Genomic DNA, 72,089 nt, shown 5'->3' with positions numbered 1-72,089 from the left:
GGCAGGGAGATGGAGGCATATCATTTCCTCCCTACGTGCTGTGACACCCACTGCTAACTGAATATCTATCCCTTTCCGGCAAAAGGCAAGAGAAAGTTTGATGGACATTCTAATCCAGGGCAATGGTGCCTGAAGTCCTGAGATCCAGAGAGAGGATGCATGAATGATATCTAACAAAAAGTGCTGGATACATGCAGAGTAACCAGAGATGGACGTGAAGTGGAAGTAGGATGGAGGAGCATGGGCCGAGAGGTCCCAGAAGACTGGGGACACCAGAGGAGCCCCAGCCCACTTTGAGTCAGCTTGCCAGGAAACTCTTAGAGTTGGCAGTTGTTCTGGGTTTGGGTTGTTTACTGAGCAGGGCACCGTGTGTACATGGATTTGCAGGTAAGAAAAAGGCAGCTGTTTTGCTTCTTGTACATCACCGTTGCTAGCATAGGCTTCAAGGACATGGACATCCCGTACCCCCCGGCACACGGTAGTGCAGCACAGACAATGCCCCTGCAGGATCAGTACCGGGCATGAGACCACACTGAGACCAAAGTCTGACTCAGAAACAATTTCCCCCAGCCTGTCAATGTCACAAATGACAGCAGGTGAACTCCAAGTACGCTGACTCTGATGTGGCCACAGAGGTGGGAAAATACGGCGCTCTGTCCTGTTGGCAGCCTCCACCTCCTGCACTCACTCAGGTGAGCCAAGGGCTCTGCTGGGCCAGCTTCCTGCTCATCCTGCCCTGCCCATGCGCACTTCCCTCTGTCAACTCAAAGCAGGATGGGTCCGCCTGCCTTTCCACCCTCCTCCAGCAAGGCACTTCCACCTCTTCAAAGGCACAAGTCTGCATTGACTGCAACCTTTCCTAACTTATTAGAAATGAAATGAGTCTTTTTTTAACCACTGTATTTTCTGTAGCATTGATCATTTTCTTCTCCAGCATGATGGCTGTGGGGTTTTTCAGGATCATGTGTATCACCTCACAGCAGACAAGCGCTTCCTTCTGGCAGGAGCCTGTGGAAATCTACAGAGGGGCTCACAGCATGTGTGTGTGTGTGTGTGTGTGTGTGTGTGTGTGTGTGTGTGTGTGTGTGTGTGTTTTCCTGGAATAAGTATGGAAGAAACGGTGAAGCAGATTAAAACTGTGTGCCTGGGCACCAAAGGAGGGGGAAAAACCTTAAGAATTTTTGGAAAGGTCAAAGGAGAGGAGAGCAAGAACAGACAGAAAGGAGTCCAGGGTCCCCACTAAGGGGTCCCCACCTACTTGCCCCCATGTTCATATGTTGGAGTGCCAAAAGAATAGATTTTGCTAAAGTTGTTCCCCCCTCACCCCCACCCCAATTATTACTCTGTGGTCACCTTATGTATTTTACAGAGGAGGAAATGGAGATACGGAGCTAAGGAGTGACTGAGCATCGATGTAACTCCCCAAATTGGAATTCTCCGTTTGTTACATTGTATCATTCATTTCTCTTTCCTTTCTTTTCTGAGACCAAACTAAAGAAGTGACTCTTTATGACTTGCCTGTGTTTGCATACTACGCAAGGCAGCATGACGGGGGCATCACCTCGTTTCCCACTGCCGTTTCCTGAACTGAATGCCTAATCTCCGTGAAGGAAGAACTCTTGGTTCTTTTACATTGTGCTGAGGCTGTGGCGAGACTACTAAAGTGAGGCAGTGACAGCCAAGCCATTGTTTATTCCTCCACCCCCTTTTCTGCTGGTGTCTTCTAAAGCCTAAAAATGTTAAAAGCTCCTCACAATAGGTCCTGTCGAGGCAGTTCCTATAGTTACTTTTCATAATGCAAAAGGCCTGTCTAGTTGATAGGGGCGCTACTGTGGATCCACGGTACTCACATCCCACTGAATATCGTTAAGGCAGACAGCTGCCTGCAAGCTACTCTGTGTCAAAAGAATGACGCTGCTAAGAACGAGCTTTATGGCCAGAGTATCAGGTCCAGTCCTAAAGTGTGGAGGCTGGGGTAGATTTCCAAGGCTTTCTAGTGGAACCTGTTTACAGAAGAGGAAACTGAGGCCCAGAGAGGTTGAGTTAATTGCTCAATGATACACAGCAGGTCTGGGAACACCCACTTGCTTCCTACAAATTTTCTTCTTTTAATCAATAGGTGCCCTCCTTGAAGCGTCAATAACAACAACAACAACAAAATCCTGCGTAGAAATTTACCCCTCAAACATCAACAAATCTAGGCTTCCATTCTCCCAAATCACTTTAAGCAAAGATAAACAGCTGCCCTTGAAAGTTTAGGAAAAGCACACAACAAAAATGCCACCAGTCAATAAAATGATGAATGGTTCAGGGCGACAAGGTAACTAATTATTAACTGTAACATTACCCAAGCAGTTAACAAAGATTAATCTTCTAGTCTGTATGCAAAGTACACAGATAACTCATTAGTTTGCTAATTTCTCTTGTGTGCTGGCATTCTGAATAAATGACCCTCTTTTTTAAAAAGGAGTGATTTTTTCCTGGGTGGGAGGCTCACAGCAAACCTTTCCTGGGGAGTACCCACTGAAGGAGGTCCAAGGTGAGTGGATTTGATTTTGTAGGTTCACTAAGAAGAACCTGGAACACCTGAGCTGTTTTCCCTCATGTTTATGGCAACCATTTCAATGACCTTTGACAGCTTTGTGATTACTTTTATCCCAAGATTAGAAATCCTCCAACTGGCCTTTTATCTAGAATTTTAGCTCCTTGAAATAGAAGATTTATTTTAAAGTCCTTTGTGTAGACTAATCATTTAGAAAAAGGAGTTATGAAAAGATCGTGCAAAATGGAATGAAAATATACTGGGACATTCCCACTGGCTTTTTTTGAAGCCGTCTCCTGTTTGGGTCTTCCTGTTCATGGATTGAAACAAGCAAACAAAACAAAAAAGCAGGTACGCATATGAAGGTAACAAATATAGGGGCGTTCCATGAAGCATTTCTATTATACATCATGAGGGGCCCAGGGAAAGTCAGACCTGGGATCTAACAGACCGCACCAGCCTAGGACTTTCCAAAAAGAAAAGGTAGGTTGTTTTGTGTTAAAACCATGTTCAAAAGCAACAAATGTTTGTGAGAATGTGGGGAGATTGGAACTCAGCTGCACTGACATTGGAAATGCAGAATGGCTCAACCATCACGCAAACAGTGCAGTGCTTTCTCAAAAAGCTCGAAGAATAAACACAGTATGTTCCAGAAATTCTACTCCTAAGTATATATCCTAGAAAAGCAGAGTCACAAAGAAGCCTACGAGGTGGTATCCCCCCCAAACGGAATTGCGCTGGGCTGAGCAGAGCTCTCCTAGTATGCATTTTTCTGCTTGGTGAACATCAAGCAACTCCCTCTGAGTTAGTGCACCCAGTGGCATCACCTGGGAAAGTTCTCTCTGGTCACAGTGAGTCTTTCCGTATTGAAGTTTCACTCAAACCTCGTATTTTGGGGAGGCTGATTTAGAAAAACAGCGTGCAGCTGTGAAATGTTGTTTCCTGCTTGGGAAAAATGCCTCAGAAACTGTTGTGATAGTGAACACAGTTCACAAGGATAGTGCTATAGGAGAAACTCAGGTGTAGGAGTGGTTTTCTCATTTCAAAAAAGGTGAAATGTCGATTGATGACAAGCCTCATTCTGGATGTCCATCAACTTCCCAAACAGATGAAAATGTCAACTTATAGTACATTTGGAGATCATTCCACCAAGCCAGACTGTTAATCAAGCTTTCTATTTAGAGGTTCTGAATAGACAGAGTAACCGTGTAAGACAAATAAGTTCTGATTTGTAGCAGACAGGGGACTGGTTCTGCCACCACGACAATGCACCTCTCATGTAGTCATCTCAGTGTGCCAGTTTTTGGCAAAAAACAGCATGCCTTTCTTTCCCCATGCACCTGACCTTGCTCCATGAAACTTCTTTTTGTTTCTGAGAATGCAGCAGGACATAAAAGGATTGACAGGCTAGACTCTACCCCTTTGCAAGTTGACACCAGATTTTGTTACTTCCCCAGTCACCCAAACATGAATTTGAAAAATGTTTCCAAGAATGGAATTGTAGATTTGACAAATGTATTAAGTGTAATGGAGAGTATTTTGAAGGTGATAAGGTTGTTTGGTAAAAATATTTAAATACATAGCTTCGGGAAAATAATTCCATTTTTGTTTTGTTTGTTTTTTGTTTTTGGTGGGGGGTGGTATCCCCTTGCATACATAACTATGTTGATCACAGCATTATTCACAATAGGAAAAGGATGGGAATAAATTAACTGCCTATCAGCGAATGAATGGATAAACAAGCTGTGGTAGATACGTTCAATGAAATATTCATACAGCAATAAGGAATAATGATGAGTTCACAAAACATAATATGGATGAATCTGGAGGATATTATGCTGAGAGAAATAGATCAACACGTTTTCTATAGCCCTAAAAATGTGAAAAGCATTTCATGATAGGTCTTGTCAATGTATTTCTGTAGTGGACTAATACCGCCTTTTCTCGTTTTATAAAAGAAAAAGAATAGGCATTTGTACAGAAAATAATGTTCTCTGGCGTTTCTCAGGGGTGGGGAGAGACCGAGAGTAGGAATTAATTTCTAGTTAGTAGACGCTTTTTTATGTTTGGTCATGGGAAAGATAATATCGAATGAACTCCTCCGAGGTCTACGGTGCCTCACCCTAAGCATGACACACAAATAAGGGAAGCAGAAAGCTGACCACGTTTATACAAACTCAACATTTCCCTCCACCTCTGTTCCTTCACTTTGCCAGCTAAGTATTATTTATATGTTGCCAAGTTTAATCACATGAAATTCTCTTCTGTATAATTAAGTCTTCCATACTCAGCTTATAGCTTAACTCAAAAATAAAAAGAAGCAGCTAGTGTGATTGGACCCATCGGGAGGAAAAATTCTACGTTGTGATACTAAAGAGAATTTTCCCAGCCACAGAGTCCAATAAAACCCTTTTTCATTTTTGTAACTGTTTTCATTCATTCAGGTCATGCAAAAAAAGCCGTCAGGTTATATTCAAAGTCCCCTTCTTTTATGAGGCCCTTTGTTAGTTTGCTACAGGTTTGATATGTGTTTTCTTTTATATAGGATATGTGTGATATAAACTCTTTGAAAGCAAGTATATCTAAAATGCTTCATTTTGTCTTTAACCTGATTGATGGTTTCTCTGGATATTGAAGCCTAGATGCAAAACCATCTTCTCTCATAACTTTAAAAAACAAGACAGGGATTCATATCTTTAGCCCCCCAAAGCTCCTAATGATACAATCTATATTGATACAATGTCTGTTCCTTTCTTGGTAGCATGTTTTCCTCTTTTAGAGCCCTGAAGACTTTCTGTCTTGCCTAGAATTTATGAAATATGTACGTACTCATTAATCCAGGACACAGCTTTTCCCATTAATTCAGCTCAGCCCTCGGTGAGCCTCCCCATGTGAAGATTCAGCTCTCTGAGCTCAGAGCTTGAGCTTCCCAATTTCTTTGTTTGATTCATGGCCTGTGTTATTTTGTTTTTTATTTCTAGAATTCCACTCAAATGAATGTTGAAACTGGACCCGTCCTTCGTGTTTCTTAAGGGGCGTCTTATTCTTTCACCTCTGTTTACTCCACATGCTAAACTTCATGATTCCTTTTAAATTAATTCATGCTATTTAGGCCACCCAGCGATGTTCATACTTTGGTATTATGCTTTGCATTTCCCATGTATAGTTCTTATTTGCCAGTTTACAATATCAGCATGCTGTCTTATTGTGACACAGTTCCCTCCCAAATTTTAGGATGACGTCTTTTGATACTCAGTTTTGTTTACGCATCTTGAAATTGTTCTGTTGTTCTGCTTGGTTCTTTTCTATCACATTGGGCTTTCCTCAAACACATGGTATTTCTTAGTTTTTCCAAGTACACTTAAGAATAAAGGATCATACAAACCACTATGCTTTATGAGGATTTTCTTCAGCAGCTGCACAAGTCTATTTTACAGATACTCTTCTCACTTGACACCATTGTCATTGTCATTAGGTGCCACCCAGTCAGGTGATGGGTAAAGACAGAGCAAACTGCCTGCACCATCACCCTGCTCTTGGCCATTGTTGCAACCACTGGGCCACTCCCTCTTATTAAAGAACTTTCTGGTTTTGCTGATCCTCTGCTTTACCAAGCGCCATACCCTTCTCTGGCGACAGGTCCCTCCTGATCACATGTCCTAAGGAGATGAGGAGAAAGTTCCCATCATCCTCTAGTCTAAGGGGATGCCTTACCTCAGGCTGCTATAACAGAAATCCCATAAATGAACGACTTGAACAAACAGGAATGGATCCTCTCACGGTTTAGGAGGAGAGAAGTCCAGATTCAGAGTACTGACTTTATCAAGGACAACGGTTCCCAAAATGGGCATCATCTCCCCCTGGGAGGCGCTGGACGAATCCAGCAAGGGAGGAGGGTGGAGGGAAGTGGGTGCAAAAGCAAATCAAACAACCAAATTCACTGACATTGAGTCTTTTTTGACGCAAAGCACTCCTATAGGACTGGATAGAACTGCCCCTGTGGATTTCCAAGCTGTTTAGGGAGTACAAGTCTTATTCCCTCAGAGCAGTTGGTGGTTTTGAACTGCTGACCTTAGGGTTAGCAGCCCAATGCATAACACTCCACCACCAGGACTAAACTTACACAATCCTGGATTGTGGGCTATAGTACAAAAGCTTTTCATTGCCAGGGGGTCACTGAGTAAGTTAGTCTCTTCTGGTTTTTTCTTAAAAGGATGTGGTAAGGCAAATAAATTTGAGAACCTATGTTCTACGATACGATGTTCTGTTCTGAACTTGTATCATTGGCTCGCCCTGTTCTCTATCTCTATTAACTGGTTTGCCATCTGTCATTTCCTAGTTATGTATATCTTCCTTGGGTTTAGGGCTCACACTAACTCCTAGTTCCAAAAACAAGTAGCTCTCACATCATGGCCCTGAGGAGATGGGTGTTGTGGCAAAAAAGGGTGAAGAAATTAGATGGCACCCAGCCATCAAATACAATAGCATCTAGAGTCTTAAGGGCTTGTCTCCAAACAAGTAGCCATCTAAGTGAAATATCAACTAAGTCCACATGGAATAAGCATACCAACATCAGTCCCCAAAGGATTGTAACCATTAAATTGGAAGTCAAAGGAGGGATTCGTATCAGAGCCTAAATTGTGAGAATCTGGTTTGCAGAAGGTTATAGATGACAGAGGGAGCCCAAGATACATGTGTGGGAACTACATAGGAAATAAGCCTCTGCGGATCTCCCGCTACACAAGACAGAGGGATGTGAGAAAGTAGTTGCTAAACAGAGTGCATTGGAAAGATGAATATAGATCAAAGTGATAAAACTGGCTTGTTTGGTTAAATTAAAACCTTGTCAGTTGATGCCTCCTCTGATCTTGCACCTGTAAGGCCCACTGCACCTGATCTGATTGTCAACATTTTCTGTATCTTTGTTCATATTGCAGTTTATCTCAGGTGTGTTATGTCATTGGGGATTACCCTCTTGAATTCGTATTATATGTTTTTTGGTATATGAAACCTAGGATTGATGAACCCCTACAGACAGCAAATAGAATAAGGGTTTGGTGGGGTGGTAGGGGTGGTGGTAAATAACAGGGAGCCAATGTCAAGGAGTCCAGGAAGGAAAATAATGTTTGAAACTGACTGTTGTAGCAATTGTACAATAGCCCTTGATCATGATTGAGCTATGGAATGATATGATATCTGTATTAACTCCTAATTTTATTAATTTAATATAAAAATAATTCTGAAACTATTCTTCATTGTCATCATTGAATTATTCTCTCCTTTCATTCTATATAAAACTCTTTTTCATAATCTAAAGTTTCCAAGAGCACAGCTAATAAAAGCAAAGCTAGAACATGAAGGAAAGACCTTCTGACTTCTAAACCAAAAGCTCCCTGCCATAGAGTCCGTTCCAATTCCTCCCCGTGCTACACCACGGCCCCCATTCACACTGCGGTAAAATTCAGGCTGGGAGTCAGCCAGAAATCAGAGTCTGGAGTCGTTGCCTGCTGGAAAACCCTATTGTGAGGCTTCATGAAAAATGAAAACTCTTTGAACCTTTTTGTAGACAGCATTTCACCGTGAAAATAAATGTGCGTTTTCCTAGAGACAGCGTCCATGAAGTCTGAGAATAGATACACGACGCCTGTGATAGGAAGGTTCTCTGTCAACGTGACTAGGCCAGGATTCTCAGTGGTGTGAGCTGGTAACGTGGCCTGAAGAAATGTGATCATCTCAGTCTCTGCTATAGGAAGCCAGGAAGTTGTGGGTATGTTGGCTGGAGTGTAACCCCTTCCACAGGTCACAACCCGGATGCAATTAAAAGGAAGTGTCCCCAGGAATGTGGCCTGTTTTCTATATGAGTAGATGCTGTGGGGAAGCCTGATATTTTTTTCGTGCTGAGCCTGGATTTTGCATCTAAACCATTCACCTCCACTTCTCTGGACTTGAGTCACCAGCCTATCAGATGTCCCACTGACCCTGAGAGCCATCACAGCCTGCCGTCTACTGACCTTGGATTCACTGGGCTTTGTAGTCAACAGCCTGTGATCTTCCTACTTCGTGGTGGATCTTCTTGCTTCCTGATTGGTCAGGCCCTGCAGCTTCATGAGTCACGAGTAGCCTTCAGAGTACCAGCTAAGCCATGGGCTTTAACTGGACGGGATATGCCTGCTTTCTGAGATAACGCAAGCCATATTCTTGATACACACACACACACACACCTGGTTTGGCTTCTTTACAGAACCCAGCCTAACACAATAGCCAAAAAAATTTAAGATTCACTTATGGAGATTATCTCAATGGCATCTCCCTACCCTAACAGTCTATATATAGCTCATGGAAAAATACTAAAATGATCTCATTTAAAATTAACTTTATCATGGGTCATTGGATTTGGAGGGTATCTTGCAGACATTAGGCTTGGGAATTAACCATAGCCCTGGAACACCTATAGAATGAATGCAAGCTTTGTTTATTTTTCCTGATTGCATAAATTACCTCTACCTCATATCCAGCTTCTGCCTGAACCTCTAGTAATTTCTGTCTTAGAGCTGTGATTGCTTGGAAAGTCTTATGTACACATGCCTCCCTGGTGGGGTAGTGCTTACAATAACCACAAGGTCATCAGTTCAAAACTGCTAGCTCCTTTGAGGGAGAAAGAAGAGGGTTTCTGCTCCCATAAAGAGTTCCAGTCTCAGAAATCCATGGTATATTCTACCCTCCCCGTAGGGTCCCAATGGGTCAGAATTGACTCACTAGCAGTGATTTTAGGGATTGCTTCCAGTGGCTGTGCTAGGCTCTATCTATTGTAGCCCATGAAATCATTGCAAAGTCTCTTTTGCCCAACAACCTATCAGGATTTAGGGGGTTCTCATCTGCCCGAGTCTATTCTTCTACAACCTTCCAAAGACAAGAATGCTTCTTCCAACTGCTCCCCGTGGAGCCTGCTCTGGTCAAGGCTCCCTCCAACAAGCGGTGATGAGAACTGAACACAACACTCTGGGGAAGTCTGAGAAACTCAAGCATCACTGTAATCCCCACTGCTCTTACACACCATTCTCCATGAGATAAGGTACCACACAAATCCTTGGGTGGTACAACAATTAACATGACATGCTCAATTGCTAACTGAATGGCTGGAGGTTGGAGTCTCAGGCGCCTGAGAAGAAAACCCTCGTGAGCTACTTCTTAAAACAAAAACAACTATTCAAAACACCATGACACACAGTTCTACCATGACACACACAGGACGTCTGATCTGACTTATCCGCCAGTCAGAATCAACTTGACAGTGACTGGTTCTGAAGAACTAGCTACCTCTATCCTGTCTCTCTGTGTTGCAAGGTCTGCACCAGAAGAGCTTTCTACTTGCTTCACTAGGCGCAGCCCATTGCTAGTCTTGGAACATATTTATAAAAGCCTATTCATTGCCAGACATGTGCCTAGTCAATGGATATGTATCTTGTGTTAGCCTGGGTTGACTAGAGAAACAAATTCCTAGACACTCATATGAGTATAAGAGTTTTATATACAACAGCAATTGAATATTGAGAAAATGTCCCAGCCCAGTCCAGATCAATTCCATGTCTGATACCAATCGATAAAGTCCTCTTCTGACTCATGAAACACATGCGATGATGCTGAATGCAGGCAGATCACAGGCCAGTGGGTGGGAAGTCTTGTAGATCAGTGGTGTTGTAAGCATCTCAGCCCTGGCAGGGGTCTCCATGTGGCTCTTTCCGCTCCAGGGCTCTAGCGTATCCCCATGTGTCTTGTCAGATGTAATGACTCACAGGAAGTGAGATGTGTCCTGCCTCCAGCGAGGTAGAAAAATTTTATCCCAGAACTTCTCCAAAAGGGGTGAGAAGCAAAGTAAAAGCAGGGGATAGTATTTGTCAGGATATCTGTCAGGTAGCTTGTGATAAGCTGCCAACCTAAGGGTTGGCTGTCCCACTTCATCCAGCAGTATGTGGAAGATAGGCCTGCTGAGGTGCTTCCAGAAAGATGACAGCCAAGAAGATCCCAGGGGACAGTTCTACTCCATCACACACGACGTCACCATGAGTCAGAACTGGATTTTTTCTGTAGCATCTAATAGAACATCCATGGAGGCATGGAGCAAATGGTCAAATGAATGGGAAGCAATGACTCATAGGATGACTAGCCATCTATTCTTTCCATGGCAATTCTTGCTTCTGTGAAAATTCAACACGCACTGAATTTGCAGGAATGCCTCATGATGCCCACAAAGAGCCATGCCAGGATGGTGGACAAGTAGCTTCTTTTCAACAGGAGAGACCCATGTAGACCTCAGCGAGTTTGTTGTTAGAAACAGCTGCGTACCTTGGCCTCCACCCTGTAAAGGAATCCTGGGATCTTCAAAGGCATCTCTACTGTCTGACCTTGTGCCCCGGGTTTCCTTGCAGATGTACGTCTCAGGAAGGAGGAAGGCAGAGCAGATGGATGGTTTGCTGACAGGCTCAAAATACTTCACGGAGCCCAGAAAGCACAGTGATTGCCGTGCATGCTCTGCTCATGCCGTTTCCCCACCTCCACAGAGGACTGTGCTCAATTAGGAGACTTTAGACTCAATTGTCATAGTGGCAGATTATCCGATTGTCTAGATTTTCCTGCTGATTTTGCCTTAGGAATTGTTCTCCTAATTTCAGCTACAGTTTGTTTTCAGACTGTGGCTTTAGTATCTCCGTCCCCTTTCGAATTCTTGCTGATCCTGGTCTCTTCTTAGTCTGCTTCCTCTTCAAGGTGAACCATAGCACCCACTGGGAAGAGAGTGGGGGAAACATCCCTCCCAGTTTGTGGACAACCTTTGCTTCACTTAGTGGTCCCCGGTGGTGCAAACAGTGAATACAGTCAGCAGCTAACCAGAGGCTCTCAGGAAGAATGGTCTGGCAATCCACTTCTGAAGTAGCAGGCTCTGAAGATCTTACAGAACCTCGTGGTGCCCTGATACACATGGAGTCGGCATCAACTCCACAGTACCAAGAGGCTTCTTGTTGTTAATTGGCCAGTTTACCATTTATCTCGAGTCTGTTGGGAACTTATTCAGCAACAGCCCAGATAATTCACATCACAAACCATTAAATAATGCATTTGGTCTTGGTGGCTCAAAAAATTCTCTTCCAAATTCTTAACTTTTAACATGGAAACTGAAGTCCCAAAAAGAGAAATTGAGATGATGGCTTTGTGGCCTCACTGAGGACTGGTTTTTACAGTACACTGGAGCCGCTGGTTATCATTAAGGGACTTCGAGCCCTGCCCCTTGGGGGGGGGTACATGAAACACTGACACTGATAACTACATGCTCTATTGATAACTGAAGAGCCAGAGAGAAAGAAGGGACTGTATCATTTTATCAAGTCTGGACTCTATCCCGCCCGCAGCAGTGGACAATTGTTGGGGCCTATTCCAAGCACAAAGGAGTCTTGGTGACCCTGTGCACTAAGCCTTTGACTGCCAACTGCAAGTGTGACAGTTCAAGCCCACCAACCACTCTTCAGTTGAAAGATGAGGCTGTGTGTTCCAGGAAAGACTTGCAGTCTTAGAACCTCTAAGGGAAAATCCTACTCTGTCCTTCCTATACAGGGGTCATTATGAGTTGGAATTGACTTGATGGCAGTGAGTTTGGTTTTAGTATTCCAAACACTGAGCAAGCATTCACTCGTAAGGCCTAAGTCTAACGGGGAATGTTATTTCCATTTATAGGGACAGGATGGCTAGAGATATGGTCCTTTACCTGGGAATTACAAGTATAGTAACGTATGATAATCCAACTAGTATTGCTATCACAAAGGCCCAGGAACCTCTCTGTGGTGAATTATTTAATGTGCCTTTTCTAGCCCCAGGCAGAGTCTCTGTAGCTCCTATCAAATGACTTCTTCCTGAAGGGTCTCAGTAAAAGAAAGTGGGGAAGGCACTGAAAGGATTCAGTTCCAAGTGGCTGTGAACATGGCCATGACAATTGCCATGCTGTTTGGTATAAAATGAAGCATCCCAGAGGCAGGAAAAGGGAGATTTCACTACCAGTGTCACGGGGAAGAATCAGGAGCAAAGCTCGCCCTTTGGATGCCCAAATCTCTGGGCATTGAACCTCCTTGACGCAGGAGTCGGCTCTGATCAAAGAGGAGCTGCACAGGCAGCAGAAACAAGAGGCAGAAACAGAGCAAAGCATCTCCCAGCCCACAAAGCAATAAAGCTGCATGCCTTTGGGCAGGAGGTTGACTGGTGAAGGTGGGTGCTTCCAGGCATTTAGTTGTAGGGGTGACAGGTTGGCCGACTCATGGACATAGAGTTGTGAAGCCTTTGGGTTGAGACTTGTGGTGGAGTGGCATGCCCTGTGGGCACTTATAGGCAGACCTGGAGAATCTGGGTGACACTGTACAGCTGAGGAGGGGTCAATGGGCCAAACACCAGAGAGAGGCCGGTGTGTGGTCATGGCTAAGAAGAGGCTGTCCTGTCTGAATAACTGTATCCGGAGCCTTCGTAACCTGTTAACTTCCTCAATTAACTCCCTCATTTCAAATTTTGTTTGTGAGTTCTGAGTGGCCATTGCTGGAGGGTGACTTCAGCCATCGAAGGCTCAGCCTCCAGCAGCTTGTACTGATTCTTCCTTCCCATCTGTGGAGTTGGGGAGGATCAGACTCCACCCCCATTCTACATCATGTTTCCTTTTACAGGAACACAAACGTGGGAGTCCTATGGTTTATTTTGATTAATAAACAGTGTGTTTCTACTTCACTCAATCTTGGCAGAAAATTATCAGAATGTTTTCCAGGATCACACCCTCCAAACTCAGAAGCATATGCCCAAGTCATCCAATTAAATGTCCTAAAGCACAACTTCTAGTTGTGTTCATGATCAGGCACTCTGAGTGCCTCACCAACACCTTCAGAATGAAGGATCACTAGTTAACGTTCACAGCAAGTGCTACTGGGCCTGTTTCAAAGAGCCACTGTACTCCCTCCACGCCTGAGCAGAACCAAGTGGCACTAAAATATATATACATTTTAGCATCTTCTTTATATTCCTACACCAGGGCCTTATTGTAGCCCAGAACCTGGAAATCTTCAGTGTCAAATAAAGAGCATGATCTCTCTTGTGCCCATCATACTTCTTACATCCGATACAATCCCATTGTAGTGCAAAGCCAGAGAATTCACAGAAACAAAGAATCTAAGATTTGGAAGAAAATATTCAGTGTAATCAGAAGAGGACATGGGAGGAAGGACACCATTGCTGATAATCAGATGCACCTTGGCTGAGAGCAGAGAATACCAGGAAGAGGTTTATTAACTAATGCAAAGACAGTCTATCATGCGGCTCAGAAGACATTATAGACAACATTGCCAAGAATGGGAATGCCAGGATGGCACAGTGGCTTAGGTATTGAGCTGCAAATGGAAAGGTCAGTGGTTAGAACTCCCCAATCACTCTCAGGGAGAAAGGGGAGGGTGTCTGTCCCTGTAGTGACTTAAAGTCTTAGAAACCCTAAGCGGCAGTTTAAGACTTGATGGCAGAGGGTGTGGTTTTGGCAACTGTGCTCGTGCCAAACCTGTACATAGACTAAGAGGCAGTGTCATAGGCCAGATTTTATTTTTCAGAGAAACAAAATTAGTGACTCATAAGCATGGAAGGTGGGATTCTATATCAAGAAATAACTTTATATCAAAGATGCAGCCTATCTCAGTCCAGTTCAAGTCCATGGGTCAGATGCTAGCTGGCGCCATCTGCAGAGTCACACAGCTGCCAGCCAAGGAAGCAAGGGGTGAGCAGGAAGCTGGGAGATCACAGGCAAGTGGGTACACAATCTTGAGGAGCCAAGATTGGCAGGAACATGGCAGGGTGCCACAGAGCTTCCAGGGAGAAGTCATGAGGCTCTGTCCTGACTGAGAGGTTGGATGCCATCCATACCACCACACAAGGGCATTGCATTGATGCAAACCTCCATTCACAGGCAGTTATTTAAGTAAAGCAATGTAACATGACATGGTTTAAAATAGGGGGGAGGGTGTGCCTCAGGGTTGTAATCTGAAGCCATACTTACTCGGTGTGTATGTTGAACAAATCATCTGAGAAGTTTGACTCATGGAGAAGGATTCGACATCTGGAGGAAGACTCACGGACCCTCTGTGATATGCAGATGATACAACCTTGCTGGCTGAAAGCAAAGATAAATCGAAGCCGCTACGAATGAAGGTCGTAGACCACAGACTTCCATATGGATCACGCCTCAACATTAAAGATACATTTGAAGACCTCACAATCTGACCACTAACTAATGTGAGAAGCAGTAAGATTTAATTTGTCAAGGAATTCATTGATCTTGGATCCACAATCAACATGGAAGCACTGACCAAGAAATAAGTGTCACATTGGGCGAATCTGCTGCAGAAGATCTTTTTAAAGTGTCCAACAGCAAAGATGGCACTTTGAGGACTGAGGAGTGCCTGACCCAATGCAGGGAATTTCCAATTGCCTCGTGTACATGAAAAGAGGAATCGATGCCTTTGGATGATTGTTAGTGAGGAAGATAGAATATACCATGGACTGCCAGAAGAAGAAAGAAATGTATCCAGAAAGGAGGATGGCAAGACTGCATTTTAAAATCTATCCAAGGGACTCTAAAGGTGAAGCCTCCCTTTTGGGATTATCTCAAAAGTTTCCCCCTGCCCGAACAGTCAAAATGCTAGCACGATCTGGTTGAATATCAGCTTTATCACCGGTTATAGAATTAAGAGGGAATCTTGCAGGGCTCAACACTTTTAAATAATATAGATGACCCAGCTTTTTGTGCTTTAGGATAATCTTCCTATCGATGAGCATTTTCAAGGTCAGAAATATCCAGTGTCGGTGAGAGAAAAATGCCAAAAAGTTTACTGATGGACAAATACTTAGGTGGCTCCTTTAAAGGAAGGCTCTGGAGAGCAGCGAGGCCCTGCTCACAGAGAGCAAGGCAGTTAAAGGAGATAGGCACACAGGGGAGGCGCCACTCACCCAGTCTGGAGCGTGGCACCCCCGGCTGCTAGAAACCATTATTAAGCTGAATTGTAGCAATTAACAAGAAGCACCAGGACAGAAAGATCAGGATACACTGTTCTGGGACGCAGAAATAAACACCTGGAGGCAGGAGAGAAGGATGTCACGCCGGGGCTGGCCCTAGCTTGGTTTGAGGCTGGATGACATGGGAGTTGTGCACTAAGCATGCTAATCCAACTGCACTGAAAGGCCTGCAGGGCGGGGCGGAATGAAAGCCAGGGGACAAGGAGGTCATTTGGTGAATTTGAAGCAAAGTGAATGTGGTCAGGGCAGGAAAGGGAAAGGCTCCACGAAGGCAAGCAGAGTGGAGAAGACATCAGTTGATGAGAGCCATTTTTGGAAGGCAGGCATCAGGAGGTTCGTAAGATTGACAGACAGACACCGCTTGACATAAAGCAAGTCCAAACCAGCACGCCTTTCTGAAACGCCCACAAAGCAAACACTCCACAGCAGGCTCTGCGGTGAAGGAGCGATCATCCTACCTTCCAGATCCCAGGGAAGGCCCTGGGAGAATCCTGAATTCCTAAGAGTGGCTCTGGGAGGCATCTGCTTGGAGCTACCTTAATTGTTCCGGAAGCTGGCTGCTCTACCTGCCGTTCCCAGTTCATAGAACCAGTAGGAACCCCAGTCGATTGTTGAGGTCGGTTTCGCAGGTGCCAGCCCTGATACGTCTAGGGCTTCCTCGGAACAAGTCCCACAGCGAAGAAGGAATGACAAGAGCGCATTGGACCGACTCTCCGCCTGGACTGTACTCACATTGGACCGACTCTCCGCCTGGACTGTACTCACATTGGACCGACTCTCCGCCTGGACTGTACTCACATTGGACCGACTCTCCGCCTGGACTGTACTCACATTGGACCAACTCTCCTCCTGGACTGTACTCACATTGGACCGACTCTCTGCCTGGACTGTACTCACATTGGACCGACTCTCCGCCTGGATTGTGCTGTGAGGAGGAGCACCTTTGATTAGCTATGGGGCAGAGGGCACGGTGGGGCGGAGCCGACAGAAAATTCTAAAACACAGGAAAAGGCAGCTATCTTAACAGATATTCACATAGGACATGCTGCTTCATGGTAAAGAATGTGACGGCGTGGGCAGGGAAGACATATACCTAGAGGTGAGGCGTCAAACACTAAGACAGGAAATTTAACCTCTTTGTACCTCAGAGTTCCCAGCAACAAAATGGTACTGTAACTCTCTAGTTACATTACCTGCTCCATTTCAAAAAGGAAGCTGGGGTGCTGCCGAGGAAGCAGTGAACTGCAACCTCAAGGTCCGTAGTTTAATCCTACCGCGTGCTCCGAGAGAGGAAGCTGAGAAGGATTTCTAGCCTTGGAAACCTCGACAGGGGTTGCGGTGAGCCAGTGTCGACTTAAGAGTAGCGGGTTTGAGGTGAGCTTTCACTTTGGCCTTAAAATTGCCAGAAAGGGCAAATATTATTCAAACAAGTGCTAGGGTTGTTTTTCTGTGTTCTTGAGCGCTCTTGACTCTTCCATTCCCACCAACCTTAGGTGACAGAGTACAGCTGCCACATGGGTTTTCCAAGACTGTACCCTTTACGGGAATAGATCTCAAGTCTATTTCTCCTGCAGTCACTGGGCGGATGCAGACCACTAGCCTTTCCAGTCACCTGACTATTATGCCAGACTTTAATGTCACCAGGACTTCTGGTATCGTGGGCCATGCGTCTCCCCCTGGAAAAAGCCTTGGTCCTCTTTGAGGATGAATGTTCTGATAAGGAACTGAAATAGTGCAGAGAACAAAGTGGGCCCTGGGAGATATTTCTCTAGAGCTCTGAGAAGCAGACATCTCTCTGTCCTGAGTGAGAGTGGACACATGGGATTGGGTATAGAAATTGTAAGCTGGCACACCAGTAGTTAAGAGAGAAAGGAATCTTTTGGGAGGCACTGCCCTTAGGCAGCTGGTTTAGGTTGGTGATTCTTTTACTACATTTGTCTCAACAATATACCAGAGCTTATAGGTGCCGAGTGAAGGAAAAAAACAAAACAAAACAGTTTTATGATTAAATAAGTTTTGAAAATTCAATGTTCATATGTCTTTCTTAGACATTTTTGAAATATAGTATTCTTATTTCATGCTTGGAAATTGACAACAAATATTAGACTTTCAAAAGAAGTTCAGAGTGAAGAGACTAGTTTAGCTTTGTTTTACCTAGAAATTTCTAACCAAAAAACACGTGTTAGAATTGCACCTAACCTGGTGTTATGTAAGACTCAGCCAGCTTGAGGATCAGCGGACTAGCTTGTCTCTTGGATTCTGCAAATTCTAACTTTATAGGAATTGATGGCTCTAATTCCAATTTCTCTCGTTTTGTGTGCCAAATCATCTTTAATCCAGTCCCACCTCCCTCCCTAGTCATATCCCGTGACTTCCTTTCCCAGACCCTTTCTTCAACCAGCATAGGGTGCTAACCATGAGGTTAGCAGTTCAAACTCCGCAGCTGTTCCATGAGCGAAGGGAGAGACTGCTCCCGTAAAAATGCCCAGTCTTGGAAGCCCTAGATCAGGTTTCTATGACTCAGCATTGATTCCATGTGCTCGATTTTTATGTCACTCAGCCCTCTGGACTCATTCCCTCTTCCCCACTCACTGAGATTTGTCCAGCTGCCCTTTTTCTCTTTTGCTTTAGCCACCCTAAGTGGTCCTGAGCAGTTTGAGGCATGGTAGTACACGGGAGCGTGTCACGGTAACTCGTGGAGCAAGCAGCAGGTCTGAGATTCAAACCCATGAGGGGCCAACTCTGAAACACATGGTTGGCTTCGTCCACACCCATCTAAGCTTCATTGTTCCACTGACAAGGTCTTCACACAGAGTGGCTTTGCCTTGTCCCTTGAATTTTCATGAAAATTTACCAGCCATCCAGTGAAGTTGATAACTTTCATCCCCGCTGTTTGTGGTTCCAACAAGTCACATTTAGTTTAAATTAATATTTCCTCTGTAGAGAGAGATGTCAGGGAGAAAAATGACAAGGTGAGGGAGACCAAGATTGAGGGCCGGAGACCTGGGTTCTAATTCTGCACCACACCCAGCTGGTGTGAGTCTTTTTCACTCTCAAGGCCTCTGTTTTCTCATTTTTAAAAGGAAGAGCTTAGATTTAAAGACTTCTAACTTTTGTTTTGACATCTGATGGCTAAATCAACAGAAGCCTCAGAGAGCAAATGCTAAGGGGCATCGGAGCTGAACTGCTCACAGACAGGAAGACACTTGGGGAAGCAGCTGAGTTTCATAAAAACAGAAAAGAAACCAAGGGAGCCCAAGAGGCAATAATGGAACAAATTTATCTCTCCAATACTGAGATTTGTATTAGAGGAAGAAAAGGTAGGCGATGGGGGCTGAGAGAGGGAAAAAATCCTTTTGGAGAAAGGAAATGCCATATATACTCCTGTATAAGCCAAAATTTTCAGCACATTTTTAATGCAATTTCTGTGGTAAAATTAGGTGCCTTGGCTGATTTTCAGGTCGGTTATACTCGATTATATTCGGTACTTATTATAAGTCTTCCATCTTTAATTATTACTAAAGCCGGTTATTATTTTAATACTTTCAAAGGCTTGAGGAGGTCTGGTGGCACAGTCAGGTAAGCCGTGGACTGCTGCAAACTACGGGGCTGGTGGTTCCAGCAGAAGATAATTGAAGCTCTCAACTACCTCGCTTCAGAATCCCGCTGTAGGATAACCGGTGTCCGAAGAGTTTCCACAGCAGTGAGTTTGGTTTTGCTTGATAGACTCATCTTTTCAGAGAATAGAGAATTATGGAAAGAAGGATTGATGAAACATGGAGTGACTTTCAAAATTAATCAAGTGAATCATGGGCTTCCTAGCTTGTCATCAAAAATGAAGATGGGACCCCATAACAAGAATAAAATAGGTCCCTACAAAGCCAAGAAATGTAAGGATCCCATAATTACAAATATCTACAACTTAGGAAACCAACAAGTAGATCGCAAGGGAAAAGAAAGAAGATTGAAGACGTCACAGTCGAGAAGAAAGAATGAAGTAACAAGAAGAGGCATGGGTGATCCAAATTTAGGGATTCAGGTTTAGGACTTTTAGGATGATGAAGAAGGAACAAATTTTGAAAAACTGTCTACCAAGGGCAACGATTTTGGCCTGGTCTATGGACATATGGCAAAGGTGCTGGGAAGTGATCTACACACCTGGATTCATGTCCTTGCTCCACCACCATCATCTAACTCTGTGAACTTCAACAAGTCACTTCCTCTCAAAGAAATGGCTTCTCCATCTGAAAAAAAATGGCCATATAAGATATATTCCTGACACTTGCAATGCACTAGGTAAATTGACCATATAAGACTGCAGCCCCCGGGGCAGGCAGCTGCACCCGCAGGCCTGGCCCCCAACTCCAGCCTGCCTCTGAGGTTCTGCTGCGGTGCAGGATCCAGTGACCCCGACAGCTGCGTATAGCTGTCAGAGATCCAGGCCAGCTGTTGGGGTGTATAAGATATAGTCCTGACACTTACAAAAATGCTAGGTGTGTTGTATAAACTCACAGACTCTTAAAATGGCAGAGCATCATTCTATGAACTCACCCAACAATTTCCCAGTCTCCACAGCCCCACCGCTATTTTACTTCCTGTTTTGAAATTCCAATTCATTTTCAACACAAGAGCAGTCTTTCCAAATCATAAGTCTGTTCAGGGTAGACCTTTCTTACAAACCTCTAGGAATTTCTCTTCATCTCTGTATTACATTGCACGTTCCTTAAGTATTTTCACAATGACCCACAACCTGTCCTCAACCTTCCATTTACAAACCTGCTAACCACTGGTTCTCCCAACCCCAACTGCAGCCAAGTTGGACTATTAGAAATTCCATCAGCACTCCTTGACCCTCCAGATGTCTAGGCTTTTGTACAAGCTCATTCCTCTTTCTGGCTTTTTCCATCGACTTCTTTTAACTCACCATTCAATACTGGGTCAAACACTATTTTCCCTGACAAGTACTATCCCACTCTCCCAAGCAGTTACTATTTCTGCTACCTTTGCTTTTTACCTAAACTTGCTAAGAGAAAAAAACAGTTCCATAGCCTCCTTTTGTTTGATTGTTTTCTAAATTGTATTTTCTGGTTGTTGAAAATGGACACAGCAAAACATACATCAACTGAAGGTAGTGACACTGAATAGATTCCTTAATCTGGGCAGCCATTCTCACCCTCTTTATCTGAGCTGTCCCTCTTTCATTCACATAGACTCACCGTTGAATCTTTTGAGTTCCGGTGTCAATTTGATCTTGTATAAATAGTTCTAAAAAGAGCGAATGTTCAAGGCAGACACTTTTTGTTCATTCTACTAAACGTTCTACCTCTTGTCTGTCAGTTTGTCCTATTGCGATGGCTTGTGTGTTGCTGTGATGCTGGAAGCTTGTTCCTGGTATTTCAAATACCAGCGAGGTCACCCCAGGTAAGCACGGTAACCACAAACTATGAAGAAGGGATAGGATGTCCACTTCTGAGTCATTAGCTACTGAAAATGTTATGGAGAGCAGTGAAAAATTGTCAGATACTGAAAACCTCATGAGCAGCCAGGGAACCATGTCAGAGATTGTGCCAAAGATGAGTCCCACAGGATGGAAGCACTCAGGATCGAACTGAGGAAGAGATGCCTGCCCATATGGCAGCAACCGTAATGACATGAGTACGCTTTGGAGACCTTCATATGTGAATGGGGCACAAATAAAAATGAAAAGAAACAGGTATCAACATCATCAAAAATTCTGAAAATGTCCTAGGCTTTAGTAGGCTGAAATGCACAGATAGAGATGACATAGCATTCATCACCAAAAAGGACATTTCAAGATCTACCTTGAAGTAAAATGCTCTGTGGTAGGATAATGTCTGTCCGCATAGAAGGAAGGCCACTCAGTACAACCACTAACAAATCTACACGCCAACCACTAAAAATAGCAATGAAGAATTTGAAGAATTCTGCCAACGTCTTTGGTCTGAAATGGATCAAACATGCATCAAGATGCATTAATAATTGTTGGCAATTGGAATGCCAAGGTCAGAAGAAAAATGGAAAAAACATTGTTTGCAAAAATATAGCCTTGGTGATAGAAATGAAGCTGGAGGTCACAATACCAACACTTTCTTCATCGAAAATGCCTTTTTTAACAACATAACAGACTGAAAAGAAAGACTTTATTTTTTGACTAGCTGAATAATACTTTATTGTATGAGTATGGACGTACCACATTTTGCTTCTCCATTCATCCGTTGATGGATGTTTACACCATGTCCACACCTTGGCTGTTGTCAGCAGCACTGTAGAGAAAATCACCATTCATTTCTGTCTCAATCTCTGCTTCCCAGGCTTTGGGGTCTGAATCCCCATGTGGAATTGCTAGATGATATGGAAGTTCTACTTGTAATTGGCGGGGGGGGGGGGCAAGGGGGGACCACTACACTGTTTTCCAATACAGTTTATCAACTTGCATTCCTACCAACAATGAACAAGAGTTCCAATTTCCCTTATCCTTGCCAGCATTTGTTATTTGGGGTTTCTTCTTTTATTTTATTTTGTTTGTTTTTCAAACTTTACCATTCTAGTGAGGATAAACAGTGTTTCATCGAAGTTTGATTCACCTCTATTTAAAGCAGGGGTTTCACAACCTTCCTAATGCCATGACCCTTTCATAAAGTTCCTCATGTTGTAGTGACACCCAAATATAAAATTATTTTCATTGCTACTTCATAACTGTAATTTTGCTACTGTTAATAATCAGGTGACCCCTGTGAAAGAGTCATTTGACCCCTAAAGGGGTCTCGACCCACAGGTTGAGAACCACTTCTCTAATGGCTAATGAGACTGAACATCTTTTCCTGTGTCTGGTGGTCATTTAAATCTCCTCTTCAGTAAAATGTTTATAGATGGGAATAGGCTGCTGAGAATGAGGAAGCACGCATCCTGAGCAGAGATGATTCTCGCAGCCAACATTATGCACTGCAGTGTTAGAAAGCCCCTCAAAAGGGGTGGAGAAAGACTGAAGCTAATCCCCAGGGAGGTCTGTGATGTTGGTTTCTGAGACCTGGGCTTTGGGTTTCATTGGTGCACAGGTGTTGCCCGTGGGAGTAGACGCCACTCCAGGGACCTTCTAGAACAATTAGCAATGCCGTACCAGCCAATCCTTCTCTGACAAGATCCACATGAAAGTCTGCCTGTTTGTATTAGTAGCCCTCGTAGATTATTGGCTGTAAATGCAGCCCACACTTAAAATGCCTGCTTCCTATCATGCCACGCAGCAGCCTTGGATAGTAGCTCTCAGAGGCAACCAGAGGTAGGGACAGGCTAACCTATATTGCTCCAGGAACGTTTGTCCTGTTCATTTTATCAGCCTGAGCTACACCTGCCCAAAGAGGCTGGTGGAGTGCTCTCAGAACAGACTTCACACTGGTAGACCTTCTGTAAATTCACAGAAGGCTTGTAAACGGCAGTGTCTAGAGGGAGAGAATTGTCAAATCCTGAAGAGACTCCAGAGAGATATGTCTTACCACTCTCAGAGTCCCACCCATAGTATATTTACTGAGAATCTAGTCTCCAGGCAAGATGCCTGCTTCCTATTACACAGCAACCGCACTCAGCTGTCCTTAGCACTGACTGGAAGGAGACGCTGGCAGGCACAAACGGATTCCATGGGAGGTCTGTCCTGTTGGTTTCAAACAGCTGAGCAGTGAAGTACATGTTTGGGAAGGGGGGTTAAGTGTTGGGTGTGGGAGCAGACTCCGCTGTGGGGGGCCTTGAGTAGCAATTCAGAGTCCTCGTGTAAGCCAACAGTGTCTGGAAGGAGGTGGTAGAGGCATCCTCCAGGAAGGTCGGCCTTGTTCATTTTAAGATTCTGTGTCTCTGGGCAAAGGGGTAATGGTTATAAGAATGAGCTGTTTTTCTGGGGCCATTTCCCAATTCACAGTGACTGGCATCCAAAGGGGCTGGAGGGCAGGGTAGAGATAGCGGAATAAGCCAGTTTCCTATTTATGTAATATATTGTGGTTCATTGATTATTATTTGTCTGTTCTTCTCTGCTCCCCAATTCAGAATCCCTCAAAAACAAGTGCTATTTACTTACTGTGTTTCTGGTTGTACTTGGGGGAAGGATCAGATCAATGATCTGTTCATGTCATACCACACACACACACACACACACACACACACACACACAATTGAGTCCATTCTGACTCAAAGCAACCCTGCATAGGATTTTCGAGGTTGCAATTCTTTACAAAAGCTGTTCGCCTCATCTTTCTCTCTTGGATCATTTGGTGGATTGGAACCATTAATCTTGCAGTTAGCAGTAGAGTGCTTATCCAGCATACTGCCATATTTCCTGAATGCCTCATAGCAAAATCTCATAAACTTTTTTATTTGCATTTTTTTTCTCTACTTACCCTTTGGTAGGCCTGAAAATGTAACCTTATTGACAGTTCAAAGGTCAACATGGTAAAAATAATGTTCCTTAATCTCATAAAACTAGGACTGAATTGGACTTGACAGAATCATGTGAACTTTAGGTCTCCCTGGCCATATGTACCAGTACTGTCAACATAAAGATTCAGGGGCGTACATCAACTGCTAAGCATCCTTGCGTGGTTCCAGCTCATTCTTTATCCCTTGCTGCTACTTCTTGGCCTCCAGTACTCACTACCATTGAGTCATGTCCAACTCATAGCAACTCTTTAAAAGAAAAGGGAGCTGTTTCTTTGGGTTTCTGAGACTTTCCATTTTTACCAGAGCAGATCTTTCTCCCAATCCCAGTGGGTTTGAACCACTAACTTTTGGGATAGCAACAGAGCACCTCACAGTTGTTGCTGTATCTGATCCCATTGTTATAGCCACTCTGCAACTCCATCACATTTAGGGTCCTCTTTTCGTTTGCCCTCAACTAAGCATGCAGCCTGCCTTCTGGTAGGCCTGGTCTCTCCTGATAACAAGTCTAGAGTAGGTGAAATGACGTCTTGGCTTCCTCGCTACGAAGGAGCATTCCGGCTGTGACAGATTTGTTTGTTCTCTGGCAGTGGATGGGATGTTCTTTATTCCTTGTCAGTGCCACAATACCGCATATTTCGATATGTTGTTTGATTTCATGATGGCTGCTTCCATGAGCATTGATTATGGATCCAAGCAAGATAAAATCCTCCATAACTTCAATCTTTTCTCTGTTTACCATGATTTTTCTTTACATTGAGCGGTAATCACACTGAAGGCTGCAGTCCTTGATCTTCAACAGCTGGTGTATTTCCAGATTTCCTCAATTTCAGCAAGTAAAATGGTGTCATACATATATATCGACGGTTGGTAGTGAGTCTTCATCCAGTCTTGAGGCCATGAGGCTTTTCCTTAGATAGTTCAGTTTATCAGATTATTTACTCAGCGTACATATTTAATAAATCTGGTAAAAGAACACAACCCCAATGGGCATCTCTTCTGATCTTCAACAATGCAGTCTTCCCTTCCTCTCTTTGAACTACCGCCTTTTGGTCCATGTTTAGGTTCTACTTGTGCATAATGAAGTGTTCTAGAAATCACATTCTACACAATGTTATCAATTATGTGTTATAATCCACAAAGGCAAAGGCCTTTTCATAGTCCTTGGAGTTCTGGCAAACATATGTGATGGTTACGGTTTTGTGTCAACTTGAGGATTCTCAGTGGTTTGATGGTGAAGACGTGGTAATGCCACAGGGGGAGATCTCCTCAAGGGCACAGCCTACTTTCAATATCAGTAGACTTTACAGGAAAGCTTGCCTGCTTTTTGTTGGGTCGGGATCTTGCATTTGGCTCTCTAAACTCCAATTTCTTGGACTTGAATTAATGGCCTTTCATATTGCAGGCTGATGTACGCAGCCACACGCCTGACCTGCTAGCTTTGAATTCATCTGTTTGACCATTCTGTGTCCACACAGCCACATGCGTCTGAAGAAGGACAGATAGACTAGCCTCTGACTTATGGACTCGAGCTGGACTGGGCTAGGATACCTTCTTGACATAAAATTATTCCTTTCTATAAATCTCTTTCTTATACATATATATGAGTGTCACTAGATTTTTTTCTCTAGGCAGCCGAGCCTAATATGAATACTGTTGGTTCTAAATTATATACTAGCTCCTGAAATGATTAAATACTTTTTACTAGTTTGACTCTGTGTATTTTTTCATCTGCTTTTAATGCTTCCTGAGTGATTCAATGTTCAATATTTTAGGTGGGTAGATCTAAATACCATGTCCTTCCAATCATTAAATATTTGTTCAATTATCACTTTGTTCCAACTGTCTGTGTTCTAGGTACTTCTGTGTGAATTATGTCACTGATCCTCAAAAAGAGCAAAACCTAGTCTTCTTTCCAAGTTATCAGTGTCAAATACCTTTTCAATTTATAATGCAGTAATGTTTTTTCAGCTGTAAATTAGTTGTTATTTAAGGGCCAACTTCCCAGAACTGGCTGGATATCCTGACAGTAGCTGACTTGAGAATCAGCCTCAAAGTCCCTCTTCCGTATGCTGTTATTGCTGTATCATTGACTTGGTTCCATCGCCATAGCAACCACATAGCCCAACAGGCAAAACACAGCCCAGCCCTGCACCATCCTGACGGCTGTTCCCATGCTTAAGCCCATGGTTGCAATCACTGTCCCGTCCACCTAGTCGAGCGCCTGCCTCTTTTTGACTGCCCATCTACAAAGCACAATGTCCTTCTCCAGGGAATGAGCTCTCCTGACAACGTGTCCAAAGTCCCTCTGATGGTACTTACCAAACCCCCCCCCCAAAAAAAAAAACCCCTCACTGCCATTGAGTCAATTGTAACTCATAACAAACTAATAGGTCACAGCACAACTGCCCTTTTCATTTCTAAGACTGTCATTCTTTTACTGGTGTTGAAAGCCTCATAAAGCCATAAATAGCCAGGCATCACAATGCCTAGAACATTATTTCTATTAGTTTGTCCAGAATACCTTATTGGGAGATGTTTTTCTTTGGAAGAGATCGGTATGGCTGTTAATTGCTCTCTTCCAAAAACAAACACAACAAAATTGAATCCATTGCCATTGAGCCAATTCCAACTCATCATGACCCTTGAGGACAGGACAGACAACCTTTCTGAGTTTTCAAGACTCAAAGTCTTTGGGGGGTGAAGGCAGCTTCATCTTTCTTCTTCGAAGAAGCCACTGGGCCCCAGCTGGTGACACAGTGGTTCGAAGCTTCAAATATAACCCTCTATGTCACTACAGCTCCTTCGTTATCCCCTAGTTTCTATCAAACACAGCTTAAAATGAACATAATAAATGAATAACATAGAGCCCCTATGAATCAGTCTTGGAGGAATTAAGGTGAGGAGGAATCAGAAAAGGAAAAAACAGAACTAAGATTATAAAAGTTATGATTATTTTCTCATAATAACCCAATAATGTGGCATTATTGTTATAGTCCCTTTATATAGTTGCAGATACTGAAGTACAGTATCTATTTGTGTTGTAAGCAAGTACCAGTCTTGAGGTTCACGTATAAGAATGCTATAGCATATGTAGACTCAAGACTATTTAGAGCGGTGGTTCTCAACCTTCCTAATGCCACAACCCTTTAATACAGTTTTTTATGTTGTGGTGACCCCCAACCATAACATTATTTTTGTTTCTACTTCATAAATGTAATATTGCTACTGGTATGAATCAGGCGACCCCTGTGAAAGGGTCATTCGACCCTCAAAGGGGTCACGACCCACAGATTGAGACCCACTGATGTAGAGCATGAGGGTTTCAAGATGACAACATGCACATTAACCACGAGGATAACCACCATCAAGCTAAGCTTCAGTGAAAAAAAATTCAAGCTTATATTAGGTTACTGGAAAATATGGAAGGAATGCTCTAATTCTGCAAGATTTCAGACTAAAATAACCATGGGTTCACCTGAGGGGAAACTAATGTATACATGAGCTGAGAAAATGCTAATAAAATCCATTTCTATATTTTCTCTTATCTCCCATATAGGCTCTTTGTTAATATGACCAACCCTGTGTTGGAAGTGTGAGTTCTTTTTTCTTTGTCCCTTTCAAACTTGTCTTTTTCACATTTTATGAAGGAAAGCATACTTTTGACCCCTCTCAGATGTCAGATAGTTCACTGCCTTGGGTATAAAAATCCCCAGAGCATGAAAGTATACAAAGAATAATGAATACAGAAAACATAAAGAAAGATAAACCAGTCAATCAAAAAACCTAGTACTGACAGAGACATTACACTTATCAGAAAAGGATATTGGAATCATGGTGATAACTGCATTTCATATATTCAAGAGATAAATTGAAACATGGAAGTTAGTAAAGAGACAAATCACACTTTTAGAGATGAAGACAGTAATGTTGAGATAAAAATATTAGGATGTATCAATAGAAAATTTTAAATTGCAGAAGATGCTATAAAATGAACCACAAAGGTAAAAAGGGATCGACACATCAAGAGAACATAACATTTAAAATATTTTTGTATTTCATAACAGAGATTCAAAACATAAAAGAAAATTGACAGAAGCATAAAATGAAATATAAAAACACAGCTATAACAGGTTATGTCAAAATTCTTTGGTAGATAATTGACAAAATAGACAGAAAATTAGGAATTATATAGATAATTTGAACAATAATTTCAAACAACTTGACTGGGTTGATATTTCTGGAAGTTTCTTCATAGCAAAAAAAAAAATAATACACATACTTTTCAAATGTGCGTGAAACATATAGACCATAATCAGAGCCACAGCACAAGGATAATTAAAATAAAATAATCAAAATAATTCATGTCACACTAGGCACATTCTCTTATTAAATGCAATTAAATAGAAACCAATAACCAAACTATCTTAAGTAATCCCTAAATATTTGGAAAGAATACTTCCAGATATTTTTCAAAAATCAAAGGTAAAATTAGAAAACATTTTAATTTAATGAAAAGAAAAGCAGAAATAAAATAAACATGTGTTAGTCTGATAAAGCAATAAGTGGGAAATCTATAGTACTAAACATTTATATTTAAATGTTCAAGCATCAGCTTGAAACTTCAGAAACTAAAAAATGTGTAATCAAATAAACACACATAAAGTAAGGAGAAAGGAAGAAATTATAAAATCAGGGCAGAAATTTTAGAAAATACAAACCAAAAAATCAGTAGAGACAATAATCAATATAAGTAAAAGCATGATCCGTAAAAGGATTAATAAAATTGATACCTCTATCCAGAATGATAAGAAAAAGAGAAAGGAAAATGTCATGAAATTCAATATCAAAATCACTATAGATTTTTAGGTATGTAGAACTATGTATTAAAGGTATGTAGGAGAATATTAAAATCAATGTAACAACAATTAATTCTACAAATTAGAATAAATAAACTAATACTCTGAAAGACAGACTATCAAAGCATGTAAGATGACAAAGATAAATAGCTCAATATATTTCTAAGCAGTGAATTTATAGTTAAAAATCATTCTAAGAAAAAAAATGTCAGCCCAAGTTGTTTCACTGAAGCATGCTTTCAAACATGAAGGATTAAATGTTACCCATCTAGAACTAAGTCCAGCAAATAGAAGAGGATGGAATACTTCACAACTCATTCTACAAGGCTAAAATTACTCTTGATAATAAAACCAGCAAAAAAAAACATTAGGGTATTAAAAATACCTTTAAAATATAGAGGTAGCAAGATACAATACCATTCATAAAGGGAGATGTAAAATTATAAATGATAAATCAGCAAATTGAATAAAATCGTAAGTCATGGGCAAGAAGGACTTATCACACAAACCCAAGGTTGCTTTTACATTTAAAAATAAATCAATGTAATTAACCAAATGAACATACCTTTTTTAAAATGCCATAATCATCATCTCAATTGATGAAGAAAACATGTAACAAAATTCTCTATTAATAAAAAATCTTAGCAAAATAGACATTGAAAAAATATCCTCAACCTAATGAATAGCATCACATATGAGAGAGTTTTAAACAGTTCAAATTTACATTATCTCCTAATACCATTTTTCCATAAAAGACCATTTTGAGGTCTTTTCATATTTAACTGTGAAGGACTGAATGCTTTCTCTCTAGTGTCAGCAGTAGGACAGGTCTATCGACACTCTCTGCTTTTATACAACTTAATAATGCAACACCTAGCAATACAATAACGCAGGAAAAAGAAATAAAAGGCAGCCATATTGGAAAAAAGAAAGAAAATCTGTATTTGCAGATGGCATGATCATCTCTGTAAAAAATGCAAATAGAATCTATAATGATATATACGAATCATCCAACACCCATTTCTGATAAAAACACTCAGCAAAATGAGTAGAAAGGCAATTTCCCAACACAATGAAGGCTATCTATCTACGAAAAACAATGGCCAACATCTCCCTCAACAGAAAATGGAAAGCATTCCCATGGCAATGGCATGGTTCCTTATCGCCACCCTTATTCAACACGGTGAAAGAAATCAAAGAAATACAGTTAGGCAAAGAAGTGAAACTAATTATTTGTAAATGTGGTATTTTACAAACAGAAAACACCAAAGACTGGACAAAAAAATGTTGGGGATCCATCGAAAGTTTTGGCAATGTGGCAGGAAACAACCCCCCAAAATCCATCAGATTCCTGTATAGTACTGAAAAGAACTTGGGTTTTTTAAAAAATCAAGAAAACAATACTATTTACTATAGCCACACAAAGGATGAAATATTCAGTAATAAACCTAACCAGAGAGACAAAAGACCTGTACAGAGAAAACTACAGAATGCCTCTATGAGAAACCAAAATAGACCTACATACATGCAGGAACATTCCTTTTTCATAAACAGAGAGCTCAACATTGTGAAAATGTCGATACTACCCAAGCGATCGAGAACTCCAATGCAGTTCTGACCCAGATCCTAACTCCATTCTTTAACAAAATGGAAAAATGAATTACTAACTTTATAGAAGTTATTCTGAGGAAGAGACCCAGAATAAGCAAAGGGCTTCTTAAGAGAAATAAGAATATATTTAATAAATGGCAAGTGTGTGGGCTACTGTGTAAATATAAAATATCAATAACATTTCTATACACCAGCAAAAACCCAGAGTAGCCCTGGGGCACACGGATTCAGGTCCTGACTATTCACCATTGGGTGGTAGTTGGAAAGCAGTAGAAGCTGTTCTCTAACGATTACTGAGCGGGATCGATGCCTTGGGAACGCGGCGGGGCAGTTCTACTCTGTGCTGCAAGTTTTACGAATTGGAATGGACTCAATAATACGGGCCTCGTTTGTTTTGTTGGGTTTTTTTCCTTTGACAAATCAGAATTGAAATGAAAAATCATTTACAATTGTATCAACAATATAAAATGATATTCCTGCCAACTAATCCATCAAAAGCATGCAAAGCATATACAACACAAATGGCAAACCATTTTTGAGAGAAATTACAGGTTTAAGTAAATGAGGAAAGACGCTACTCATATGGATTCAAATACTGAATTTGTTTAAGCTATCGAATGTTCCTCTACTAAAGTGAAAAACAGAAAGTCCATCAGTGAGGTGGACTGAAACAGAAGCTACAAAAATGGACTCAAACATAACAATTGTGAGATGAGTGTGAGGCTGAGCAGGTCTTTCTTCTGTTGTACATAGGGTCACTGCTAAGTTGGCACCACACCCACTCGATGGCACCACACTCACCGACTCACTGCCATTAAGCCGATGCCCACTCCGAGCGGCCCTCCAGGCCAGGGTGGAACTGCTGCTATGCGTTTCTGAGTCAGACACAGGAGTGGAGCCCATGACCTGCGGACTTGGCGGATTGCAGCCCAGTGCATAGCCGCTGGCACCACAGCACCATAGCGCCAGCAAATCAAGTTTCCCAACGCTGATCTATAGACTCATCACAGCCCAAGCACAATAACCCAAGAAGGGTTTTTGTTTTGTGTTGTTGGTAGAAGTGGATGAGATACATCCAAAATTCACTAAGGCCCTATAATAAATCAAACAGAAAGAGAGCAAAGGAGAGCTACTACCTGATTTGAAGACCTTTCCTAAAGTTGCAGTCACCTACACAAGCTGGGTTGGTTTTGTTCTGGTATCAAATATAGGGTCCGTCTACTCTTCTATCAGTTGTATTATCATTTTATGATTTTCTTCAAAGAATTGGTTAATTTTATATCTTAAATTTAAACTGTGAACCATTTCAAGTTATTTTTACATGTACACAGATATCATTCTCCGTGTCTTGATATTGTACAATTGCCAAAAATACATAAATCTATTTCTGGATGCTCTATTCTCTTTTATTGGTTTAATTTTCCTGATATGGAATAAATACAAGCAAACAGGTCAACCAAATCCACAAGCTACTCTGAAGGAAAGAGGGCTGGTAATCTGCTTCTGTAAGATTATAGCCTTAAAAATGATGTGGGCATGTCTTGTACTCTGTCATATATTGGTGCTATGAGATGGAATTGATTTGATGACAATGGGTCAGTATGAGCAAAATTAAAATGACACACATGGCCTCAAAGAAAATGGAGGGACTACATGGAGTCATTACCACAAAGGTTAGCTGGCATTTAACCATCTCAGGCGGTATCATATGATGAAATACAACAATGATGTAAAAGAGCTGAATAAAAAATTTTGAATTTCAGAAGACAAAATGTATTAAATTTAGCACAGACTTGGGGTTAGAAGTGCAAAAAAATATCATCAATAAATATATATTAAGCTGATTGAACTGAAGAAAAAATTCAAGCTTCAAATTTCAATATTGAAATATTACTTGGGCAAAATATTTAAAGATGGAAGAAATACACAGAATAACTGTCCCCAAAAGAACTACTATTCAACAGTCAAATATTGTATGAGGTGGTAGATCATCAAGAACCAGTGGTAATACAGGAATCAGTTCAAGCTTCACTGAAGGCATATGTGGAAAACAAGACTCCACAAATTGACAGACTGCCAATAGAAATGTGTCAACATGCTCATGAAGCCCTGGAAGCACACACTAGTCTACTTCAAGAAATGTGAAACTGAACCGGAAGAAATTCATATTTGTGCTCATCACCCAAAAAGGGAACCCAATTGAATTCAGAAAGTACCAAACAATGTGATTAATATCCTATGCAAGTAGACTTTTGCTGAGTATCATTCAACAAGGGTGGCAGTGGTTCACTGACTGTGGGCTGCCAGAACATCAAGCTGGATTCAGTAGATGATGGACCAGGGGACATCATTTACTGATGGCTAAGGAATCTTGGCTAAAAGCAGTAGTTGTTGTAACCCCAGGTGTTTGCTCGTTTTATTGCAATATTTTACTTTGTGTGGCCAAGTCAATTCCAATTCACAGCGACCTGATGTACAACAGAATTCCATCCTCACAATTGTTCTTTGTTTTGTTGAACTCACTGTTGCAGCCACTGTGTCGATCCATCTCATCAAGATTGTGTCACAGGTTGTTAATAAGCTTTCCTCCAATCCTGGTGCCACCTTCTTCTTCGTGTAATGCAGGTTCTGTGATTATTCTGTCAGCATACGATTGAATATATAAGGTGAGAGGATACAACTCTGATGCACAACTTTGCAGATTTAAAATCCTGCAGTATTCACTTGTTCTATTCCCACAATTGCCACTGGATCCATGTACAGATTTCACATAGCACAATGAAATGTCTGGAATGCCTCGTCTCCTGAAGGCAATCTATAGTTTATTATGATCACACAATTGAGTGACTCGGCCTAGTCAATGGAACACAAGCAAATATCTTTCTCGAGTGCTCTGCTTTCAGCCATGATCTGCCTGACATCAGCAATGACACCCCCTTGTTCCTTATCCATTTCTGAACCCAGTCTGAACCTCTGACAGCATCCTGTGGATGAACTGCTGGAACTATAGTTGGATGATCTTCGGCAAAATTTTACTGGCATGTGATATCAAGGATATTGTTCTATAATGTGAGCATTGTGTTGGGTCACCCTCAGAATGGGTACAAATAAAGGATTTCTTCCAGTCACTTGGTCAAGTAGCTAGGTGTCTTCCAAATTTCCTGGCGTAGATGAGCAACTGCTTCCAGTGCTTCATTAGCTCATTGAAGCATTTCAGTTGAGAGTCCATCAATTCCTGGAGCTTTGTTTTTGGCTAGTGCTTGGTGTACAGCTTGAAATTCTTCCTCCAGCACCATTTGTTCTTGCTCAGCTACTAGCTCCCGAAATGGTGGAATGTTGACGAGTTCTTTTTGGTGCAGCGACTCTGTATTCTTTCCATCTTCTCTTGATGCTTCCTGAATTATTCAGTATTTTGCCCATAAAATGTTTCACTATTACATGAGGCTTGAATTTTTTTTAGGTCTTTAAGCTTAAGATATACTGAACATGTATATGAATGTTCTTCCTTTGGGTTTCCTAATTCTAGGTCTTTGCACATTTCATTAAAATGCTTTACTTTGTCTTCTCAAGTTGAACCTCTGTACGTTTTACTATGTATATCCTCAACAAAAACAAAACAAAATATAAAATGCTTTTTTCTAAATGAAAGATTTTGAGCAGACAGCTACCCGGCCAACTACTAGACGAAATGAAATAATATCTGAAATGTTAAAAAGCAATGATAGCAAAAAAACAGAGAAACAGCCCAGCTTCAAGAGGGTAATCTCCCAATGGTGACACACCTCTGAGATACACCTTAGTATGGACAAGAATAAGCAAAATGTAACAGAATGACCATCACAGGATTGCTTGAATATCATGGATCTTCTTACAGCGTATAGGACGTTGATGTAGCAAGAACTTATTTGTCCGCCAACCAACAGTACACCTCTCTTGGTACAGATATCTTCTACTTCCTCAGACACCCCGTGATTTCTGGCTCAAGCCCTCAAGTTGCAAGTGTCCGGGGTAGAGACCAGTTTACCCAGTGGAGTTCCTGTATAGGCTTTCATAGCCTCTGGAGCATGCCATGCACCCCGAAGATCCAGGATTCCATGTCCCAGTGGTCCACAGCACCCGGCCTGGGATCCCAAGATACCCCCAGATGCCCTAGGTCAATTCTGCCCTGCAGCTGCATACCACTAAAAACAATCCCTCCCCAATGTTCCCAAGAGAATCCTCAGTCTCTCCTGCCCCCACCAGGCACCCTACCTCCCCTCCCCCCAACAGACATGCACCTGTGTTCCCCCAAACGTGACCATTCCCTCTCCCCTCTGCTTCACTGCCCCACTAATCAATAGGCCTCATCCCTCTGACAGGGCCACCTCCCTCTCCAGGGGACCTCACCCCAGATCCACATGGCTATCTCTCAGCAAACAGCACCTCCCCACCTTGTCTGATGACACCTGAGTATCTCAGGGATACTCTAGTGTCAGTGGAGGCCACCCTCTCGAAATTGTGTTATATGCTTTTCTGTTGTTCAGTATGTGCAACCTACAATCAATGAACCTTGAGGGAGAGCAAGTGGAATAAGGGGTTCAGAGGTAGGGGTGTACAGTGGTGGAGGTGGGGTAAAAGGGAGACAATGTCAAGGAGTCCATGTAGAAAAAGAATATCTGGAAACCGATTGTGGTAGCAATTGTACATTCTACTTGGCGTGACTGAAATTTGAAATGATATGATATATGCATTAAATCCACCCCCCTGAAAATAATACCACTTTGGCGACTAGGGTGCTCTTGACCCAAACCACGGTACTTACAGTCATCTCATACGTATGTGAAAGCTAAATCATGAAAAATTAAGAATCCACCTTTAATTATGACTTTCCTAATTTAACTGATATCATTCACACAGTGTCTCACACACACAGAAAAGCAATCCTTTTTTCTACCATCATTAAGTCACAAATCACATTCACAGGTACAAGGATTAAGATTTCAGTATACCTTTCTAGGGAACACAATTCCATTCATGAACGTTTTATATTTTCTCCGAGGAGCGTAATTTAAATTCACTCCTCTGCTTTGAGCATAAGAGCCCTGAATTGCTCATTAAGATTTTTTTGGGATACATTTAGTGTTTAAGGAACATGAAAGAAGGGTTATTTTGACAAGGTTGAAACAGTGTGGACAGATGGGATAGGCTCAGATTCTAAGGAGCGTGCGACAAGTGGCACTGGGCCATAATAAAAGCAAGATACATTTCATAGACATGTGTGTGCGTGTGTCTGTAAAATATACCACCGAAGATGTTACTTTGAGGACTAAGGTGCACCTCACCCAAGCCACGGTGTGTTGCCTTGCCTCCTATGCATGTGGAAGTTGGACAACGAATGAAGAAGATCAAAGAAATCAATGCATTTGACTTGTGGTGCTACCGAATATTGAAGGCACCATGAACCGCTGAAAGGACCAACTGTTCTGCCTTGGAAGAAGTGTGGCCAGAGTGCTCCTTAGAAGCAAGGATGGCAAGACTTCATCTTACATCCTTGGGTCACATTGTCTGGAGAGACTAGTCGCTTGGGGAGGACGTCATGTCTGGTCAAGTGGACGGACAGAGCAAAAGTGGGGGTTCCTCCACAAGATGGATTGGCACTGTGGCTGCAACAATGGGCTACGGCATGGGAACAATTATCAGGATGGTGTGGGACCGGCAATGTCTTGTTCTGTTGTGCATATGGTGGCTATGGGTCAAAACCAACTAGAGGGCACCTAACAGCAGTACAAGCTATCACCTTATAACATGGTAAAGACATGCCTCTCGCCCATAAAGCCACATCCTTAAAAGTAGAAGAATTTTCTTGACATAATACATTTTCCTTTTTAAAAGAATGTGGTAGTTACATAATTGGTGTCAATTTGAGAGGATTGAGAGTGAAGGGGTAAAATTTAGCCTGTCAATCAGGTGGCAGCTTGATGACTTCATTTGGAGATGCTAAGGAGATAAATAGCTTGCTTGAGGTGGGACACAGGTTATACTCCCTGAGAGACATTGTAGCTGACAAGAGCCAGGACCCATTTGTTCCCAACTTGTGCATTGGCCTTTTGTGCTCCAGAGGACTCCTTCCTCCTGTGGGTTCTCTTTGAAAGAGAGCACTGCCTCCTGGAGGCCAGCAGAGGAGTGACAGTAGCAGGAGCCAAATTCCAAGGATCAACTAGCTCCTTCCACAGAAACATTCGACCTCTATTGCCAAGACTGAGAGATTTGAATTTCACTTGTTTCTCTTACAAGCACTCTAGCTCCTTGGATTGTTTTCTTATTACTACTTAAAATGCACATGTAGTTCTACACACTCATAGGATAAATTAGGACTACCACCAAATTCATCATTCAACTGAAAGAATCAACGGTTTCTGAAATCCCTTCATTAACTTTCTCTTTTTCTTCTATATCAGAACCAAACTATTGGTCTTCTTTGGGGCATGATATCATAAAGAATATTTCCACCCCATCACCACTTTTACTAGTTTCTGTCGATGACTTGCAAAGTCTACTAAAATGGGAATGCTGACTCATCAGTCCAGGTTACTTACAATCTCGTGGATCCGTAGCAAGAATGAAGCTCAAGTCTAACTGACTCTAGGAGTGTCACGAACAGCTTATACTACCCATACCAAATGCTCACATACAAAGACTCTGCTGAACAAGTCCTCCATCACTCTGGTTCTCCTCTCTTCACCAAAGGGGCATTCCAGATATTAACGGCCAGGGTGAGGAAGCATCTAATGAAGTCAGGAAGTGTTTACTTCAAGTCTACCTTTCTCACCATGTCTATCATGGAAGTCAACACATACAAAAATGTCAATCAATGTCAAAGAAAAAAACTCTGATAAAGAGGGCAGATAAGAAATAGACCTTTTAGGTCTACATATAACCTCCTCCCTGGGGGACAGACAGCGGAGAAGTGGGTGAGGGTGACGTCGGATGGTGTAAGATATGATAAAATAATAATAATTTATAAACTATCAAGGGTTCATGGGGGAGGGGAGCAGAGAGGGAGGGGAAAATGAGGAGCTGATACCAAGGGCTCAAGTAAAAAGCAGGTGTTTTGAGAAGGATGATGGCAACAAATGTAAAAATGTGCTGGACGCATTGATGTATGTATGGATTGTGATAAGGGTTATATGAGCCCCTAAAAATGATAAAAAAAACAAAAACAAAGATGTTCTTATGAGGTGAAACCCAAGCTTAAAAAATGTATTATTATTCATCTCTTCACTGTTTGTAGATAAATATTTCTCCTTTCACAGAACATAAAGCATGTGAACTATAGACCATATCATTTTGATAAAATTAGTAGATCAATGTTTGTTTTTATAATCTTAATGATATGCAGCTACATGCATAAATCTTTGAGAACCTCACATATCTTTACATGTAACCAGTGTATAAGTATATGCTTCATAAAGATAAATTTTGTGTGACTTCTATAAAAAGAAAATAAATAGATCTTTTAAAGCTAAAAATATTCATAAGATTAATTAATAAAATGGGTATACAACATATCATATAGACCCATCATTTTCACACAGGCTAAAAGAAGTTAGACGATTTGCTGGATCCTACAGCTATTAATCTGCAGAATATACAGATGCCAGTGTCTGAAATTCTAGATGCAGTGTCACATCTCAAAGAAAGCATATGGAAAGAACCCATAGGCAGAGAGAGAGCAGATGATGAGGGGATGGAAAAGAAGACTGTGTCTTCATAACATAATTTGTTGAGAGACCTCCGCCCCCCAAAATCCACTCTAATTGTCACTGAAGCCTTTGACTGTGCCGAGGGCTTTAGAAATCAGGAGTGAAGCTAACAAATGACAAGTGTCCACAACACTTAGTTGTAACCATCAAATGCTTAATGGAGCAAGGACAGCGCAGCCTGGGTGGCATTTGCCTCTGATGATGCCTTGTCCTAAAGCAGTGGTTCTCAGTCTTCCTAATGCAGCGACCCTTTCAGGCAGCTCCTCGTGTGGCGCTGACCCCCAACCATAACATTATTTTCATTGCTACTTCATAACTGGCATTTTGCTACTGTTGTGAATCGTCATGTAAGTGTCTGCTATGCAGGATGTATGTTCACTGTGACAAATTGAACATAATTAAAGCATAGTGATTATTCACAAAACAATATGCCATTATATATTATGAAATATTTATGTGTTTTCTGATGGTAATAGGCAGCCCCTGTGAAAGGGTCTTTGACCCCCAAAGGGGACGCGATCCACAGGTTGAGAACCACTGCCCTACAGCCTGCTGGGGAACTCACTCTCCACTTCGGTCCCTCTCCTCCTCCATCTAGCACCCTCATCATCTTTCTTCACTCCATTCCCATGTACTTTGCTTACACCGAGTTTAGGCCGGTGCCCAATGCCAACATAAAGGCGTTAGCTGTAATTCACTGAGGTACACAGTCAGAAGCATTGGGAAGCCTGAAGTCTGCTTTTGAAGACCAGGGATAGGCTAGCACTTCACTTTTGCAGTTGCTGTTTGGTGCTGCTGAGTTGGATCTGGCTCACAGTTGGATCAGAACACCACTCTGCCTGGCCCTGCACCGTCCTCACCTTCAGTGGTATAATTGCATCCATGATTATAGCCTCTGTCAATACATCTTATTTTGAGGCTTGCTCTTTTTCACTTGCCTCCCTCCAGGCATGATGTCCTCCTCCAGGAAGTGGTCCCTTCTGAGATCAAGTCCAGGGCACATGGGATGAAGTTTCATCATCCTTGTTTCTATGAACAGTCTATCTGTACTTCTTCCAAGACAGATTTGTTCATTATTCTGGCAGTCCAATACTTTCCATTTTCTTTGCCAACATCATAATTCAAAGGCATTGATTCTTCTCTAGTATTCCTTATTCATTGTCCAGCATTCATGTGCTTATGAAGTTACTGAAGATCCCATGGCTTAAGTCAAGCATCCCTTACCTCTCAAACTGATATATCTTAGCACTCGTACACGTTATACAGGTTTTTTTTTGCAGCAAGTTCACCTAATGCAGTACATTGCTTGATTTCTTGACTGCTATTTCCCTGAGCATTGGTTATTGATCCCCAAATTAAAATGAAATTCTTGAAAACTTTCATCTTTTCTCCATGTGTCATATTATTGCCCATTGGTTCAGCTGTGAGGATTTTTGTTGAATTCGTGTTGAGGTGTAATCCATTCTGAAGCTGTATTACTGAATCAAGTGCCTCCAGTTCCCTTTACTTTGAGCAAGCGAGGTTGTGCCATCTCTATATTGCAGGGTGTTAGTAAGCCTTCCTCCAATCCTGAGGCCATTTTCTTCAAAGAGTTCACCTTCTTGAATTATTTGCTGAGCATACAAACTGAAATTGAGTCAGTAGAGTAGAAAGATACAACCTGTGGTAGTTACATAATTTCAGTGTCAACTTACAGTTCTATAAAAGTGTAGGGGTGGAGTCTGGCCTGTCAATCAGGTTGCAGCCTGATGGTGACTCCTTGTGAGTGTGGCCTTCTCATAAGGAGGGCCCTGAGAACTAACACACATTCTTCATTCTCTCTCTCTCTCTCTCTCTCTCTCTCTCTGCCTTCACCTTCCTGCTGGTGAGGCACTGTGGAAACTTCAAGAGCCCTGAGAGGCTTGCACCACCATTGAATCTGCTCTCTGCCCCCACTGGCCTGCGATCTTCCTTCATCATTGCATATAGCTACATGACTCTGAAGAGATACTTATCAACTAGGATCAGACTTGGGGCCTTGATCTGGACTGGGCTGGGATGTTTGCTTGATATATAATTGCTTCTTGAGATAAAGCTCTCCCTAGCATATAGATGAGTCCCCGGATTTGCTTCTCCACTCCACCCAACCAAGTACACAGCCCTAATGTGTACCTTTGCTGATATGGAACTTCAAGCGTGCTTTTTTCCTCTTCAAATGACTACCTTTTGTTACATGTATTTTTTTGGTCTATGTACAGATTCCATAGAGCCACAATTAAGTGTTTTGAAGTTCCTCTAATCTACAATGTTATCAATAATTTTTATGAGCCACACAAATTCCTTTGCGCAGTAAGTAAAACACTAGTAAACCTCTTTCTAGTATTCTCTGCTTTCAGCCAAGACCTATCTGACATTAACAGTGATATCACTCTTTCTACGTCCTCTTCTGAAACCAACTACAACTTCTATTAGTTCCTTGTCTAGGCATTGCAACTATTATATTATATTAATATATTAAATTATATTCAGCAAAATTTGACATGTGTGGTGCTGATGATATTGTTTAATAACTTCTCCATTCTGTTGGATTACTTTTCTTTGGAATGGGTACAAATATAGATCTCTCCCTGTCCATTGGCCAGATAGTTGTCTCCAAAATTTCTTGATCTATACACATGGGAACTTTTCGTCCTGCACTGGTTTGTTTAAACACTTAAATTGTTATCCTGTCGGTTTCTGGAGCCTCGTTTTTGTTTTGTTTATTTTCCACAGCCTTCAGTGCCACAGGGACTAAAATAGCATCTTCAACAAGTTCTAAGATGTTTCATACCCTTGCTGGGTCAATGGACCTGAAACCTGTGCTTTTGAATTATGGTCATAAAATTCTTATGGTCATAATTAAATTATGGTCATAAAATTCTTATGTAAAATAAACCTCTGAATCAGATGGTAAGACTGATATCAGAATACTTTAAAAAGTAAAATTGAAATGATTTTATTTTTTAAAGGAAGTTTAAAACTGACTGCAAATACATGCATTCCATCGGATTCAAAATAGTCTTTTGACAGATATGGGCAAAGTAGCTGAGGGTAAAAAAATAGAATTTATCATGCATCCAGAGCTTTCGTAACATTGCACAAGCTCTTCTCTCTCTCTCTCTCTCTCTCTCTCTCTCTCTCTCTCTCTCTCTCTCTCTCTCTCTCTCACACACACACACACACACACACACACACACACACACACACACGTAGCTTGAAACCACAGCACAAGATCAAGGAAAGTCACAGGCAAAGGGAAATGAACAAACAGGATAAAGCTAGGTGTTTTGTCTTCCCCGGGAATATTTTTAGTTTATTACTTGTTGTTAAAGTTTACCACCTACCATTATACTCCTGTGCATATGTTCTTTATGAATATTTGAATTGTCTTGTTTCTGTAAAGTTTGTGAGAAGTAGATTATCATTATGATTCTGCACATTTAGCAGAACACTCCCAGGTGCCTACTGAATCAAGCTAAATTCCCCAGCCTTGTTCAAGGCCCTACAAAATGACTCTTGCCCATACGTCCACTTTGTCCATACTCCTCCTTCTTCCTGAAGTGACATCTCCCTCACTCTGCTTGCCTATATCCTTCCCATCCTTTATCCCAGACAAAGGCAATTCTCCCCCATGATAGTAGGCAAATTCCCCAGGGAAACAAAGTGATATTTGTCCCCTTTTAATTGTCACAGTATCTTATCTAGCCACTTCTCCAGCCAGTTTATAAGAAAACACCATATTTGGCCTGATATATAAAAACAACAAGAGGGACCAGGGAACAACAGCAGCTCTAAAATCGATGGCAAGCAGGGTGTAGAATGCCTGGTTTGGCCAAATGCAAGGTAACCACGAGGAATTACTGAGAGCTAAATGAAGGTCGAAAATGATAGTGTAATAGGAGGAAAGAAAAAGGAAATAGCAGAAAAGACTGGGACACAAAATACATTTATAGAGGTATAAATATAGGCATGCATATATGTAAATATAGTGGTGTATAACTGTAAGGATATAGGTACATGTATACATATTCATATGTTAAGTATCAAGGTAGCAGAAAGACATTGGGCCTCTATTCAATGCAAGAACACTTTGTTCTAATAACCTAGAATCCTGTGATGCTCACCTTCCTGACACAATCACTGAAGTCAAAATGGGTGCATAAGCAAATGTGGTGAAGAAGGCTAATGGTGCCTGGCTATTAGAAGATATAGCATCTGGGGTCTTAAAGGTCTGAAGTTAAACAAATAGCCATCTAGCAGAGCTAAATGAAAGAAGCACATCAACCTGTGTGATCATGAGGTATGGGCAGTATCAGGTATCAAACATCAGAAGACCCAAAACAAACAATCATATTGATGCAAATGAGGGGGATCAGAGTGGAGCCCCAAAGCCCATTCATAAGTCACTGGACACCCCCTCATGGAAGGGTCAGAAGGAAGGGATGATCCAGTCAGGGTGCCGCATAGTACCTACAAAATACACAACATTCCTCTAGTCATTTAATGTTTCCTCTCCTCTACTATCATGACCCCAATTCTGCCTTACAAATCCAGCTAAACTGGAGCATGTACACTGATATAGATAATGGCTCTTGACTCATGGAATCCAGGACAGATAAACCCCTCAGGAACAATAGGGAGAGTAGTGATACCATGAGGGTAGAGGGAAGATGGGCAGTGAAGAGGGAGACTGGTGGAACCGATCGAATGATCTACATATACCAACCCCCACTCCTGAGGGGGACGAATAATAGAAATGTGGGTGAAAGAATGGTTTATACACATCTTGTTTCTTCCAATAGATAATGAGTTACTCAAAGGATGACCCATGTCTTCTTCATCTCTGAAACCGAGCGACCTGGTGAAGGACGTGTCATGGAGAGGGAGCTAACAAAATCAAATAAATAAATGAGTGGTGAGGTCCTATGAGCATCCATGATGTTCTGAAAGATACAGCCAAATAGAGCAGAAGTTTTCAATGTGGAAATGAGAAATAACTGATTGAAATATTCTGATCAGAGCACTATAATTAATAATACCTACCACCATGCATTTTTATTAGTCAATTTTAGACTACTAATGGCTGCAATTTATTAATCTAGGTCAACAGTTTCCATTTGCATGTCCCTATTTGCAGTCTTTATGTTTTTCTACAGTTTATCGACATATAATTCATATATCATACAATTAAATAGTTCATTTTAAAAGAGTTATGCAATCTTTACTACAATAAATTTAAAAGTTCTCTTTCTGGGACTCCTTGTTATTGCTTCTTATTTACCCCTAACCTCCCCTGCCATGCCCCTAGAAGACGATTAATTCAGTTATTGTCTCTGTAGATTTATGTATCCTTGACTCCATATACAGAAACACATACAAGATAAAAACAAAAAGCAAGTAGTAATCATAATAATTGGAAAGCAATAAAATGACAAATAAAAACAGAGAAACCTCAATAAAAATGAAAACAGAAAATATTGAAAAGCAGAACAAACTCAAAAGGGAGATCAAATGAGAATGGAGACCCTCACTTCAGTAAGCCTGGACAATGCCCTGTAACTGGCAATGTCACTATGAGTCAAAAGCAAGATGGCAGGAAGCTTGGTTTGAGCTTATCAGTGGTCAATCAAGTTAATTCTGACTATGTGACATTCGTGTGTGTTACAGTAGAACTGGCTCCAAAGGGTTTTTAATGCAAGAAAGGCCTTTTTCCCAGCATACCTTTGGGTAAACTTGAACTGCCAATCTTGCAGTTAGCACCTGAATGTATTGACTGTTTACACTCCCAGGAAGTCTACTGCACCTGAATGCCTCCAGCCAGCACCTTCAACTTCCTCCAATGTGACACTGTAAATATAATACATAACTGATTTTGCAAGATGTATTACCTTGGAGCTTTCTGAGGGAAGCCGTCTTTCTATTTCTGGGCCAGCCTGTTACATTGTGGCTGGTATGGAGTGTGTGTGGGTGTGGGTGTGTGTGAGGGGAGGATTCAGATGTCCCAAAACATGACTTTTAATTACAGGATCCTACTTGGCAACCACTGAAATGTATGAGGGGGGTTCAAAATATTTACTGAAAACTCTATTATCGTTTAATAAACTTTTGAAATTCTACAAACTTTGTGAAGCCTCTTCATACATGGGGATTTATGAAGCTTATAAGGAAATGTCCCTCTGGCAATAATGGAACAACTGGTGCTGGACTAGCTTTCCTGCTGTAAATAAAAGCAATACTGGAAAAATATATGAAGTGACTCTTTTTAGACATGAAATAATAGGGAACACCAGATGGCAAAGACTGAGAAAATGGAATACTCACTGCGTGTCAGTTATAGGTCCGGAAATGAAGGAGGCAGATTTGGAGCAAAGAGGCAATAAATCTATAACTGATACCTGGAGGAAGCCTACTGATTGATTGCCTAAAAATTCTATATGGTGCCATGTTCCAGACGAAAGTGCAGTGGCACGGAGCCTAACCAAAACCCGAGAGTCTGGTTCAGCAGGGATCAGATTGGGGGACTAAGGAGTGGTCAGGGAAGTCTGGAGTAGGGTCTACTATGACAGAGAAAGTGCTCAATCATTTGAATAAAGAATCCCCTTAAGTATTTGCTTGAAGATTCCCCTGTGTGTCTGTAGGGTGAGGCTCTACAATATCTGCCAGAGCATAGTTCTGGGAAGAATAGGAGTGCCCACAGGCTAGTTTAGACAGAATTTGCTGACAATACCAGACATTCAAGTGGGTTTCAGAAAGTCCATTTCTTAGGACTGGTACTACTCTATCACTAGCATTAGGTCTAGTCTAGACACACTTGAACCAAAATTTCAAGTTAAGTGGACCAAGTTGACTCGTAAGAAATGTGCTGCTTGCCAAATGAAATCCAATAATCTTTGAAGGAAGCAAAGCAAACACCACACACACACACATACTCCGAACCAGGTAACATTATGTCTAGCTCAGAGTTCTGGTGATGTCCTGGTTAGGCACTGGGCTGCTAACTGCAAGGTCAGCAGTTCCAATCTGCCAGCGACTCCCCAGGATAATCACAGGAGTTTCTCCTCTCTTGAGAGTTACAGTCTCAGAAACCCACAGGGACAGTGCCACCTGTCCCCTAAGGTCACAATGTATTAGAATCAACTCAGTGGCAGTAACGTTTTAAGAGACATGTCAAGAAGAAAATAAAAATTTCATATAACAACAATAAAGTCAATGGAAAAAGAGATAGAGATGATAAAGATGTTGGAAATATGATACTAGACTTCAAACCATTATTATTGTAATAAACATGTTATTGCTTTAAAGAAAAGATGCACACAAATAATAAATACATATTTTCAGTAGTGACATAAAAGCATCTGATGGGAATTTTAGAACTGAGTCAAACAAGACTTGAAAGAAAGCTTACTCTACCCCAAATGCACCTGTAGCCTGAGGACATAAAGCTGAAACCACACGGTGTGTGAAGAAGCGGGAGATGGTTATACCTAAGGCAAACATAGAGGACTGCCTGTAGGTGGACTATCATCTACTCACTACTTCAATGCAATACTTGCTTTATTAAGGTAAGTATTAATCTGGTATACCTGGGTCTGCCACTGGGTCTGCCACTGTCATTGACTATTATCAGTTTTGCTTGAGAACCAACTCCCATTATTCGTGTAAATAGTGTCCAGTCACTTAAGGATTTAATCTGTACAAGTCAATAATCCATATATCATGATTTGTAGCCAGCCTACACTTGTGTAACCTCCTTTTCTCTGTTGTGTTTTAAATATATTACTATGGGCTACATCAATGACACTATGAACAGGATCTTATGCTTCCAGGAGATGCCTGATGATATTCTCTAACATAAAATAGCAAAGATATCTGTAAGGTGAACCAAAGGCATATGTAAAACATAGCTTAGGGATGTATTTGGGCTCACACTGAACTCTAGCTCCAATCTAAGAATAGCCAGTCTTCTAACAGCCTTGCTCTATGCACACCCTCATGAAAAGAACGTGGACGGCCCCTCAGACCTCTCTATTGGTTCTCTGCTTCATGCCAGTATGTTGCATTTACATCTTGGAGCACCGGGTTGAAGTCTGATCCCTCTTTCCCTGTGGAGATATAAACAATACACTCCCCTTGGGTGGATTAGTGTCCTGTTCCCCCACTATCCATGTCTCTTCCTTTCTTCCTTCCTTCCTTCCTTCCTTCCTTCCTTCCTTCCTTCCTTCCTTCCTTCAGTCCTTCCTTCCTTTCCTTTCCTTTTTTTCCTCCACCCCCAACTCCTTTTTAGTTGGCTACCATATATATCCCTGGATTTGGTCTGGCCCCTGCCATTGTAATCCCAACTATGTAGACAGCCCCCCACCTCCCTGAAGAAGAATTCACCTTAGATGACAGTACTGAAGCTACAGCTCAGGGAGAGGGACTTGCCTGATCAAAGCACACAGGAACAAATGAAGGGAGAGGAAGAGAGAATGGAACACATCCTGGCCCACCAAGCTCTAACGACAATATTCCTACTCAGAGCAGCCAAAGCACAGAGAGGACCATATGGCAGGCCCCACTACAAGAAACGATGTCCCTCATTGGCCCATACCCCTATGGGGAACAACACTGGAGATACAGTGCAGAAATTTCGCCCTATATGACCCCACCACACTGAGGTGAAACACTAATGGTGTGCAACAGAACAGCAAGGGTAGCAGATCAAGGAAGTCCCCAGGTAATACCAAAAATAGACTTTGGGGCCAGGGCGTGGCACCCCATTAGACTCAACTTGAAAATGCTCCTAAAGGTCAACCAGCAGACCTTGAATTCTGTCTTATTTTTTGTGCATATTATTATCTCTGCAGGTCTATCTAGATAAGATAGGCAGGATAAACAATCTGGAGGAGAAAACAATGGGAACAACGTTTCCAGGGGGACATGGGAGAGGGGAAGGTGGGGGAAAGGAAGTGAGTGTTAACAACCCCATGGACAAGGGAACAACAAGTGATCCAAAATAGATGCGAGGAGGGTATAGGTGACCTGGAAGGGCTTGATCAAGGGCAATGTAACCAAGAGGAATTGCTGAAACCCAAATGAAGGCTGACAATGATAGACAAAAAGGAAATAGAGGAAGGAACTAGGAGGCAAAGGGCATGTATAGGGCTCTAAATACAGGCATTTACATACGTACGTGTATTTATATATGATGATAGAGAAATAGATCTATGTGTATATATTTAAAGGTTTAGTATTAAGGTAGCAGATGGATTTGGGGCCTCCACTCAAGTACTCCCTCAATGCAAGAAAACTTTGTTCTATTAAACTGGCATTCTATGATGCTCACCTTCCCAACACAATCACTAAAGACAAAGTGGGTGCATAAGCAAATGTGGTGAAGAAAGCTGATGCTGTCTGGCTACCAAAAGATATAGCATCTGGGGTCTTAAGGGCTTGAAGATAAGCAAGCAACCATCTAGCTGAGAAGCAACAAAGCCCACATGGAAGAAGCACACCAGCCTGTGTGATCATGAGGTGTTGATGGCATCAGGTATCAGGGATCAAAGAACAAAAAAAATCTATCATTGTGAATGAAGGGGATTGGGGACCTAAAGACCATCTGTAGACAATTGGACTTCCCCTTACAGAAGGGTCTCAACGAGTCAGGGTGCAGTATAGCACCAGTCAGGGTGCAATATAGCACCAAGGAAACATAAAACTTTCCTCTAGTTCTTTAATGCTTTCTCCCCCATCACTAACTTGATCCTAATTCTATCTTACAAATCTGGCTAGACCAGAGATTTGCACTGGTACAGATCAGATCTGGAAACACAGGGAATCCAGGGTAGATAACCCCCTCAGCACCAATAATGAGAATAGTGATACCAGGAAGGGAAGAGGAAGGTGGGGGAGAAAGGGGGGACCAATTACAATGATCTACATATAACCCCCTCCCTGAGGGACAGACAACAGAATAGCAGGTGAAGGGAGACATCAGACCGTGTAAGACATGAAAAAATAATAATAATCTCTAAATTATCAAGGGTTCATGAGGAAGGGAGGGTGGGGGAGAGAAGGAGAAAATGAGGAGCTGATACCAAGGGCTCAAGTAGAAGGAAAATATTTTTGAAATGATGGCAACATATGCACAAATGTGCCTGACACAATAGATGGATGAATGGATTCTGATAAGAGTTGAATGAGCGCCCAATACAATGATTTATTAAAAAAAGAAACTAAAAGAACACAGATGCGATGGGTGCTACAGCAAAGTGTGGTGAAGAAAGTAGATGGTGCCTGGCCATCAGAAAGAAGAGTGCCTGGGGTCTGAAAAGCTTGTTTTTGAACAAGCATCCATCCACGTGAGATGTCAAATAAGCCACATGAAAGAAGCGTAGCAGCCTGTGAGATCCAAGGGGTCTAAATAATACGATCCAAACCCAAAGGAGAGAATGGTGCTTAAATTGTGAAACCCAGGTTTGCAGAAGACTAAGAGTAACAGTGCAGTGTAGAATACATTGTAGGACCTAAACATAGAATAAGCCTCCGGTGATTGCCCTCTGATCAAGGCATGAGGACAGCCTAGTGATCAGACCGTGTATTATAGAGGTGATTATAGTAGATTAAAAAATAAAACATCTGAACAGAATGGTTAAAACATAATACCTAATTTGAATGGCTAAAATAAAACATTTGATTTAATCCCCTTTTTGACTCATCTAAAAGTACTAACAGCTTAAAAGAAACAGGTGAAGGGGAAATACATGTGGAAGAAGCCTGCACTGGGTTCTCTCTGAACATAGACCAGGGGTGTGAATGGCATTGCTGCTACGCAGAATGCAGTGGAAAGCAGATGCTGACAGATGAAACCAGGCTAAAACCCAGTACCTGACCATTGGATTTCTATTTTTGACACAGTTTGAGTTTGCTCTAGTTTTTAATATTTTGTTTTCTTTCAAACTGGGGTTTGTCTCTGTCGTGTTTTGTTATTGTTGGCAGCCTTCTTGACTCTTTGGCAGACACTTTTCAATGATTTGGGTATCTAAAACCCAGGAAGGTGGAATCGATAGAGACAGTAGGGTCTACAGATGAAGGATGAAGGGTTCCTGGGGATGGGGGGTGGGGTGTCTGCCAGGGAAGGATGGAAATGTGGAGAAGGAAGACAATATCTAAAACTGATCGCAATGGTGACTATAAAGTCCTTCTTTATTATTATTATTAGTTGGGATTTAATATATAGACACACCATATCATTCCATATTTCAATCACGTCAAGTAGAATGCACAATTGCTACCACAATTAGTTACCAAACATTCTTTTTCAACATGGACTCCTTGGCATCGTCTTCCTTTTACCCCACCACCAACACTGCACTCCCCTCCCCCCAAGGCCCTTATTCTACTTGCTGCCCCTCTACGTTCCTCGATCCTAGGTTTCATAAGACAAAAAAAGGAAAAGCAATTAACACAGTGTCAAGAGGGTGACCTCCATTGACATTACACCTCAGAGACATAATCTAATATATAACAAAGACCAAATAAAAGAATGAAAACAAAAATATTTGGAAACCAGATCAGGTCTAGCCCGAATCATAGTATGGGATCTACTGACAAAGTTTTAACTGTTCAGGTCAGGTTTATTCCTTTGATCTTCCATATAATGGAGAGAGGGGGCATCTAGAATGATGGGAGAGATGAGAGAGAGATGATGTCAGAAGTCCAGGAAGGAAAAGCATGTTTGGAGACTGATTATGGAAGCAACTGTACAGTTATGTTTGACGTGATTGAACTATGGAGTGATGTAATGTATGTATTAACTCCCAAGTTACAGTTAATTTTTTTTTAAGTATAGATCGAGAAATGGGTTTTGGGCTCTCCCTAAATCCTAGCTCACTTAGTTCAATACTCACCCTCAGGAAGGAAACACAGAAGTTATGGGTGCTATAGCAAAATTCAGCGAAAAGTTTAGATAGTGCCTGACTCTAAGATAAAAGAGGGTCTTATACAACACTTTATAATATGGCTAAAGTATGAATTGTGTGATATCTAGGTTTTATCCTAATAAAATGGTGTATATAAATATTTTAAAATATCTTTACACACATTATCTCATTTAAAACCAACATAACATATTGGAAAATCATCAAGTTAAAATACCAGCTCTATCACTTACTAGCCATGATATTATCTATAGGTGATATTATCTATCACTCACTAGCCATGAAATCTGGGGCAAGTTACAATAGTAGATAATATATGCTTTTTTCTTGACCTAAACATCACCCATTCTTTTTGTTCCAAAGTAACAGACCCCAGGCATAATTTTCTTTGGTTCCCCTTTAACCAAGAGGTCAAACAGAAGTTCCACATCCCATGTCATAATGCTTAACTGAAGCAGGAGCAATGGGAGCAATTAAGAGTCCTTGCCTTGTAATTTTTTAAATGAGCTAAAAGAAGATTCTTTGACTCATATCATTCCTGGAGAATATTGACAATACAACATATTGCCATAAAACCAAACAACTTGAAGAAGTATAGTCGGAATGAGGATGATGCTTGATCAGGAGAGACCAGTCCCTGGAGAAGGGCATCAAGTTTGGTAAGGAGTCCGCAGAAAAGAGGTAGACCCTCGATGAGCTGAATTGCTACCATGGCTGCAGTAATGCCCTCAAATATAGGCATGATTGTGAGGATGGCATCGCACTGGGCATGGTTTCCTTCTGTTGGACACAAGGTCAGAGCCAAAGTCAGAACCGACACAAAGGCACCGAACGTCACACCCACAGTGAGCGAGATGGTCACGTTCCTCTGAGGCAGGGATGTACCACTGACTTTTTAAATGGTGCTTTTTTTTTATCAGAGCCCCTCACTGGCCTTACGCCAATTCTTTTTAAAGCTGACCTACTTTGAAGTCTACCAAAGCCCTGAAATTGCCTTGGAAAAGGCCTTTGTGTAAATATTCTTATGTTTCCTTTTTTTGCAGTTAGGAACTCTAAAGCCGTCCAAGAACAAATGGATGTCTTCGGGTGTCACCTGCTGCTCTTCTCCCTCATTATTCTCCCACACGTCGTTTCCAGAGACATCAAGATTCTGTCACCTGTGCCCGTATGAATGCTAATCCAGCCACCGACAATCCCTCCCTTTCTTTCCCTATTCATCAAAATTGCATGTATTCATAAAGGCCGTGTCCGCTTTACACCTCTCCTGGTCCTTCTAAGGCAGAATGACAACTCTCCTTCATCTCCCTCCTCCGAAATAATGTAGAACTCTTCAGCACGTTTATCATCATGAGTTTGGCCCAGTGCTCATTCTGCCGCGTCCACCTTGTCACGTGGTGGGTACAGGTTGAGAAGAACTATATCTCTATTCACCTTTGCAATCCTCACAGATCGTGCTTGGTGAAATGTTGTACACGTAATGATTAATCAATATTTATTGAATGCAAATTTCACATGAGTTGAAGCTAGCTAATCTCAGAGCTATTAGCCACGCACCTACTACACATAGAGAAAAAGATCTGGGATTGCTTCCTGGCTGAAGAGGGAAATTCAAAAGAGAACTGCACTGAGTGCAGCTGGCACATGGTAGATAGTTAATTAGCATTAAATTGAATGTCAATAAGTCAATATTAAAATGAAGGACACGCCCAGAGCCACAGCTAGCAAGGGGAAAAAAAAGAAAATCATGTTGATGGACTTTCTCTTTTTCCATTATATTTACTCCCTCTCATTATACCTTTTCTTTTGTATCCCAAGAAAACCCAGTCATTAACAACATTACATTTCAATGATGCTCCGATGCCCTCAAATCGCTATAAGAAGGGTCTTCTTTACTCTCGCCCTTTATTCCCATCCTCAGGTTCTTGATGTCAGCCTCAGCTTGCAATGCTGGGGTAAGAAGCGCTTGCAGGTGCATGGAAAGTTATTTCCTCCTGCATCCCATCACTCACAGCCAAGGCTGGAGAGAAAAAAAAAAGTTTTCATTTTTGTGAGACACTGTTTATCTGTCTATAAATTTAGTAATGAAATGCCTATGCCACCGGGATGTGAAGAAATTTCATTTTTGCTTATAAAACCTCGGGGCATGTTTGGATACAAAGTGCAATAACACTATAAAATATTGCCCTCCAAGCCTGGAACGCATTTCTGCATTATGAGAAGCAAAGAAGAAGATTTATGGGAACGATAAGGGGATAGCTTTTCTCCAGTATTTAAATGAGTTTTTCTTTAAATAGTCATTGTCTGCTAGTGTCCTGTTTGGGGGAGTGAAAAAGGATATTTGTCGGTAGCTCTAGAAACCTCCCATTTATTATGGTAGTCAGGGCAGTGCTTCAATGGGTTTTTTAAAAAGCTACAACTTAAGTGCATCATGGAGGAAGTACAGCCAGACCCTTATGTCGCCAAAAGATTTTATTTCTTTACTAATCATCTATGGAAATATACATATGTGACCAAGTTACAGAGATCCATGCCTAGGTTCAGAAACATCTGGAAGCCCCCTAATATCTTTAGAAATTAGTTTGCTATTAGAGACCAATGAGAAAAAGGTGTGCTCAGGAATTGTGTCAATGCTGTTGAAAGTCTCTCCTGGCATCATTTTATCCAATGTGAGGATTAGGTTTCTCTGTCAGCTTGGTAAGAAGGCACCTCCACCTAGCAACTGCTCAGGGACTTGAGTTGGCCAGGGCTGGGCTGCTTCCTTGTTTTAAGTTTCTTGCTTGATAGGACGTTGTTTCTTACACATAGAATGATTTGTTTCTCTAGAAAACCCAGGTTAGCATACAACCAAGCCTACCCATGGCCATCCCGTTGATTCTGACTCACAGTGAGCCTAAAGGGCACAGGAGAGCTGTCCCTTCGGGATTGGTATGGCTGTAAATATTTGAGACCAGTCCCGGAGAAGACATCATGCTTGGTAAAGGGGAGGGGCAGGGGAAAGAGGCAGGCTGTCCACGAGATGGAGTGACACCGAGCCTGCAACAATAGGGTTCAGCACAGGAACAATGGAGTATGATGTAGGGCCGGGCGGTCATTCGTTCTGCTGTGCATACGGTCGCTATGGGTCGGAGCTGGCACCTAACAACAAATATTTGTGGCAGCAGAAAGCTTTCCCTTTCTCCCACTTGGGCCTGGCTTAGGTGATGGGGGTAAGCGACCAAAAGTAAATTTGGGAACTAAGCGTGAGCCTTCCCCGACTGTGTAAAACCCGGGAGGTTACAGAATCAACCTCCCTCTTTTCCTTCTCAGAACCCTGCCAAGTGAGTATAAAACAATGCAAACACTACAAGCCCACAAGGGCAAACTGAATAAGAGAGCAGACCTCAACGTATCAACTATCTCAAAAATGGAGAGGTTCAAAGCAGATAGAAGGGTGGGAATTTTGTAATTTTTGTAGTGCTGCAGAGAGAAGGCTAAAGAGAGATTCGCCTCTGGAAGAACCAACAGAGACACACTCCGAGTGACGAACATGATACGTTACTGCATCTAAGTCTTCAAGGAGAACATGTAGGTGATTTCAATGAGGTCTTCACAGTTCATACTTTGCCTTACTTTGGTGCTGAAAGGGTGCTGATGGCACAGCAGTTCAAGATAACCAATAGGGAAGAAGTGTGAACCCATCCCAGAAAAGAGATAGAGCAGTCAGCTTTTGTAAAAAGTCAGAGCTTGAGGCCCCAGGGGACAATTCTACTGTCCTCTAGGGTTACTATGAGAGAGAATCTATTCAAAGTCAGTGTAGGCTTGGCTCAGTGTTTTGGGGGTGAGGTCAGAAAAGGCTTGGACCTTTTTTTCAATGACTTAAAAGTGCATCAATTCAAAGGTATTTTGATGAAGAAGGTGTTCACCCAGATGATTGAGTGCCCTCCTCTTTTTGAAGGGCCCTCTATTTTAACAAGCATGGTGCCCTTCTCTGGGGACAGGCTCCTCCATCTAATGTCCAAAGTACAAAAAAGTCTTTCCATCCTTGCTTCCAGTGAGCATTCTGGTTGTCCTTCATCCAAAACAGATATATTTGCCCTTCATATTCCTTGTTAATACCACAGTTCAAAGACATGCATCTTTCTCCAGTCAGCCGTCTCTTGTAGCAGATTTTCCCAAGGCAATCCTTGACTGCTATTTCTAGGAGCAGTGGCTGGGGATCCAAGTACAATTCAATCTTAGACGATGGCAGCATTTTCTCCCTTTATCATGATGTTGCTTATTGGTCCAGTTGTGAAGATTTTTGTTTTCTTTCTGTTGAGGTGTATTCCATACCAAAGGCTGGAGTCTTTGAGCTTCATCAATATGCTTCACTTAATAATAAGTAAGATTGTACTATCTACAGATGGAGGGTTCTTAGTGAGTTTTGTTCTAATCCTGATACCACATTCTTCTTCATATAATCCCGCTTCTCAGTTATTTGTTCAGCCTATAGTTTGATTAATTATAGTGAAAGGAATCAATTCTGATGCATTCCATACTTTTGTAATTCTAAGCAACATAGTAGTCCCTTATTCTATTCAATCACTGATGGCAATGAAAAACAGTAGCAATCATAAATTATTCTAGGCTGCTAGGTTCTGAAATGGCAGGCTATGCAGCAATAGATAAGTAAGGTAGTAACACATCATAGAAAGGAAGTAACTCATGAAAATAGAAACAGAAAGCAGGAGGGGATAATGTGTATGACAGAACATCTCAAAATATAAGCTATGCAGCAGAACGAGACAATAACTGGTCACCACTGGAACAGGACAATGGAGACTTTAGGAGACAGATATATTTGAACATCTGAAAAAATACAGAAACATAGAATTGAATCTATGGGGAAAATAAGAATAAATACATAACCAATCAATACATGAACAATGAGGCCATCATCTGTTCCAGGAAAATAATCATTTGAAACAAAAGTATTCATAAATAAACAGAATTGACATACACATAATAAGATAATTGATGATAAACTAGAAATTGGGTGAAATATCTGTATGCTGGATGGTAGGAAATTATCCCAACAAAAACTATTGCTTGGTTTTGCTCTGTCTTGTTTTTGTGCATGTTATTATCTCTGCAGGTCTGTCTAAATAAGATAGGCTGGATGAACAAGCTGGAGGAAAAACAACGGGACCGACAGTTCCTGGGAGAAATGGGATAGGGGGGTGGGGAGAAAGGAACTGATGTTAAAAAAAACCCAGGGACAAGGGAACAACAAGTGATCCAAATTGGTGGTGAGGTGGGTGTGGCAGGCCTGGTAGGACATGATCAACGGTAATGTAATAAAGAAGTATTGCTAAAACCCAGGTGGGGACGGAGCATGATAGTGGGACAGGAGAAAAGTCAAGGGAAATAGAGGAAAGAGCTGGGAGGCAAAGAGCATTTATAGAGGTCTAGACAAAGACATGTACATATGCAAATATATATAAGAGGATGGGGAAATAGATCTATGTGCCTATATTTATAGGTTTAGTATTAAGGTGGCAGAAGGACATTGGGCCTCTACTCAAGTAATCCCTCAATGCAAGAATACTTTCTTCTATTAAATTGGCATTCTATGATGCTCACCCTCCCGACACAACCGCTGAAGACAAAGCGGGTAAAGAAGCAAATGTGGTGAAGAAAGCTGATGGTGTCCGGCTATCAAAAGATATAGCGTCTGTGGTCTTAAAGGCTTGAAGATACACAAGTGGCCATCTAGCTCAGAAGCAACAAAGCCCACATGGAAGAACACACCAGCCTGTGTGACCACATGGTTCTGAAGGGATCAGTTATCAGGCATCAAAGAACAAAACATCATATTATTGGGTGCACGCATCCATGATACAATCACGAAGACAAACTGGTGCATAAGCAAATGTGGCAAAGGAAGCTGATGGTGCCCAGCTATCAAAAGAGATAGTGTCTGAGGTCTTAAAGGCTTGAAGGTAAACAAGAGGCCAACTAACTCAGAAGCAACAAAGCCTACATGGAAGAAACACAGCAGCCTTTGTGATCATGAGGTGTCGAAGGGAGCAGGTATAAGGCATCATCAGAACAAAAAATCTTACCATAGTGAATGAAGGGGGAAGTGCAGAGTGGAGACCCAAAGCCCATTTGTCGGCCACTGGAGACACCCTTGCAGAGGGGGCTAGGGGAGGAGGTGAGTCAGTCTGGGTACGATGTAGCACCAGTGAAGAATACAGCTTTCCTCTAGTTCCTAAATGCTTCCCTCCCCCACCCCCACTATCATGATCCAAATTCTACCTTGCAAATCTGGATAGAGCAGAGGATGTACACTGGTGCAGATCGGAGCTGGAGGCACAGGCAATCCAGGGCGGATGATACCTTCAGGACCAGGGGCGTGAGTGGCAATAATGGGAGGGTAGAGGGAGAGTGGGTTGGAAAGAGGGAACCGATTACAAGGATCTACATGTGACCTCCTCCTTGGGGGATGGACGACAGAAAATGGGGAGAAGGGAGACGTCGGACAGAGCAAGATAGGACAAAATAATAATTTATAAATTATCAAGGGTTTATGAGGGAGGGAGATGGGGAGGGAGGGGAAAAAAGGATCTGATGCCAAGGGCTTAAGTGGAGAGCAAATGCTTTGAAAATGATGAGGGCAATGAATGTATAAATGTGCTTTACACAATTGATGTATGTATGGATTGTGATAAAAGTTGTATGAGCCCTTAATAAAACATCTAAAAAAAACTGGAAAAAAAATTCAGGCACCTACCATGCAGTGAAATTTCTAAGGGTCTAAAGGTATGGGTATGTCAAGATATTCCTACTGAATGTATTGTTATGCAATAATACTGAGATCTTGCATCTGGAACTTCCCACAAATAAAGAGGAGGCACAATGTCTGGTGGGCCTTTGGGTTTTGAGACGACCTATCTCACATTTGGGTGTGCTGCTCTGGCCTACTATCAAATGACTTGAAAAGCTACTAATTTTACGCGGATCCTAGAGTAAGAGAAGGCTTTTCATTAATAGATTCAGGCTATTCTTGCTGGGTCTGGATTCTGCATCTGGCTTGTCAACCTCCTTGGGACTTGAACCCTCTATGTCCCATATTCCCTGCTGATCCAGAGAGTCAGCCTCAGTGTATCTTCTCACCGACTGGCCTTGGATTTACTTGTGTCTTCAACCAGAAGCCTATCACCTGACCTTCAATCTTGGTTTTATCAGCCCAAGAATCATGAGTCAGAAGTCTCCAATCTGGCACCTGACCCACAGATTTGGAACTTGCCTGCCTTGTAAACTATGTGGATCCTTTTCCAGATATTAGCCTCTCTGCATATATACACATTGAAGCTTCACTGGTTTCACTTCTTTAGAGAACCCAATCTAAGGCAATGGGGCCATCTCTTCTCCATTTCTACAGAAAAGGACACAAGAGAGAACCATGACAGACTTGAGGCATGGAAGACTTTACTCTTTGGAAAAGATCTTAAACATTGAGACAAAGTGTGGAAGGCGGTTTTTCCAGTCCCATTTAAAATGTTTTGCAAGAAGAATTCGATCGTAAATGACCTTCTACTATACTTTTGGCAAAACAAAAATGATGAGCAATCACAACTTCTATCGTCAGAATCTATGATTGTTAGCGGTATATAAGGGAGCTCCTCTGTATGCAAGACATTTCACATGGCTCCTTTTCAGTGTGATCCCCTAACTTGATGCCTGACCATGACCCCCAAATCCCTTCCTAGATCTGACTTTGTTATTCACCAGCAGCGAGGCTCTGGCATCTTGGCTCTTCTCCATGACTTTACCACACACACACACGCACACACACACACATACACACACACCCCACTTCAAAGTAAGACCTTTGCACTTCTGACAATAGACTTTAAAATGTTGTGTTAGGCTGCATTTTGTAAGAAAAGCAAAACCAGTGATGCTTATATGTGTATATAAAGAAAGAAATTAATATCGAGGAAATGGCTCACCTAGTTGTATTAGTGGGTAAATCCAATCTGGTTCATGTTGGTGTGTCAGATATGAAGCTGGCGGCTTTTCCTGGTTCATGCGACTTTTAGGGCTGACAGACTAGGAACCGGAAAGATGAGCTAGGAAGCTGAAGTCCCAGGCTGGTGGAGACAGAGGCTGATGAATGCAAGGTCAGAAGATCAGGCTTATGGCTGCAGAATCCAATGAACCCAAGATAGCAGGCAATAAGGGGGGGGGGCTGTTGGCTCACGCCCAAAGAATTGGAGCTCAATGACACCGATGTAGGGTATAAGCCAGCAAGATGAGTCTAACCCTCCCACAGAATCTGTATAAAGAAGAATGAACCACCCTCCTCCCCCAGTGAAACTTCCTTCCAATTCATCAGGGCTGTGACCTCATTAACGGGGTAGCACTCCACCCTAATCTTAACCTCAACTGCTTGGCTGCTCACAGAAAACCCCATCATATACATTATCTTAGATCACTTCACAGGGAGAGGTCTCCACTACCAAACTGCTGAAATCTGGCCCAAACCAATTGATGCAAACCTACCTATCACCTACATGAAATAGGAACAAACATCAAATCAGCCATAAATTAAGCATCTACCTTAAAAGTTGTGTGCTTCCTAAAAACCAATGACTTCATTGGAAAATAAGTGAGAGGAAATGGAATTCGCAAGGCATGATATCTAACCTTGCACTAATTTGTCTCTTTCCCAAAAGTTTTCTCCATGCCCCCACACTATCACTCCTCACTCCCAAGATTGCTGACTCATAATTTAATGCCTGGCCTTCCATGCAGAGGACTGATGCTTACCGGATACCATGTTAATGCTTATGGATGTGGTCGTGAGTTGGCCTTTTCCTGCCTTCTGCCGCATGGCCTCATGGGTAGGCTAACTTGAGTTCTGAGAGGCCCAGACAGTGGGGGAGACTTTATAAATGCACATAACAGATGATGGAGATGTCTTTAACGTTAGGAATTCTTTAACTTTTAGGACTCAGAAAGGTGGGAAACCTTCACAAAATCATTGTGAAGATAGAAGAATTGTATCTAAAGCCCTCCATCTGGAACATGTCACATTTGGAATCGGAAACTGGAAAAGTTTCCACATCGGCCTACTTGCAATACCTCGGGGAAATGTCAGAGAGGGCAGATCTCACACTAAGAAACAAATGTAGGTGCTCTCACCAACAGATAAGAAGGAAAAGGACAGAAATATGGAGCAATCTCCCACAGGGCACACTGTTTGGCCCTCTCTCTACCTGATAAAGCAAAAACCAAGGCCACCCCAGGAGCAAGTTAAAGATTTGAACATCCTGGGCCTAACTTAAAAAAATACCCAAAAACTAGGTAATGAGTGAAAAGGAGGAGTATGGGAGTCATATATCCAGTTGGAAGAGAGAGAGAAAGAGAGAGAGAGAAGTGAGGGAAAGGAAATCTGCTCGTGGCTTCAAAATAGAATAAGACAGGCAAAATCTGCAAAGCTCAACAGCGGAGGGATGGTGAAAGTTTGCAGAACTAAGCTTAAAAATATAGAAAGTAAAAAAAATATATATATATATATACATAAACTGTTTCCCTGAGCCCTGGTAAGTTTGGACTGTGAGAATAACAACTATGGTTTCAATTCAAAAGTGACTGAGAGCAGAGTCATGTCTAACTACTTATATAAGCGAGGGCTTGCCATGTTAATTGTTGGTAATTGTTGTGGACAATTTAGAAGCTCGTGGAATATGTAATGAACGTATTCATTGAGTGGACATAAAATGAGTGAAAATTGTGGTCTTCATTTTGAACTTCTGATTACTTTAATCCAATTTACTTTGACATAAGAAAATCAAATGGAGTTAAGGATTATGTAATTAATTTTAAGTAAATGTGACTAAAGATATATGTGCACACATTGTATAGCAAAGCCACCCTAGAAATCTGAAGCCCATTGATGATCTATAATTAGTTTCTGATATTAATTATTCAATATTCTATGCTGCTCTCTGAGTAGACACAAGTGAAATTATAGCCACAATCAACATGTGTAGATGAAACTAATTAAAGATCCTTTTAAGCACTATACATTTGGGGAGAATCCATATGTAAATTTATATGTTAATCACTTATTAACAAGATACTGTTTTGAGTGTGTATTTTAACTAGGAGTGATTTTACAAATATCTCACAATAGAATAAATTTTCTCATTTTCAGAGGTCTTGATTTCTCGCAGGTATATCGTGGGGCAGCATAATTGGGGGAAAGCTATTTTCAATCTCTCTAACTAAAAAGATATGGATTTTAATGTTCCATGATGATTCCCATGCTAATATCTCCTGCCAACATATAGAATGGCCCATTAAATTCCCAGCATTTCAGAGGGAGAATCCATTGAATGCTATCAAATAGAATGTTGTTAAAAACTTACTCGCTCACACTGAGCCCTTCACCCCGAGGATACAATGCATAAACTCGGGTTTTCAGTGCAATACCTTCAACCAGTGGAGGAAAACTGAGGGTTTCATCTACTCATATAGCACATTCCATAAATCTTTTCAATTCTCCATAAGATTCTGATTTTTAAAGGAGTCTAACAGAATTATTTTATATCACATGATCACTTTTCCTGTACATTTGCAGAAATTAGTAAGAACCTGCTTCGTTTGCAGAAAGTACACCATGACCTATAACTTCAAGTTTATTTTCTTGAATTTGGCAAGGAGACAAATTCAGTGTTTAAACCATATGTTCAAGAGTTTATTTTGCCCATCGCCCCCCTTTTCAGGGTAGAAAAAAACACACAAAAATGTTATCACTCAAAAATATCATTCATACTGGCAATTAGAAAGTTTTGTGCTGTAGCTTATAATCCAGGATAAAGTGTAGGTATCTGCTTGGCAGGACCCTGGTGGTGTAGTGGGGTTTGCATTGGGCTGCTAACCACACTTCAGCAATTCAAAACCACCAGAAGCGCTGAGAGAGAAAGATGAGGCCTTTTACTAGCACAAAGTTTGAGTCTCAGAAACCCACAGGAGCAAGTCTACTCTGCCCTATGGACGATGAGTAGAAATTGAATAAGTGGCTGTGAGTTTGGTTTTGGTACTTTGCACCAACTGTGCTCCCTCCGGCAAGCAACACTGCCTCCTCTGGGAAATGCAGGTGTAGACAATCAGGAAGTCTTCCTCTAGAACAATCTGTAGGAAAAGCAGCTACTTTAGCAGAAGGAAAATCAAATACAAAGTTTGATTTTAAAATGAGCAGTAAAAATACACACCCACAGGACTCTAGAAATGTGACGTTCTATAATCAATATCAAAACAAACAAACAAAGACGTACTACCATCAAGTCCATGTTGACTCGTGGTAACCCTATAGGACAGGGTACAACTGCTCCTGTAGCTTCCTGAGACTTTCACTCTTTATGAGCATAGAAACCCGGCCTTTCTCCCTCAGAGAGGCTGGTGGTTTCAAAGCGCTGTGCTTTGGTAAGCAAGGGAATGCGAGCCAGGGCTCTTCATGATCAACAGGGGCACCCTAAAATACCATCATGTCATACATAGAAGACTTTATTTTTAGGAACACATCCTCCCCTCCCCAAATTCTCAGATCCTTAAAAGAAAACACGTGAACATGGAAAGAAAGGGATTTGAAGTCCACTACTTTATCTCGCTGTCTCCCTGGAAAGTCACTGTGCTAATCACTGTGTAAATAAAACTCTAAAATTAGATTTGGCATGCTTTCAGAAAAACCAGTTAGTTTTTTAATCTGAGCCTAACCCATGGAATACGGCATCCTTTAAAAGACATATGCATTTTTAATGAAACAAATGTTTCAAAACAAGAAATATTCAGATTCTTTATTTAGAACCAATTTACTTAGCAAATATAATTTCCATGCTGTCTTAACAGCACCAGAAATTCTATAAAATGATTAAAGTAATTTCAAGGAATATTATCTGTTCACTAACACAAATTACTAGTTTATCTTGGTCAATGCCATAAAATATGTTTATTTCTCTTTGTTGTGCTGAAATACTAGGTTAAGCGATAGTTGTTAAATATCACAATATCTTTGCATATACAATATGATTCTACCTGACATGTATTTGTTTTGTGTGAAAATATATGCATATGATATAAAATCACAGACTGTAGAGTTGGAATATCCCTTATGAATTATGTCCGTACCTTGTGGGAAGTTTACTATTCCAAAAGTAAATAAGAATACAGACATTAAATTATTGATGCACTTCATGGAAACATTGGATTATAAAAGAAGCAGTAGTATTCATAGCTTTAACATAGCATTTTACTTGATTATTAACGTAGGATGTGCTAATTATAAAAACTTAGAAAGCAGAGGAAATCACGAAGGGGAAAGGGTTGCACTATTGAAAACCTACACCAAAGGACTTTTTTATGATCAGAATCAATGTTTAAAACCACATGACCTCAATGCCTAAAAACAGAGAAATGTTTCAGTATATCTTCATATAGTTTTTCTTTTTCTCTATTTCCCATGTATTTTTACATAGGTGATACTTTACTTCAGTATTGATAACTTGGTGATTTTAAGTGGCTTGTTTTACACGCATATGAGCACACACACAATGTGCTCTATAAATACCTGGATTTGGTTAATATGGACATTTTCAAACACAGTAGAATAAAGCTTGCTCAGCTTTAGATGATTCATTCTCCCCTCGTCTCCTCTGCCTGACAGCACCCCCGCTTTTCTCAACTCTAATTAGAATGCAGTTGGTCAATCCTGACGACAGAGTATGAAACACTCGGTATTCCTTGAAGCATTATGTGCAAAAAACACCAAATAATGTATAAATAGTTTTTGGCTTATGTATTTTACAGACAGACAGACAATAAAAATATGCACAGACTACACCAAAAAATGTGAACAGAGGAATCTGGGTCTATAACAACAGTAGAGAAACAAACAGACAGACAAAAACCTAATAAAACTGAAGAGCTATTTCACAACAGAACCATAATTAGTCAAAAATATTTTTAAGTATTTCAAAATACTTAGCCTATATCAAATTTTAAACATTAAGACAAGTTTTGCCTATTAAGTTAGTAACAACTTTCAAAACTATTAGCACACAATTTCCATATTTGTATTTTTATGGACTTGTCTAACATTGATCTGAAGGAAAATTCAGGAACAAAAAGTCAATGAATCGCTCCACCTTAAAAAGATGGGTAGAGAAACAAACAGTGCTCAAATACCTATGACCATGACCATGACCATGATCACTGTCCCGATACGCATGCCCATATACCAGACTGATGGGAAAAACAAAACAAACAACAAGAAAAAAAACATGACACTTCACCTCAAAGAATCTATTAATTCTTTCCTTATTTGCACCTCGACAATATGAGGTAAAAGGAGTCCTAATGTCAAGGTCAGCAGTTCTGCTCCTAAAGGTTACAGCCTAAGAAACCCCAAAGGATCATTTCTCTCTGTCCTACATGGTCACTCAATGGCAGTGAGTTGGGTTTGGGTCTGGGTTTTGCTTTCTTTTTTTTTATTATTAGCTGTAAATAACATCATTTTCTTTTTTTTAATCACTTTATTGGGGGCCCACACAACTCTTATCACAGTCCATACATATATCAACTGTATAAAGCCCATTAGTACACTCGTTACCCTCATAATTCTCAAAACATTTGCTCTCCACGACGATGCTTCCTTTTAAAAAAGTCTATTCTGCCACTCTGGCTTTTTTTTTTTTTTTTAGCACATTTCTACATTCATTGCCCTCATCATTCTCAAAACATCTGCTCTCCACTTAAGTTCCTGGTATCACCTCCTCATTTTCCCCTCCCTCCCCGCCCCACCTCCCTGGTGAACCCTTGATAATTTGTAAATCATTATTTTTTCATATCTTACACTGTATGATGTCCCACTTTACCCACTTTTCTGTTGTCCATCCCCCAGGGAGGAGGTTATATATAGACCCTTGTAATCGGTCCCCCCTTTCTACCCCACCCTCCCTTTACCCTCCTGGTATCACCACTCTCACCACTGGTCCTGAGGAGTTTATCTGTCCTGGATTCCCTGTTTCCAGTTCCTATCTGTACCAGTGTACATCCTCTGGTTTAGCCAGACGTTCAAGGTAGAATTGGGATCATAATTGTGTGTGTGTGTGTGTGTGTGTGTGTGTGTGTGTTGGGGGGAGGATTTAGTAACTGCTCCATCACACCCTGACTGGATCGTCTCCTCCCCAAGACCCTTATGTAAGGGGATGTCCAGTGACCTACAAATGAGTTTTGGGTCTCCACTCCACATTCCGCTTTTGCTTTCATTTTGTACAGTTGGTAGTATCATTGAAGTTCAAGTCCATTTCTAAGAAAAAGTAACTTGACAATATGCATTGGTAAAGGGAAGACAATTTTGTTTTAAGGGAAACACTACTGGGGATAAAGAATTAAGGACATTTCCTTTTTGGTTCAAGTAGGATCTGTGGGGGAAAAAACTAAAAACTACCTTGGTTGTCTTTCTCATTAAACCCAAGGACCACCAAGAAAGCTAGCCAAAAAATTGGGTAGGTAGGAATGGTAGGTTAACAAAAAAAAGGGAAACAAACAAACTACATGGAAGAACTAATTAACAAAAGGAAAAATACAATTTTTAAACATAAGTTTGTTTTTATATATGCTTAACCTATGTAGTTAAAAAGATTAAAGGTGACAAGGATTTGATCTTGCTTGGATCCACAAGCAATGGTCATGGAAACAGCAGTCAAGAGATCAAAAGATGAGACAAATTGCCTTGGGTAAAACTGCTAAACAAGATCTCTTTAGAGTATTGAAAAGAGAAAATCTTGCTTTGAGGTACACCTGATCCAAGCTAGTCTATTTTCAATTGTCTCCTAAGCATGTGAAGGTTGGACATTGGATAAGGAAAAGTTGATCCATTTAAATTGTTTTGCTGGAGAAGTCTATGGAAAGTACTGTGGACCACTGAAAGAACAGGTGATTTGTCTTGGAGGAAGCATGGCCAGAGTGCTGCTTAGAGGCAAGGATGGCAAGACGTGGTCTTACCTACTTTGGACATATTGTCAGGTAGGTAAAGTAAGGCCCTCAAGAAGATGGCCTCAAGCCAAAGGAACAATTGTGGAGATGGCACAGGGCCAGGCAGTGTTTCCTTCTGTTGTGCGTAAGGTCACTATGGGCCAGAACTGAAGATGGCACCTAACAATAACATCTAGTTAAAAAGAAAGAAAAATATATGGCAAGTGTCTGCCTATTAAATTAGTAGCATCTTCCCAAAATAGTAGCACACAATTTCCATGAAACTCCTCGACTTGTAAACTCCTATAACTCATGGAATAGGAAAGTTATAAAACCTTTAGAAAAAAAATCAAACATTTGGAATATTTAGGCAAAGCATCTGTATATATAATTGCCATACTCACTTAATTCAGGAATACCATTTGGGTAAATTTATTTTAAGAAGATAATTTCAAAGAAGAAATAAAGTTATATGCATCCACTCACCAAAATAAATTAAATTATAATCAACATAAATGTGTAACAATAAGAAAAGGAAGCTAAAATATACCACATCTACTTAATGGAAAACTCTGTATTCCTTGAAATAGTAAGTATAAGAACAACCAAATAATGTGTAATTTTTTTGTTATAGTTCATTATAAATATGCAGACAGTAAAATTATGTTTGGGATATTACATTATGAATCCATGGTCATTTTCTGTTGATTTAAATAATAATGATGATTCTATCATTTTTAATAGGAAATAACTTTAAAATACAGTAAGAAAATGGTTTGGATCATCTCTGGGAAGCACACTATCATTGTTCACATGATTCTGCATCAAATGTAGACACTACCATCGTTCACATGATTCTGCATCAAGTGTAGACACTATCATTCACGTGATTCTTCATCAAGTGTGGACACTATCATCATTCACGAGATTCTGCATCAAGTGTGGACAGTATCATCATTCACGTGATACAGCATCAAATGTAGACATCATCATTCATGTGATTCTGCATCAAGTGTGGACACTATCATCGTTCACGAGATTCAGCATCAAGTGTAGACATCATCATTCACGTGATTCTGCATTAAGGAGAACTGGCACTTATGGAGGGGTTTTCCCGTTTTCTTTTTTATGAGTTTTATTGGCACATCATCCACTGATCATACAATTCAATAGTTCAATCGTATCAAGAAGAGTTGAAGAATCTTTACCACAATCAATTCTAGAACACTTTCTTCTTCCTTGTACTCATGTTATTCATGTAATATTTTTTCAATTGTGGCAAAAATATACACAACAGAACATCCTCCAATTCAACCACTTTTAGTTGTATAATTCAGTGCCTTCGTTTATACTCTTCATGTGATACAGCCATTATTGACATCCCTCTCTAAATTGGTTCACCTCCATTAAAATGAGCCCAATGCCCCCTAAGCAAAAGCTTTCCCCTTCACCCATGTTAAGCATGGGTCAAGTTTCATTTCTTATTGTTTTAGTAGTTTTCTTGATATAATATTTGAAATGTTTACTAAATTGAATATTGGTATTCATATATTATAGAAACAGTTTCTACCTGAGCTATTGTGGAGATGGTTAAGACCAGGCAGCATCTACTTGCATTGTTTATGAAGTTGCTGAGTTAGGGACTGACAGCAGCTAATAATGACATTTTATAGTACTGCAGACTGTGAAGATAGCAAGAGACATATGCTGGTTGCCTGGGAAGTTTATATTAAACAAAATCCCTTTACAGCCCAGAAGTTCACATAATCTTTGATACTTATTCAAGCTCTTTAATTCTCAGATAAATGTAAATTAATGAAAAGATCTTTATTTTTAAACTTACTGGATAAGTTTAAATGTTTACAATACCTATTTTTGTAAACAGAAAAATGATCACCTTCACAATTTGCCATCTGCATACATAGCTGATGGTAATATTAATAGTGTACATCTTTCAATTCATCATCCTCAACAGGGAATCCAAAGAGAGCCTTAAATTAAAAACAAAAACTAAAGTCTCTATCACAAGTCATCACTGTGACATCATTCAAAATGGAGAAAAGTTTAATATAATCTAAATGTCCATTAGCAAGGTAACCTAACCCATGGGTATTTGCAAACTCTGGTTCATCACACTCATTGCCATTGAGTAGATACAAACTCACAGTGACCTTATAGGATAGGGCAGAACTGCCCCCTGTGAGTTATTGATACTGTAACCCATTCCATCTTTCTTCTGAGGAGAAGCTGATGAAACTGAACTGCTGACCTCGAAGTGAACAGTCCCAATGCATAACCACTCTGCTACCAGGCCTCCTGCGTTGGCTCATAATGACCCTCTATGGGGTGTGAGATTGTAAATCTTTTATTTAATTTTTTTGAGACTGTAAATCTTTACAGTAACAAACAGCCTCTTCTTTTCCCCCTGAAGCATGTGGTGGATTTGAACTCCTGACTTCGTTGTGAGCAGCCCAGCATGTTACCACTAGACCACCAGGCCTCCTGTGTAAAGCTGTAGTATTTATGCATCAAACAATATTACAAAACCACTAAAAGGATATGTGTTGGAATAATTATGCTATCGTTTTAAGTGTACAAGGAAGGTGTATAATGGTACACCCATAGCATGATTACACCTGTTTTTAAAAACACAGTATAAATAAAACAACTTGGAAGTAAACACATTAAAATGTTACAAGTTTCTACTTGGGGAGTGAGATGAATGACTACTTCTTTTTTCCTTTCATTTTGTTCCCCTTTTATTCCCTATCTTCTGACTTACCTTAAAAAGCCCAATTTGTCATTATAATGTTTAAATCATTAAAGCAGCATGAACACTGTTACCAACACTTGAAATATCCAGGCATAAAACGCCTAAGTAGATTTAGCTTGGAGGTGTTTAAAATAAAATTAATATGGTAAATAACCACAAAATATGCTTACACTGGATGCCACGTTTTAACTGCCAAAGCAGTTTTGCACCTTTCAAGCCCTTCCAGCCCATCATGCTGACGTAGATGGGTGAGACCACCCCCAATCCCAAAGATGTGAACACCCCCCTTATGCCCCCCCTGCCCCCGAAGAATGCACTTCAGAGGACAGCACTGAACTGCAGCTCAGGAAGAGGGACACATCTGATCAGAGCATACAGGAGCAAACAAAGAGGGAAGGAGAACAAGTGGAACACATCCTGGCCCACCAAGCCCCAAGGACGATATTCCTGCTCAGAGCAAAGAGAGGACCATAGGGCCGGCCCCAACGCATGACAAGAAGTCCCTCAGTGACCCACAGTGCTACAGGGACATACACACACAAAAAGAACCCGACAGAAATGACAAAACAAAACAAAGGAACGCCTCAGTAGGAAATAAAGCAGAAAATGTTAAAGACTGAAACAACTTTAAAGAGGGAGATGAAATGATGAAGTTGCATGTTTTACCCTCCGTCTGCCATAATTGACTACGATGCTCTCAGTCTGATAACAAGGTGTTCCCCTCCCTAGACTGTGGACAGAGCAGATTCATAGGATGCTTGATTCGTGTGGGGACCCTGCAAATGGATTATAGGCTTCTACTGCAAACACGGTGGTCAGAATGTCAACTCGGATACCATTCCCTCCTTTGGGTTTGGATTTTGTTATTTGCAATCCTTGGATCACACAGGGTCATCTGCTTCTTCCATGTGGACTTAGTTGATACCTCATTGTGATGACCATTTATTTGAAAACAAGCCTTTAATACCTTAGACGATACTCTTTCTGATAATTAGCTCCCCTGTTTGGGGGTCCATACATTTATTGGGCTCCTCACATGTGAGATGCTATAGTGCCAGTAGGGAATGCATAAAAATAAGAGATGATCCCTAAACCCCAATACCGCACAGCCTAGAAGCAGCAAATAAAGAAGTAGACGACACAGCTGACAATCAGAGAGGTGGCGGGGGAATGTGGGATGGGTGGGTCAAACCTGCCCTTAGAGTTAGGATAAATGAGCCTGGTCTTGATGGGTGAGTGGGAGTTCAACAGCAGGAAGAGAGGAGAAAGGTATATATGCAGTACTTTCATCCATCAACGTAGAGCCATTCAAAAGAAGGGCTGACAACACAGAGAGCACTGGATGGAGAGGCAGTGTGAGAGCAGAAAAGTGAGGTCCACCTGCTGTAAGACTACTCAGCTCAAACAGCAGGGCTGGAACTCGGACCTTGTTCAATAAGCCCGAAGCTTTCTCTCTCAATCATAGGGAGAAACAGCAATGAATTTGGACTTCAGAAGACTCCTGGACTCCTAGTTCAGCTCCATCAAGGTCACTCTGCTGATCCTGATTCTCCTCTGAAAAAAGCCTTCCTTCTTCACCAATGGCAAAGAACTTGTGAAATCATGAACACATTACAGTCCTTTGTGAGCAAAGTATGGTTACTACTCTTCTTCTTAGCTTTCACGGAAGCCACGCCTTGATTTGAGAGTTGTGTGGCTTTGAGTATTAATTACCACTGAGTCATTCCCAATTCATGAAGACCTCTTATGGGCAGAGTGGAACTGCTCCATCAAGTTCCCATAGCAGGAACTTTGGGAAGCAAATCCTGCGGGCTGGCATCTGAGTTGCTTGCAACTATAATAAAACGAATTTTGTAGGTCTACCTGATGTGTATACAATTCTGGTTTACTCTGCCAGGGTAGCTGACAAGGGTGGCCACACTTCTTGCTTTTCCCAGGCCAACTCATTATATCCTTCATCCCTGCATAATTCTTAATCATTTTATTGGGGGCTCGTACAGCTCTTATCACAATCCACCCATCCATTCAGTGTCAAGCACATTTGTATATATGTTGCCCTCATCATTCTCAAGACATTTTCTTTCTATGCCTTTTGTATGTCCAAAAGTGTTGAGCTTTGGATGGTTCAAAAATATATGGACACCTCTTGTTGGACCCAATCAAAATATAAATGAAATTTTGTTTTCATAAACACAGTTGCCTATAGCAGGAATGGTACCCACGTTGCACCGAGTTGTTCCTGAATCTAGGTGTTTCTTTGCTCGCTGTTAGTCGCAGAAGCCTGAACCATGAGTCCTATTGGATTCCAGTGTCCTAAATCCATCACTTACAGACGTCCCAGGAAAATCTGCAGTTCACAATGACCCCACAAGTCATTGATTCTCAATGCGTCAAACAGTCTTCTTTAGTCAATGGTTCCTATGGGAGGAGGGCGGGAAGATGCAAACCATCACAATGTACTAGTCTAGACAAGCCTCAATTTGTAATCAGGCATCTCAGTTCCACTTCTGCCTCTTAGACCATGGGCTATGTCTATCATTCATTGAGCATTCTCAAAACAAAAACCCATCCTATCGAGTTGGTCCAACTCATAGTGACCCTATGGACAAGGTGAAATCACCCCAGTGGGTTTCTGAGATTGTAATTCTTTATGAGATTAGAGAGCCTCACTTATCTCCTGGGAAGCTCTAGGTTTCAAACTGCTGAACCTCTGGATAGCAGCCTGATGCATAATCCATTATGCCACCAGGGCTCCATATTCATGTCTCCAAATTCAGTTCCTGAGGAAAATCAATAGCATTGCTCATCAGGTCCTCCAAACCACCCCCGAGTCCCTCGTGAGCCCCCACACCAGTTGTTCTCAGCTCTCCTGGGAAACGGGACCCATGAAGGGAGTGGTCATCTATTGTGTGTTCTGTAAAGCTGCGCTGTGGCACTTTACACATCATACCACACATTGCTCTCACTCACTCACATCGGCCCTGGTTAAGCATGGGGCTTTGTCTCCACTTCCAAACTAGAAAACTGATATTGGGAGAGAGTAAATTGCCCAAGGTCACAATAAAATACATACAGGACCAATATTTTGCCTTCCATCCGTTCCAGCCTCCTTCAGTTCTACCACATTGAAGACCGATTGCTTACGCTGGAGGCTCTCGTGGGGACATAAGAGCAGAATCAGATGACTTGCATTCTGTCTCGGATTCTCATGCCTGTTTTCCTGCTCACTCAAATCGCTATCCTGTTCTTAAGACACGATGGCCCTTCCTGTCTCAGGGGCATTTTGAGGTAACATTTTAGTCTCAAACAGAACCTTGTCCTGATAAAACTCACGTCCGTCAATGTTATCAACCTTCTCGTTCATCCAAATAATGTTTGCATCACAGCCGGCCTCTCTGAGTGCCAGCAAACTCTGCTGGTTCAGAGTTGTCTAAAAAGGTTCCCGCTGTATTTTATCTTTATTCCTCGCAGCAGGCATGTTTATTAAAAACCCAGTCACTGCCAGAAATAAAACTAAATCCAACCCAGACTCCCCTAAATCTATCTTTCCAATAGCTTGAAGTTATATATTCCCAGGCATCTTTTAAATCAAACCAAATAATCATATTTATTAAAAACATATTGTTGTGGAGGATTCAATTCAACCCAGATCAATGAGTATTGAACACCAACAGGGCTCCAGCCACTGTTTCAGAGGTGGGGAAGATGAAGATGAATGAGACATGATTGCAGGCCTCAATAAAAATTGCAGTCAAGTCTAGGAGATAGAAGAGGCAGGGAAGAATAGTCGTATGCTCATGGCATAACCCTGGAATGGCCCATAACACCGAGCACAGAGAGCGCCATTGGTTTTCTCTTTTCTTCTGGACTTCTTGGTTGCCTTCCCTTCTGATTTTTGTCCCAATTTCTTTTCTTTCCTATTTCAGCATCAGACTCAGGGACTGACCCTTAAAATATGTTCGGTAAGTATGTATTTTATTGACCTGACTTACCTTTATCTTAAATTTTAAAATTGACATTCATGAGACACAGAGTACATTTAAGGTGAATTTTGAAGCTTCAACTCTTGGTGGATGATGAAGGGATTAGACACAGGCGTGGAAA

The sequence above is a fragment of the Tenrec ecaudatus genome, chromosome 8 (assembly GCF_050624435.1).
Source record: "Tenrec ecaudatus isolate mTenEca1 chromosome 8, mTenEca1.hap1, whole genome shotgun sequence".
Classification (NCBI taxonomy): Eukaryota; Metazoa; Chordata; class Mammalia; order Afrosoricida; family Tenrecidae; genus Tenrec; species Tenrec ecaudatus.
Note: the sequence above shows the minus strand (reverse complement) of the source record.